This window comes from Solanum lycopersicum, chromosome 10 (genome assembly GCF_036512215.1).
Source record: "Solanum lycopersicum chromosome 10, SLM_r2.1".
NCBI lineage: Eukaryota > Viridiplantae > Streptophyta > Magnoliopsida > Solanales > Solanaceae > Solanum > Solanum lycopersicum.
Window position 1 is genome coordinate 27,667,847 of NC_090809.1, and position 72,089 is coordinate 27,739,935.

The following is a 72,089-nucleotide window of genomic DNA, read 5'->3' on the forward strand; positions in this document are numbered from 1 at the left end:
TTATGCCCACAATTAAGTTTTATTCGATCTCTATTCATCTTAAACCGCACTCCCTCCTTGGCTTTTAACTCAACTGCTCCATGAGGGAATACTTGGGTAATCAAGTAAGGGTCATTCCATTTGGACTTGAGCTTGCTCGGAAGACAAGGCGACCCAAAGCTGTCTACAAGCACCAAATCCCCAACCCTAAACTCTTGTTTTTCACTTTTTTGTTCATTCTCATTTTTCATCTTTTCTTTGTGGGATATGGCGGATATCGATTGGAACTCACCACTCTGCCTCATAGTCCTACACACGTTAAAGGTCGCTTCTTCATTGTTCAACCAAAATTTCATCTGCCCTTTTTCCATATTAACTAAGGCTCTACCTGTAGCAAGGAATGGCCTCCCATGAATAATAGGCACTTCAAAATCGACTTCACAATCAATAATAACAAAATCAGCCAGAAAGATGAATGACTCCACTTTTACTAGCACAACATGGAGTATCCCTATAGGCCGTTTCACTGTCCGATCGACCATCAGTAGCCGCATCGCAGTGGGTTTTGGGTCACCCAAACCCAACTTCTTTTAGATCGAGAGGGGCATGAGATTTATGCTTTCCCCCAGATCACATAATGCTTTTGCAAAATATAATGACCTAACTGTACAAGGAATAGTGAACGCACCCGGATCTTCTTTATTTTGTACGAGGGATCTTGTAGCAATAGCAATACAATGCTGCAGTCTATCATCATCCTCAAAAGTGACCGATCTTTTCTTTGTGACCAGATGTTTCATAAACTTGGTATAACCGGGCATTTGTTCTAGAGCTTCTACCAAAGGGACATTGATAGAGAGCTGCTTTATCATTGTTATAAAACGCCAATATTTACCATCCTCGGTCTTTTTCACTCATCTCTGAGGGAAGGGTGGTGGTGGTCTAGGCATGGGAATTACCATCATAGGGACTTTTGCATCTTTTCCATTGCTCTCTTCTTCCTCAACACTACCCTTTACCACCTTATCATCATCCTTTCTCACATTTTCCTCATCAGACGACATAGGTGGTTCAATGGTTTGCTTACTACCCCGAGTAGTGATCTCCATACAGTGCGCATCATTTTTTGGACTTTGGAAAGTGTTGCTAGGAAGAGTGCCCGGTTGCCGTGTGTTCACTATCGCAGATAATTGGTCCATTTGCCACTCGATCTATTTAATCGATATTGCATGTGTATCAACTTTTTGCCCAATACTAGCTAAATCACACATTAACTCTTTAATGTGCTCATCACTAGCATCGAACCTCCTCATCATTTTGTGCAACATATTCTCAACTCGCGCCATACTATCTCCACCATCCCTAGGAGTAACTTCACGATTTTGAGGAGGGACAAAGGGCCCATTCATATAATTTCTGTTACCGTAGTTACCCCTGTTGAAGTTGTTGTCGCGGTTGTAGTTTCCATCTCGGACATAATGACCCTCACGGTTATAGTTACTATAGTTACGACTTTGGGTCCGTTGACCTTGGCGCCAATTATCCTGATTTGAGCCTTGGGCGCTTGGTCGGAAACCCCCTGTCTGCTCATTTACTTCATAAGTGTCCTCCGCATAATAGCATTCATCATTAGGATGTGGTGGTTTAGCCATGTAGTTGACTGCATTTATCTTTTCTACACCCAGTGACATGTTTTAGTACCAACACAAGCTCAATTCTCATTTGAGCCATTTCTTCACGAATCTCACATGTGGCTGGGCTGTGAGTGGACTTCACTGCGAAGGTATTTCTCCCTGTATCAGACTTCCTAGTACTCCAAGCTTTATTATTTCGAGAGATTTTCTCAAATTTTTCGGCAATTTCAGCATAAGGACATTCCCCATAAGATCCACCTACTATAGTGTCCAATACCGCTTTATTATTATCATCCTGTCTCCGATAGAAGTATTCCTTCAGTGACTCATCATCTATATGGTGATTTGGAACACTTCTCATGAATGAGGTAAATTTATCCCAAGAACTACTAACTGACTCTCCTTGTAGTGCCACAAAGTTATTCACTCTGTCTTTGTGGTTTAGTTTCTTGGAGACCAGATAGTAGTGTGCTAAGAAAACATCTCTTAGTTGGTTCCCATTAAAGATTGAGTTGTATGGGAGCTCAGTGAACCATATAGCAGCCTCTCTCGTCAGTGAGAGAGGAAACACTCTGAGCCCTATTACATCTAGATCCAAATCAGGCCTCCCTACACAGCTTTTACACACTGCCCTTACCTTAGCTATATGGGCATGTGGATCCTCAGAAGGTAGCCCTGAAAACAAATCTCTGGCAGTGAGCATTTGCATCAGGCTACTAGTTACCACAAAGGTGTGGCCTGTGGGTAGAGGAGGCAAGACAAGTGGCCTATCCGAGTCTTCTTTGTTATGATAACCTCTGTAGTATGCTTAGGGCCGTGGAACGAGATTTTGTCCCCTCTGGTAGTGTTCAGCCAGAGAATTGGGTAACATCTGACCATGAACATCAACCAGAGCTGGGATGTTCTGGTTCGGATCATCATCATTTATTCCCAAGTTTTGATTCATATTGTGCAATGTACGCTCTAATTCTTTATTGTAGGGAAACAAGGGTTCTCTTCCGCACCGTGTATTTGGCATACAAGGAGGATAGTTCTGGAAAAAATCAAAAACAATAAAACAAAATAAAATCAAGAAAATATCAACTAAACTATAGTAATAAGTTCAAGTTAATCTAAAAGATATATCTCCCCGGCAGCGGCGCCAAAATTTGATACGCTCAAACATACTTCTCAAATAAGAAGTAAAACGGTCGTGTCAAGTAAATAACCCAACTAGTGAGTTTGGGATCGTTCCAACAAGGAAAATAGTCTAGACTTAACTTCAACCTGTTATTACTATTGTTTGGTCAATGACTTCCTTGGAAAGGAAAAACAATAAAAGGGGGGCTTCTATTTCTAAATGGATGAAAATAACTAACGCAATTGAAAGAGACACTTAACAGCTTTGAATGTTGGATTTTAATCAATTAATCAAAGTAACTAGGGTTTACGTGTTCCCCAAAGGTTCATAACTTGATAATTCTAAGTATAACAATTCTTTCCTAGTATCTTTCATGCAAAGTGATAAGTTATGTATTTCTAAATCCTTGGTACGGCATCTAGAAAATCTCACTCCGCACCTTGGTCCGGCTACGTGTGTTGCTATCCTAACCCTTATCTTTACCTCATATTAAGCATCGCATTCGATATTTCACTAAGTTATTACCTTGTATCAATCAATAGTAGCCTATTAGATAGTACGCACTAAATCTATGTTGATAATTCTTTTCCTATAATCTACCTCCTTCGCCCGGCAAGTAGCATTAAGGGGAGTTCTAACGTTGGTCATCCGTTAAAAAGACTTCTAAGCGAAACAATTATTAATACATGCAAGACACCATTCTAGAATTGTTATTTTAGTTAGGTTTTATCTCATTATTTGTGTGTGGTTTCCACAACCCTAGTTATGGAGTTTAGTTACTCATAGTCATAATCACAATATTCAAATATATTAAATAAGAATTCATGTACTTACTTAAATGAGAAAGAGTAAAATACGAAAGTTTGCTTGATTAATCACCAATAATCACTTGCAAGAATCTCAAAATAATCAATAATCTCACAAAAAGTCTAATGATAATCAAAAGTCTAACAATACAATGTTTACTAATACGGTGTCTAACAATCTAAGAGTCTAATAATGATCCCGAGTCTAACCCCTAAAACGAGGTTTTTTTGAACTATTTATAGAAAATAAAAACCTAATTAAACAAGGACTCTATTTGCTGGAAATCTGCCAAAACACGGCTGGGTTGACGGACCTCGCGACGGATAGTCGTGGTCACGACGGACCGTCATGGACTCCGTCGTCCCATACTTATGCAATTTCTTCTGCTGCTCTCTTCATTACCCTCGACGGCAAGTATGACGGACCGTCATAGGCACAACGTTGCCTTGAGGGTCTTTGTTCCAAAACACTTCAACTCTTGGTATATGGCTACTGTCTGAACTTCATGACGAACCTGCAGGACGGACCGTCATAGACACGACGGACCCTCACAAGCTTTGTAACCCCATACTTGGTTAGACTTCCCCATCTTCCTTCAGCAGCTGCACTACGCTGCCACCTACGGACCGTCACAAGAATGACAGACCGTCATAAGCTCCGTAGGTGGTCTCTTCTACATTTCTTCGCTCAAAATCTCCATATTCGTCTTTGGACAGATTTCCTGCAAAACAAAGAGAAACTTATATAAAAATTAGCACAACAAGGCTTTTGGACACACTAAACTTAAAGAAAAAATATTAATAATACCGTAAAACCACGGTATATTACTGCAACCCCATTAAATTCCACCACAATCACTGAACGAAACCAGCATTAAAAAATAATTAAACTATCAACACACAATACCCATTGTCTAACTCACCACATAAATCCCAATATGAAACCCTAAGAATTGGGGTTTTATCTTGACATGAAAAAATACAAAAAATCAATACCAAAAATCAAATTCATAAACAGGGTATTGAAAATAAAGTCTTTATAGAGTTCTAAGAGAAAGAATCTTCAACACCCACTTCCAATTTCTTGGAATGGAAGTCTTCAAAATATTCAATGCTAAAGGAAATTTTGTCTCTAGATGAAAACATAAAAATAAGAGCTAAAGTAAAAATTCTCTATGAAACCCGTAATTCAAATGAGTATTTATAGTCTATCAAAAATATGTTGCAAAAGCCTACTCGGAACAATAAGTCGGGATTGCCTACTCACTTGGTAATCTATCCTTTGGTTAGTTCTATCATTTTTTGCTTTTGACGTCCTCCATCTTTAGGTCTGTAACATTGGACGAGATAATAATGCATCATGGAACAATTTTGCATCTTGCAAACTGATCCCTTCTATAGCCAACTTGCTTTCTCCTTCAAAGCTACGCATACTAAAACATTAGGCGAGAAACCTATCCACTCGGTGACTCGCGCAATATCTTAGGTGATTCTCAACCTTTCTTTCCTTCGTCCTTTCATATGCCTTGTTCCTTTTTGTACAATACTGCCCATGCTTTGTTCTTATATTCAAATACCTGAAATTCAAGTATTTACGTAAGTTATTTGAAAAAAATGTGCATTCAAGGACACTTAATCTATTAAAATAAAGTCGTAAGTGAGTGCAAATTTTGAACTCATAAACACCTCCAACTTAATATTGTGCTTTTCCTCAAGTAAAACTCGAGTTCAGCCTTTCAAAAGAATGTCTTAATCATTGCTACACAGGACTCAATTATAAATGCACACCACAGGACTCCACATACTCATGCAAGGATCAATTGTGCACTGAAAGATTCAAGTTATGACTCACCCATATCAAAGAATCTCAAGCTCGCGATACTAACTTCAAAGTTAAGTTCAAGCACAACAAAGGAGTTCAAATGCGCTACATAAAGATGATTCTGTATGCACATAAAATGATTAAAATTTGAAGCTTCAAAATTAGACGCAACGCTCCAGTCAAAAAGATAAACACACTACATTAATTCACCTTTAAGTCTGCCTCTAGTTTCCATTCAAGCATTGTTTCGGTCACTCAAGATTACAAAGATATTTTGGAAGCTTGTAATGAGGCAGAGTGCATAGGTATGGTCAATTAGTCTTTGTGACTTTTATCCTCATAAAATGTGGTGTGAATGATCATTTCTTTTCTTTTCTTCATCATTTTCATACATGCTCACCAGTGACCCCATTATTCATCTTTCATAGATTGTTGGGAACCTCATTTTCTCTCCACTTTCAAAACTTTATTCTACAACCTTCGTTGTTGGTTTTTTTCTTTTTTTTTCTTTTCATTCTCTTTTATCTTTTTTATATGAAGGGATTCCATTTTTCGCAAAACTATGGGTAATAAGAAGACTATCTTGCACAGCTTGATTCATATTTTCTATTCACCACACCCCCTACTTAGGCTTTTCTCCAAAGTTGGTAATTTTAATTGAGCAAAAATTCATGAGGATTATGGGTACTTTGTAAAGAAAGATCATCATTTTATCAAGTTTCTTCCAAGAAAATGGTAAGGATCAAGGGGTGCTCAAGTGTGATTCACATGTTCAAAAGGTAGGACACAAAAGAGGTACATGTGAAATTTGTTCACACTCTTTGAAATCACCTAAGATCATTTTAAGAGTTCAGATCACTTAATCATCTGGACCAACAGGAAAAATTCTAGTTATCATCATGCATAGTTTACAGTAATCTCATCACCTAGGCATAGACACCAATGGCAAACAAGACTTCCACAATTTTGGTAATTTGCAATGTTCTTTGCAAGAGACTCAATTTGATACTTGGCTAGTCAAAACGAGATGGAAAGTGTTCACATATTGACTACGCAACTTCATTTGGCCTAATTGTAGCCGCAAATTCATTTTATTTCAACTGAGACCACTATTCAAGTCATTGGTATTAATCAAAAGTGATTCTTAAATTGGAAAAAGAATTGCCACGTTCATACGCAATTAAGAGGTGGCACAAGTGAATTTTTTTGAAGACTCAAAACCATTTTTCAATTAAATCAAGGATCTACAAGCTCAAATATCCACAAAATGCAATAACAACACAATTCTAGATCACAACCCAAATTACATAAAATGTAGGCCTCACCCCACCACAAAGAAAGTCATTTGTCCTCAAATACAAAGAAAAATATCAAGAAGTAAAAATTAAATTAAGAACAGGGAAAGGGGTAAAGTAAAATCCTGGCTACACAGTCACTCCATCAATGTGGGCATCAGTGCCCGGAGTAGTGCTTTGTATCTTAGCATCAGTGCCCGGGTTCACCTCTGAAGGAACAGTAGTATTGGATTTTCTAGGGGCTGTCGAGTGTGAGTCTTCCAAAAAGGCATGCACAGATTCCCAGATTCTTGGGCCCATGAAAGAACATTAGGGTCTCAGGGGTGGTTTTTCTATCAAAAGTGGCTCTGTTTCCCTTTCCTTTCCCAACAGTTGTACGAAGTTTCATAAAGTTCTTCTTGATATAGTTGCATCCTTATTTATCGCAATCCCCATAGCTTTCACTTGGGTAGTTGTTATTCTCTCAGCGGCTTTTGGTTTATCTATTTCTGTAAAAACTCAAGGTAAAGATAAAAAACTTACAACAAAATTTCAACAAAAATAGTTTCTGATAGAGTTCGCGAGTCGCAAAATCTTTTTGGTATGCTAGTTTGGGATCGCCAAAGGGATTTTCTCAAAACTATAAACAAGTCGATATAGGTAAGGTATTTTGGCGAACCGCCAACAAATTTTGGTGATCACTGACTAGCTCGCTGAAAGTTATAGTGAAAAAAGGATTCAAGGGTGAAGATGAAAGGAGAACAAGAATATTTTCGTTGAGTCTCTGAGTGACCTTTGCGACCTCAAGCTTCTCTCTATAAGTTATACAGCCCATCATCAAATGAATCATGAAATCAAAGGCAAGGTATGAACCTTTGGTGAGCCGTCGAGTGGTTTGGCGAGCTCTACCCAGCTCACCAAATGACTCAACATGCCTAATCTAAGCACATCTTCTCAAATTCAACCCCTAAACCACCGAAAACAAAAAAAAACATGTACTAGTCAAATTAAAGCAAGACGGATAACACCCATCACCCCGAGATACTTAAAATTCACCCAATTTTGAAAGATTGGGACAATTAATGACATTTTCCCTTAAGAAGGACGTCATACACTCTATCATTAGGAAAATCACGTCATTTGGCTCAAATACATTATGCTCAGGATTCACTGAACTAAATTAAACAACACATAAGCACAATTAATTCATTCTAAGGCACAAATTTACTAGAATTCAACAATCAAATCATTACGGGAAATTTTTCACAATAATATAGACATAATTTATAAAAATTATGAGCATAGAGGCCCAACACACTTTATTAAGATAAGATCATTTAAAAAGAGTACAAAATTCTCACAAATAAACTCGAGGTTCAAAAAACCAATGTTTTATGCCGATAAAGTGATATTGAAATGATGGACAAAAATGTAATCCAACTCCGAGCATAATCCAACAGCTCAAATATAGTAGAAATACAAAAAGTATAGATACTAAAGTACCTATGTGAGTTTGTGAAGATAAAAAACAAGGGAAAGTTAAAAGTCTTAAACCTTTGTCCTTTTAAAACTATTCGATTCTCGCCTAATCGACGACGTTAGTCGTCATTGTATATACACTAGGTAAAGGATAAGTGGTCACCTACCTCGCTGGGTTTTATAGGACCTATAGTTACTTTGGAGGTTCAAACGACGATTAGAGTCAAAGTGGTCGCCTTCTTTAGCGATACGCCAATGATTTCCTGGGCTCATTGAGTTTCTTAGGGAGGAAGTTATAATATTTTGAGCCAAAGAGTGGATCAAGTAGGGCACGCCGACCTTTCTTGCAATGTGCTGACTCAAACATTTTCTCACCAATCCTACACATTCCAAACATTTTGCACACCTTAACCTGCACAATCAACATACCATTATTTACAAAAATAAAAATAAAGAAATAAAAGGGGTTTTGAGTTGACTCTCAAACAACGCCTTAGTTATTGTCACAGCACGAAGCCAGTCACCACTCAAATCTCATTAGTGGGGTTGGAATTAGGTCACTAGGCGAACCCCCTCGTTGTCTCGGTTAGAAATGAGGCAACACATAATCCACAAGGTTCTCAAGAAGCCGGATAGATCTAGAGTGAGATCCACTCATATAATTTAGAATATTGAAACTCTCATTCATCTCTTCCATCACTCTATCATGCTCATTTACCTTTCTGAAAATGATTTAGAGCAGTCCTTTGACACGTTTACTCTCATTATCCTAAGGCCTTCTTCTTTCGTGAGGAGGAATGTATCTATCCTTCCTTTGGAAGTGGACTTCAATCTCCATGATCTTTTTGTCCAAATCATCCAACTTAGCTATAAATGTGTCGAACATGAAGTCCTTCTTTAATTCTTTGTTTGTTTAAGTCATGTGATCAAGCAGTTGGGCTGCTATCACATAGGGTTGTTGTGTAATGCCACCCTAGATGAGTTGGTCAGCTAATATCTTATTCCAGTGACCAAGAATTCTGTAGAAATAATCCAAGATGTTTATATCAGGGATCTCATGAGTTGGGCATTGAACTAGAAGTGTTTTAAACCTTATCCATTACCCATGAATCCATTAACCTTCTAATTATTTGAAGGTTATGATGCAATCCATTTGCATTATTACTTCTAACATAGGAAAATCCATTTGTTCATAATTATTGCCCGGCATGCTCACCTCCTCTATTCTAAAACACTAGCCTTCAAAAACAAAACTAAAAATTATCACTATGACTAACAATATCAAGATTCAACTTAACTTAAAATTCTCAAATAACACAATTCTCGGTAGTGGCGCCATTTTGATATTTTCGTAATTAAGTCACAACTGACAATTCAAGTATTTATGATCGAGGGTAGTAATACAACCCAACCAAGAGTTGGGGTCATTCCAATGGGAGTGGTTTGAGAATAAAAAGCTATGTATGAACAAATTCTAATCAATCATGTCTAAAAACATAATGAATATAACTTTAATTAAATTAGGGGTGACACAAGCGTATAATATCAAAGGGGATTTTGAACAATCAACTGCAATAAACAACAATAAAACAAGAGAATAAGCAATATATAGAGAAGATTCTTGGGATGTGACAGGACAAATTAATTAAGATAGACAAATGGGTTATTTCCAACTAATAGTTTGCTTTTGGCCTCCTACATCTTTAGTTCTGTAACATTGGGGAGAGATAGTAATGCATCACGGAACCATTCGAAATCTCGCTGACTTCTCCATTTTATAACTGACTTTCTCCTTTAAAGCTATGCGCGCTGGAACATTAGGAAAGAATCTATCAATTGAGCGCCTCATACTTTCTTTCCTTCATCCTTTCAGCTACCTTGTTCCTTTTTTCACAATACGCCCATGCTTTGCTCTTAAATTCAAATACCTAAAATTCAGGTATTTACATTAGTTATTTGAAAGAAAATGTGCATTCAAGGACACTAAATCTATTAAAATAAAGACCTAAAAGAGTCATTTGAAGTTGGCCTTGAAAGTTCTCAAAGAACACTAACTTTATGCAAAATTTAGCAAGTGTAAATTTTGGTTGAGGTCAATTGCTTTTCTTGGCCATGGTATCTATGGTAAGGGTGTAAAGGTCAACTAGAAGAGGACAGATTTGGTTAAAAATTGGCCTAGACCTTTGAATCCCACTGACATAAGAAGTCTCTTGGGTCTTGCTGGGTATTATAGATGGTTTGTTGACGGATTTGCATCTATTGCTTCTCCTTTGATAGCTTTCACCCAAGAAAAAGTGAAGTTTGAGTGGTCGAAAGCTTGTGAAAATGTTTTCAAGAGTAGAAAGATAAGCTTACCTCCGCTCTAGTGTTGACCTTACTGGATGGTAATGAAGTCTTTGTGGTATATTTTGATGCTTCCTGAGGTGGGATGGAATGTGTCCTCATGCACCATGAAAAAGTAATAGCTTATGTCTCTAGGCAACTCAAAGTTCATGAGAAAAATTATCCATTTTATGACCTTTAGTTAGAGACCGTAGTTTTTTACTTCAAAATATGGAGACATTACTTGTATGGTGCGCATATTGATGTGTTTACGACCATAAGAGTCTTCAATATGTGTTTACACAAAAGGAGTTGAAACTCTGACAGAGAAGATGGTTATAACTTTTGAAGGATTATGACATGAGTGTCCTTTACCACCCCAGCAAGGCCAACGTGGTTGCAGATGCTTTGAGTCATATGACTATGGGTAGTGTGTCTCATGTGGAAGAAGAGAAGAAGGAACTAATGAAATATGTTCATAGGTTGGCTCGTTTGGATATTCGGTTAGAAGATTCTCCAGTAGTGGTTTTATGGTCAAGCATGGCTCTGAGTCATTATTAGTGTTGAGGTGAAATCTAAGCAACATCTTGATCCTCAATTGATGAGTTGAAGGAACCAGTACTTGGTAAGCTTAATTAGTTATTCTCCCAAGGAGGGTATGGTGTCTTTAGGTAACACGGGAGACTATGTGTACCGGATGTTGAGGATTTGAGAAATCGAATTCTAGAAGAAGCACATGGTTCCCGTTACTCTATTCATCTGGGTGGCACTAAAATATATCATGACCTTCAAGAGGTCTATTGGTCGGATGGATTATAAAGGTACATAGAGGAGTTTGTTGCTAAGTGTTCAAATTTACATCAAATTAAAGTCGAGCATCTAAAAACGGGTGGTTTAACCCAAAACATGGAAGTTGTTACGTAGAAGTGGGAAGTTAACATCAATCTATACTTTGTTGTTGGGTTACTTCGAACCGGATGCAAAATGATTCAATATGAATTATTGTGGATAGGTTGATTAAGTATGCTCACTTTATCCCCTTTAAGTCTACTTATACGGCCGAAGAGTATTCAAGAATATACATTAATGAGATCGTGAGTTATCATGGTTTTCCTCGCGACACGGGGACTTTACGACTCTCACTCCCTCGAACGTTATTTTTTAAAAAATTTTGGAACTGCCCTCGCGATGTGTAGCCAATTGCCATATTTGTCCGCGTCGTTTTTAAGTCAATTTAACTTCACAAAAAGACCCAACTAAGTGAGGTTTTTTTTTTGATTAATTTAGGGGACGAGTTTATATTGGTTTCAGGTCATTTTTAAGACATTTACACGCACTCCAAATCAGATTCATCAAATCACTCTCATTTCTCTCTAAACTCTCTCTTCTCTATCACCATTGAAGAGCATTAGAATCTTGGAGAAGAAGATCAACTTGTCAACTTTTCTTCTCAAAATTCGTGGATTAAATCACCATTAAGGTATGAGTTATTCACTCTTGGGATTCCTTTCCCTATGATGTCCTTTCAAAGCAGACCACCTTCATTTGGTGTGGGCTTTCATGACACCAGATTCACCGTTAGCTCATATGGTCAAATGTCGGTTAAGGTGATTGTTCCCTTATGTAAAAATGGAAGACTAAAGTAAATGGACATTGACTAGGGTGACTTGAGGACTTAGTATGGCTAAGGTATGTGACTCTACCTAGACATTGCAGAAGTTGACTCTAAGGGAAGTCCTAGAAGATTTTTCTTATGTACTATAAACATGAAATGTATAATGCTTATGATATATGATGCTGCTCTTATATGATGTTGGTTGCGTTGATGAACATGTTGGTTGTTTATATTTCTCTATATGATGGTGACTACTTATGATATAAGTTGTAACCAGTAAAGCATTACTTATGGTCTTCTATCTTGCTTACATTGATTATGTGAGGTTATAAGGCTTCATATGAGCATTGCACTTGTAAGCTTGGGATGGGATTATTGCTAAGTACTATACGTTATGTCGATTTGAACTATTGAACATGAAATGTTAATATGACTTTATGATTATGTGTCTCTGGTTATGATCATGTTTTATATTGTTGTGATCCTTATCTTCTATATTCACTGTTGTATGTGCATTAAAGGCTTACAAATGACTTAGCATGCTTTTTACAGAAATGGTCCTTTTCATGCATGTCTTTAAATGTTTTATGTGAATGTACTCATACATAGTACAAGTGGCATACTAACCCATATCGTCTATATATCTATAAAATGTAGGGTTCTGCCGTTGAAGCTTAAGAAGGTCAATTGAAGAAGCTTGAAACTCTTTCTCCATGTGTTGGTAGGTCTTCATGTTCGGGGATACTATCTTTTCATTACTCTATACATGAAGATTGTAATAGTCCAAGAGATATATTTTTACTCATTTTGTCAGTGAATTCTATCGTAGTACGACCTATATGTCATATTTATATTGTATTGGCTAATTTCAAGATTTGTACTCTTTAGATAGTTTTTATGTAAGACAGTTTTATTAGACTATTGTATGTATGTTGATCATGTTGCTAAAAAAGAAGCCTAAGTAACCTTCTATGTGAGAGGTAGATGTACAACTCAATATATGATAAACGAGAAGTCTAAGTATACTTCACTTAGTATATGCAAAAGTTTTTATTTTTTCCATGTTTTTAACCTATGATATGTTATGACGAATGCTAAGATGCTAGTCTTAGTCCTCTTCGAGGATGACGATGCCGGTTACGTTTAGGGGTGCTCCCCGAATATGACACATATAAATCATCCAACACCATAATAATTAACTACATAGGAAATTTTACGACATAACTAAATGACTACCAATCGCTATTAAGAGTCTCTCTTTCATATAATATAAACCATATTCTTCCTCCTCCGAAGAACCGAAGTCAAGTAAGTTAATTCCCCAATGTCTTTCCTTTTCTCAATGCCTCGTTATGTTTTCAATCTGTCAAACATGTAATATTAACAAGAAAATGAGTTTGTGGACATTCATATTAGTATATATCTATCCTTGACCTAAAACTCCGCTTAAATTGATAATCATTTCCTAAATTTTGATACCAACTAATATATAAAGTCTTATATTTGATAAATTGCATATTGCCAACCTAGGGTTAAGTATCAATTCCTTCAATTATCATAATTTTTTTGGTATTCATATAATAAAATACACCAAATGTTTGATTACATATACTAATTTATCATTACTTAAAAATATAATGTGATAATAATAAGAAAATTAGCCACTTACGAACCATTAACTAAAACAAAAATATGGAAAACCGAAAGAATACAACATACAATTTTTTATCTCTTCTCTAACTTCAACAACAAAAGACCCTAATAATCATTTTACATCAATTCTTTACTTTTATTTAATCCGTCAATTCATATCACAAGCGTTGCATAGGAGGTTATTTTTTCAATTCAAATCTCCTTTCCAATCCAAATTCCCGTGCAGCGAATACTACACCCATAATCAACTAGAGTTGACATTTGAAATACATTCTTTTTGTTTCTTACCTGAGCAATCGTATTTTCCGCGTAAGTTATCGATGTACAATGTACTATACATCATCATGTCTAGTCTTTTAACTATTTAGGGTAAATAATAATCAACTAATCCTAAAATAAATACTTAATCCCGCTAATTTCTTCCTACCCATAGATCATGTCGCTAATTTCTTTCTACCCATGGGTCATGCGGTAAGGAAATTAAATATATATGGATCAAGTCCATTAACCACCACTAATAAAATTTAATAGATGGAATAAAGTAAACTATACCCATGAACTTTTAAAAATGGTATGCATATATTCTCGATTATACTTTACCCAAACATGATTGTTTTAATTCCAATTATTAAACCCTTCTAAATGAAGCTCTTGGACAACTATACAATGAAGAAGATGGACAACCCGACAGTATGCCGTGAGGAAGATAAAATATGGTTTCACGCGAGCAGATTTACAATCGATAACTTCTTTTTGGTAAATTTTATTTGTGTTAATCCAAAGCTCCTCCAGCAACGGTAGCTTGCCTTAAAGATCCGGTGAGCCACCGTCGCCTAAATAACCGTAGTTAAACAAAATTCTCATTTCAAATTTTTGTGAAGGTTCTTTTATAAATGAAATTAAATAGGTCTAGTGTTCAAAATGACCTGACATGTCGTTACATATGCTCAACTAAGGATGTTCATAATTCTATAAAACTTAATCAAATCGAGCCTTGTCACATAGATTATTATGTCTTTATATAAAATCATATATTTCTATATAAACTTATACTATGACTGAATAATTAGCGTATAGTTTTAAATTTAATTAAAAAAAAATCAATTGCATGATAAATATATTTGTAATAGATATATTCTGTATTAAATTTAAAAATCCTGAAACATTTTAAAAAGAATAAAATTTGACTTGGAATAAAGGGTGAATTCATGTGTAAATAACTACGAATAACACCTAAACATTATTTGCTATGGTTGAAATTAAGTTGGTTTTCGAAGTTTTCAGCAACACTAATTTATCTTTTTAATTATATTTTTCTTTTCTATGAATATGTGATATTTGAGTCAATATCGAATTAATACTTTTTAAAAAATGGTAGTGATGTTAATAATTTGTATTTTTGAACTGCAAAGTTTTGGATAGCTACTCAATAATTGTCGGGAGATAGAACAATATTTGGATTTGATTTACAAGTTCATCTCATGTGTTTATTGTTACAATTAATTTGTATTGCTAAAAGGATATAATAGAATGAATAAGAATTCCTCTTTGATAAGTTTAACCCCACAAAGAAGAAGATTTTTTTCGATAAATACAAAATTGGAAACTAATTGTTTATTGTAACATGATTAGTGGATACATGATTAGTATACTTATCCACGCATTGCGTGGATTATCTAAAATATAATAATTTTAATTTAAAAATATGAATTATTATTGAGTAACACAAATATTGTATGTATGTGTATAATGAAGACACCAAATATGATTCAAACTTCTTATTTTCCTAGTATAATGAAATTAATAACACATAAGATGTGTATTCAATTGATATTTTTGCTAATTAATTAAAATTTAAGTTCATAGATCAATTTAAAGTTTAGTATTAAAAATATTGACTATATTTTTAGAAAAAAACTGAATAAAATTTGTAAAGCAATGTTGCAACTTTTTAAGCACACTTCTCTCTCGTGCATTCCTACAAATTAAGACTATATTCATATCAAATTTAATTTCATAAAATAAAAATTCACAAAAAAATGAATTTCAATTTAATTAAAAAAGTTATAATCAAATCAATTTCATGCCACGTAAAAAAACTATTTTTAAGGCAAAATAAAAATTTGAGAGTGAAAAAAGGGATAATATTCTATAAGTCTTTTATTTTATAAACTTCTGAATTTGTTTAGTCTATTTGAAAGATGTTGTAGATTTTTTTCTTTAGAAATATTTATAAATTTATACTAGCAAATAATATTCGTTTTTTTTTTAATTTTTTAAAATTACTTATTTATAAATAATTTTCAATATTCAATTAAATAAGATTTAGAAGTAATATGCACAACTAATATGAGTACAATGAGAAAATATATCTATGAGAATTCATTACAAATTATCTAATTCAAAATTTTGTAAGTAATGACATCAATTATTTTCTTAAATTTGAATATAAGTGAAAAGATTTTATATGATTATACAATGAAAATTTAAAAATAACTAAAAATAAGTGATAAAAATGAACATATGAAAATATCATTTGTATCTCTCCTATTATATAAGTGTCGATTAAAATATAATATTTTAATTTTAAAAAATTAGGATTATCAGGTAAGTGATGAGAAATTTTAGGAATGATTTAGGCTGCCACTTGGGATGAAATAAATATTTTTAAAGTTTATTTTTTTGAAAATACATCACAACTAATTAATAATATTTTTACTTAAATAATATGAAAAAATTTATGATTAAGAAACAATAAAAATGGTAATGAAAAAACGAATAGAAAGTTTTTATGGTTGAAGTAATTAATAATTATGAATAATAAATTCATCGCTACTAATCATAGTAATTGTTTTGATAAATGTTGCGTGAGCAAACTTTGAATAGTATTGTTAAATTATTTATTATTTTATTTATTAAATGTTTCTTTATATCTAAGCATTATTCATAGAGATTCTCATACAATCCATAAATATTTTTTTCTTATGTTTGTGCTATTATATCTCAATAATTTTATGGAAATATGTGAAAATGAATAATGTGTTAAGAATATCAGTGCTAAAATAAAAGTTACCACTTATTTTGTTAATTAATTATACATTTGGAATTTCTAAATTTTAGCAATATTATCTTTAATATTTATCATCGAAGTAAAGTTGTAGCAGAAAGTTCATTTCGACATTATTTAATCCAGAAAGGAGTCACTTGACTTCTTCTAATATGTTTTTTCCTTACATACATTAATATAAAAGGTAACAATTTTTTTCCAGGAAAAATATTTATTTTTTAAAAATAATTCTCTAAATACGCGCAGATTATAATTTAAATATTTATTTTCTAAATTATCTTGTATACTTGTTTTCTTACAACAAAATAAATAGATAACTATCAAAACCTTCCCAATAAATATAGGATTTGTTGAATGTGAATTTGTGAGCAAAGTTGATATTACTTTATAATTATATAAGTTACCACTTTTTTTCTATAAAAAAAATGTAGATAACTATACATTTGTTATCACTAAATGTTAGCTACATTATCATAAGCAATTATTGTAGAAGAAATAGATTTATTATGGAGTTATAAGAGATACACAAAATTATATATGTAACTAGCAAAAATTGAATATAAAATAGCACGGGCAAAACTAAAACAATTATCACTATTTAATATTTAACAAAAGAATGCTTTTGAATATTAATTATTCTATGTATTAATTTTTGTAATACAGACATGTGACAATCTTTTTACCTTTTTTATCCATTCAGACTCACTAAAATATAATGCTAAATAAATAAATTAATAAAAGGCGAGTGAAATTAGTAATAAATAATTTGTAGATGCATCATCTCATTTGTTTATCTAAACTTAAACGAGTATAGTTTGTTCATTTGTCTCTTTTCGATTTTTTAATTGCTAGGTGAGAATGAGGTCTGAAACAATTCTCCAAATTTTCAACCTACGAAATTAGATGTTGATTTTTAGAGTAATGAATTAAGCGATATCGTTCTAACCTGATCAAATTTTAAGGCAAAAAATTTAAGAATAAAAAACATAAAAAAATGAATAATTGATTATTGATTTTCAAGTGCAATTTTTTAAAGATATGTATATTACAATATATAAAGGTACTCTAAACTGAAAAAAGAAATAGAAGAAAAGTGTAAATAATCAAACCTGTTTTATTTATCACATATAATCAAATCAAGTTCTTCTTAATCTTGAAGCTTTAACTGAAATAATTATGGATATTGCGCAACCATAATAATTTTAACTAGTCATCGAATGTAACTTTAGTAGCATTCACCATTTTTTAGAAATCATCCTATGAAACAATTTAGAAATATACAGATAGTTAGATATAACATAAGAGAAAATTGATGAGTAATATTATAAATAAAAATTGTGTAAGATAATGTATATGAGGAGATATGGAATGAAAAAGTTAGGTAGAGATGACAATAAAGCGGTGTAGGGTGGTGTGGTGTGGTTGAGCTTAATCCATAAAATTTTTAATCCGCCCGCATAGCTTTTCATTTTGAGTTCGCCTCACCCCACCCCGCGTAGACCCGCCCAGTATAATTTTTTTAATATTTTCTTCTTCTAGTTATGGTTGATACAATAAATAAATTTATTTTTTTATTAAGTTGTATTACATTTAATACGATAGTGACTTAAAATTTTATTTTTTAGAGGTTAATTAGGAATGCAAAAAATTGTATTTTTTTATTGAATCATTTTCATTTATTATCTTAACTACGTTAGTAGTTTTAATGAAATTATCTTAATAAATAATGTTCTATCACTGTATAACATGCAAAAAGTTAAAATTACGTTTGAACCAACATAAAATCACATATATCCGCAACCCGCCCCGCGCCCACATTAATTTTGAAAAAACCCACTTCAACCCTCCCAGCATCCGCCCCCCACCCATTGTCATCCCTAAAGTTAGGCATGATTTTTCAAAACTATCCATTTTCTTTCTATAAAAGATGCGGTTACTTTAAAAAAATGATTTTGTTATACCTCAAAAATCCAATGACCTAGGCTAGAGTCTCACATAGTGAATAAGGGTTAAAATGGTGTTTCCGGACCTAAAATAATGAATTAACTTTATTTAGAAGCATTAGAGCCTTAACGTCATGGAACGACCATGACGTGCGGAAACTAGTGAAATTAAACTAATAGATGCCCTTAGGTCTTATGAAGGTTTGAGAGTGTCGTATGAAGCCTAATATTTATAAAATTACTCTGAATACGTAAAATAATGTTTATAGGAAAAAAACATCTAGGTGCAAATGACCCCCCAAGTACCATCCTAAGAGTCTTTGAGGAGGACTTAATCTTTGGCCAACAAGATGCCCAAGGCAGCAAAACGTTTCCACATGCAATGAGCATGTCTACGTCGTGGAGTAGCTCCCTATGGATAAAATATTTGTCCCACGATGCGTACATGTCGCAGACTCTTCTACCTCAAAAATTCATTCCAGAAAACTTCTGGAAATAGCTCTGCGACTAGGACTTTTTCCCCGACGAAAAATATAAAAATTGAAGTCAAGATTGACTTCACAAAAAGGTCTAACAAAGTGAGGGGTATCATGGACATTTTCTGAGAGGGGTATATATTGATTTTAAGTAAGTTTTACATCAGTTTTACCCACTCAAATCAAATTCCCAAATTGAAATCCAAATTACTCTCTCTTCTCTCTCAATTTTCTCTCTAACCAACCTCAATTGAAGACCATTGGAGCTTCAAGAAGAAGACCATTTCTTCATTTTTTCTACTCAAATTTTTGTCTTATGTTTTCATAAGGTATGGATTCTTTTACTCTTGGCATACCTTTCCCCAAGAGGTTCATTCAAAGATGATTTCAAAATCACCCAAAATCAAGGGTTTTTCTCTACACATAGGTTTTCTTTTGAAATTGAAATTGTGGATCAATTATGATGAATTATGATTACTTATGATATTTAATTGTACAATGATGGTTAATTGTTGGGTTTTTATCTAATTCTTTAAGAATTCATGAATGCTCCTTTTCCACTAACCCTAACTCTTGAATTATGTAAATTGATGGCTAGGGATGATGTGATTAAATGTGTTCTTGTATAATTGATTGTTGTATGAGGATTATAATGGGTTGGATGGGTATATATCATGGATATTTTTGTGATGTCCAAAATGGGTTTCATGGAGGCCATTGGTATGATCTGCAAGGTCATGAACTAGTTGCAGTAATGTTGTTGGCTTATCTTTGGTAATGTTGATTAATTGAAGTATAACTGATAAAATTATGAATGTCTGATCATATTATGAATAATATGGTGATGATTATAGGTGTGCTATTATGAGAGATTGAAGGTAATTTCTATGTGCATCTTATGATTATGCTATGATGTAATGTTCTCACAAGATGTTGGGTGTGTGATAAGATGACTTTCTCATCCTAGAACCTATTAGCTATGAACTTGTTATATGCGGGGTTAAAATCCTAAGACCTACAAAATTATATAATGTTAAGAAAGACTTAAGAAACTTCAAAAAAGGGAATTTAGCTTAGCACCGAGTGATTTGACAATGAGAGGTTTTTCTTCACAAAGGAAAGGAGGTTCACAGTATGTTCTCTTATGAGGTAGAAACTACAACGCTAGTTAGCATAAAGAGGGTTTCTAGTAGCAATCTTATAGTTCCTTAACTATGTGCCCCAATAGAAAACCTAGCTAGTGGATCCACCTAGATTCTATTATGATGTATATATCCTACCTTGGCAAATAGGATACCTTACTTTCAATGTGATGGGTTGACACCAGATTCCATGTTTAGCTCACATGGTCTAATGTTAGTTATGGCAAAGTTTCCCAAAATTAAAATGAATGAATGAATGTACGAGGATGGACACTAACTAGGTATACTGAAGAGGTTTTACTTAGTGTAGGTAAGGATATGAGACTTTACCTATACGTTGAAAAAGATGACCTTGAGGGGAGTTCTATAATGGGTTCTTTATGTACATATGTTATGAATAGAATGTATCATGTTGGGCTTATATGATATTGGTTTCACTTCATATACATGATGTTAGTCTACACAGGTTATTATGATGTTGATTACACATGTTATTATGATGTATGAGTTAAAGGCAATGACTATGGCATCTTTACTATTTTACTTGGTTTATGTAGGGTTATGGGGCTTCATATACACATTGCACTAGAAGACTTGGATTGGGGTTATGAGTAAGGTATCGTGATGTATCGATGCATGGACTCTAAACATGAAATATTTATTATGGCATTGTTATGATGTTACTCTTGAACATGTGTCACATCCGGTGAGCACCCCCTAGAAGTAACATGGCGTGTTATACCTCTCAGAGGTCTTATACAAGCCCATCGTTATTATTTATCCTATTGTCATAGAAAAGTTAGCGGAAAATTATAACTTTTCATAGCATATCATATGCTAAAAACTTTATATATATATATATATATATATATATATATATATATATATATATATATATATATATATTAAATATAATATTAAATACTCATATCTTAAGGATCTTTACTATCTTAGAATCAATCAACATTAAAGTATATTAGGGACACAACCCTTAAGACATAAAACATATGTACAAATTTATACACTTTAAAGCAAAGACATAACATAGGAATCCATGGACTTAAGGATTCATTTCCTTGAGCATGAGAATCACATATCAATATCCTCAAAAATATAGGTATCCTATAAACATCCATAACCTACACTTTATATAAAAAGTAGAGAAGAATGAGATTAGTACAAGGGTGCACAAAGAATAGCAACCATGCAGAAACATGCATTTAAAAGGGACATTTTCATGAAATCATACTTCATGCCTTTTTTTGTAAATCTTCATAAAACCTTTATCCAATAGCATTCATATCATTAACAAACTTCATATAACATATTCAAAGGCCAAACATCATATAATATCATAAATAGAATTTAAACCATAATTGATGGTCACTTTACAGTGAGCTCCTTTACCTTAACAGTGAACCCTTTTTCTTTTAACTCATAAACCTTCCTAGTAACCCCTAGTAATACTTGGTGCAATGCATCACCTTAAGGTCATAAAGAAAGCATACACACAATCTTCATAAGCTAACACATGTCATTATATATGCATAATACATTATAGACACATTTAAGTCAACAATCCATTGGCTTTATAGTAAACTACTTCCATTTGTACATATTTGTACTTCTTTTCATATACATCATTATAAGACCTTGTTCATGACCCCAATTTTAGTCTACTAGTGCAATGTACATGTGAAGCCCCATAACCTCACACATACTTATTAAACCCATCACGAGAAAACAAACCTTAACATTCAATTCATACATTAGGGAAATTATAGCCTTAACCGACACTAAGCCCATGGGTGCTAAACATAGAATTTGGTTTCGTATAGCCTTACACTAGTTGAAGGTGGTCCTACCTAGCCAAGGTAGAACATTAACACACATTCTATCATCCTAAGTGAATTCACCTTGCTAGATCCTATGTGGCAAGCATACTTATGGAACTAAGAGATAGAGTATAGTCCCTCTACATGTCATTTGAAAATTGGGGCCTCCTCTCATGAGAAAACATGGGTGAACCTTCCTCAAAGGGAAGTCACCACCTCATGTAGGTCCATAGGTGAGTATACCTCTAAGGGAAGTCAACACTTTATAAGGAACAAATGGTGAATTTTTTCTCCAAGGGAAATCAACACCTGTCCTTGTCAAGTTCATTTGGTTCTAAGCTAAGTTCATTATTATTTAAAAGCATTTATTACTTTATTTCGTAAAACATAGGCTTAGGATTTTTGGTTTCTCATATGCTTACAGAATATTCAAGCACCTATATAGTTTAGAGTATTCTTGGGCACACCTTTAAAGGCCCATCTATTTACTAGATCATCATTCATGTGTGTGTGTGTGTACTTATATATGAGCAACCCTTTCACATAACACATAAAGGTCACATATGTTCATATATCAATGCATATGTATGTAAGTGTAACTCTATGAGCCATTCTTTCATATTACACTTCAAGACAATATGCATATTCATACTTTATCATCTCATATACTTAACATCGTAGCATATAAATCATATTCATAACATGCCCATACATTCATTTTCATGTTCATAGAAACCAATCCTAGGAACCATCCTATCAAGGTACACATGTGCAATTCATAGGAAAGGTCCTTTACTTGACCATACTAGTAAACCTATCAAGCCATCCTAGATAATAAAAACATATCATACTTCCATAGACATAAGCTTAAAATGCACTAGTATATTAGAACTACCTTTCATTTAGACACTATGACTTATACTACTTGTAAGCATGAATATAAAGTGAGTTTGTGTGTAAATTGGTCATTATTATCACATAGTGGATATCAACAACATATTGAGGCAGCCACCCTCTTAGGACCACAATACGTATTCATGCATAGACCATACAATACAACTTAGAACATGAGGCACGGTAACTTCATTGTATACTTGAAGACTCCTAGCATTAGCTATTTACACCTTCACATACGGGTACATGGTTAGGGTTCATCAATATTTAACACTTCATTAGTGACATAAACCTACACATGAACTCACATAACCATTTATATGCTCATAACAATAGTAACATAACCTAGATTCACAACAAAAGTAGAAGACTAGGCACAAGTTACACATAAGGTGATCATCATAGCCACTTATTTATATATTCCTCAATTTGACTTTAAGGCCATGGTCAACACTTATATAATGAAAATAACGTAAACACCACCATAAGTGGACCATAACACAAATGCTATATAAGGCTTCATCAACATTACTATAAAGAAGTAGAGAAGTACATGAGTGGATGAATTATTACCAATCCATTATCCTTTGTTCATCATTGACCATTACTAATTTTTCATCAATAATTAATGTATAGGACAGTATCTATAGGTATACTGACATAATCACAAGTCATACAGTAATTGGATTCATATTAAGTTGACTACATCATCAATATATAGAATGTGAAGGGAAGTTGATCTCTTATCAATTGTTTCCCACTTTTATTTTCAATTATTCATGATCACAATTGATCAATAATACACAAAAAGGCAGTTGTTAAAGATAGCATGGCTTAGATGAAGACCTACTACAATTTTCCAAGAGATCAAGATTACAGTGAGCATCATGGAATAACAATAGAGAGGAATTAAGGATCAAGTATTCAATCATCAATCCATATTTGATACCAAAACATAATTAATCATTATCATCAATTATAAGCAGTAGATAAAGTACAGTTAACCCTATACAACATCATGATCCAATTACCACGGAATTGAGATACAAAGAACTACATTAGTACTATATAGAAGATAGGAGAACATGAATAAATACTATCTAATCCTCAAGCCTTGATCCATATGGATCCATTATATACTATTCATAATCTTTATGCATGATAGGCAGTAGATAATAATCAATTTAGCCTTGATCCATATTGGATCCATTATATACTATTCATAATCTTTATACATGATAGGCAGTAGATAATAATCAATTTAACATAGTCGAATTGCAATTTTATACATTGTACTACCAAGGTTATAGTGAATCATGGAAATCTAAGCTAAGCATGTCCAAATCTTCATACATTGATCCACATGGATCCTTAATGGTAAATTTATCATTAGTTCACTTAAAAACAGTATATATAGATATTTCGACGTAAGAGAATCCCAATTCTAACATTAACATGCCATGATCACAATGCTCAAGCAAGGGCTAAGTCGCGTTAGGAAGGGACATGGGTTCATAATGGAATTGGATTCAAATTAATGTTTAAACCAATACATTAACATCAATTCATCATAATTTAACCATTAAAAACGTTTTTAGAAAGGATCCATGGCTAGATTGAAAGATTGAAAGTTTGATAATGAAATCTCTTTGAAGACTTTGAGAAGAACTCTCCAAGTGAAAGGTTACTTAGAGACGAAGGATCACCATACCTTTTTCTAGTTGAAAACCTATAAAAATCGGTGAAGAACCCATGAAAATCAAATATACAAGTTGTTCTTGAGCTTCAACAACAATGGAGATCTCTAGAGAGAATTGGTTTTTTAGGGAGGGTTTATTTCATTAGCATGGGATTGGGAAAGGGTTGGTCACGTTTAAGATTATTTATATACACCCAAAAATAGGTAAATAATTCAATTAGGGTCAGTTTAGGATGTGGGGTGAATTTCCCATTCGCCCCTTAAGTGGGCAGTGTGCAAGCAGTAGCTGCACCAGCCTTAATCGACGGACTCAATCTACTGGGCTTTGGTCCATCAACGGGCCGTTCTGTGCCCTCCAATTCGATTGGGTCTGAGGCTGTCATGTGGTCAAGAATTCCCCAAGATAAGTGACAATCGAAGCCTTCTCATCGATGGGGCATCAATCAACCAACAAGGCGTGCATTGAGCTCGTCGATTGACACTGCCAAGGCAGTGTCTCGACAGCCTTGGGTCCTTATTATGGGAATTTCTACGAGGCCCTTCAAAAGTCGTACCCAGACGTTTTCCACGAAAATATAAAAAATTTTTTAGACCTCCCACATATGTTTCACCCAAAACAAATGCACGTAACATGTCTGTCTTGCCCCATTTTCGCAGAAAACGAGTTTTGTGCACGACTTAACAACTCTTTTGGGATTTTGAGTTTTTGGAGTCACCACCTAACGAATTAAGGCGCGTTAGGGCACCTATCTAACCTAATTAAGTCTAACTAAGGTCAACGAGCCAGAGAATTAGGGTAAGGGTTCAAATTACCTCGAGGGGAAGGTGTTAGGCATCCCTCGAGGTCCACAAGTGTGGGTCCCGGCCGTATCTCATGCAATCTATGTGGGGGTTACAAGTAGCAATCAAGGTCACTTCATTATTATTCATTAATATGCTTGCTAAGTGATAACAAGTATAAAACAATTAAGGCTATTTTATTAATTTAATTATGCGAGGCTAGAAGACAACAATAATAAACAACCAAGTTTATTTATTTTTTATTTATTTAACATATGAGACTATGTTATAGACAAAATTGGCAAATATTAAGCAATTAATATGCGCAAAAGTAAAGTTTTAAAAATTGAGTAAGTTTTGAATATGAATTTTTTTTTATTTTTTGAAAAAATGTTTGTTTCTTTATAGGGATGATGCCACGATATTGTTGATCACGCTTCTCCACCATAAAAACAATTTTGTTTTGAGGTCGGTCTAAAAAATAGTTTATATATATTTTTTTAAAAGATTTAGTTCACACATAGGCACATAAACATTTACACATAAATGCACATAATTCTTTTTTGAAATTCATGGGTAGGTGGTACTTCCGAGGATGCGTCGGGTTTAAAATTAGACCTCGTAGTTCCTTTGACTTTCCCACTAACGATAGGTTAGGAGATAGTACTTTATAATTTATTTCAAAAATAAACAGAGACATAATCAATCCAAAATTTAAAGAAAGATTGAATTATGTTGCAAGGTTTTGATATGAAATATCTTTAAACTAAGTAACTTGCTAAATGCATAAAATGATTCTAATTTAATAAAAATGTTGCATAATGAATGCGGAAATCTTCAAGAGGACAAATAGGATTTCTAATTATATTAACTAATTTTAAGGGGAGGGCACAAATATGCACAAACAAATTTTGTTAAAAATTATTTACAAACCTATAGACATGATTCCTAGGTGTTCAAAAGAAGGAGTAACACATATGCATGCTTTTGTAAATTATATGAACAAATTAATACTTAAGCATAGTTTCTACGTGATAAGACGAATGAAAATTTATAACATATTTTAACATCTAACAACCTATTATATTATTAGGACTTGATATTTAAAAAAATTAATGGAATCTAGTTATTATTTTTAAGACTTATTAACGAAAGCGTCAAGCAAAATTGAAAATTGATTAGATTATAACACCTACAAATATTAAATCTAGGTGGTTAAAGACAAAACCTATAGGCATGATTTCTAAAAAATTATAATGAACAAATAAACATATAAATCCCCCTCCCCTAGACGACCCCCAAATAAATTTATTATATGATATTTAGAGTTACAATTGTTACAACATTTGAATAAATAAAATAGACAAAAAATAAAATATATATATAAATTCAAATAAACAAATAAATCTTTCTTCAATCAATCTTCAACTTGAACTTCAAGTTTGAAACCTGTCAAAGTAATCAAATAACTACACGAGTAATCACACTTATTAGTCGAGGTGAGACGATATGCAATTATTTAATGACGAATTCTAAAAAAAAAAAACAGACAATAGCTTACACAAATATGTGAATTTGAAGATAGTGTAGATGTTAGGAATACTAACCGGTTAAGCAAAACAAATTGATTCACCTTTTACTCGAACAAAGTAGCAAAATAGCGAAGAACACTTGAATATTTATCGGAATATTAATGTGTTGTTAAAGTAGCAAGAGAGCAGTGAGAGAAGAGAGAGTGATGAGAGAATTTTTATTGAGAGTGAATGAGTGTGTGAATGAATAAAAGGAGTCTCTTTATATAGTACAGGAGGGGGAACAAATAAGGGAAATAAATATTTCAAGTAATCAATCAAAATACAATTTTCCTTATTTTAAAGGATATCCAAATCAGAAAATATTTCATTACCAAATATAAACAAGTAAGAATAAATTAATATGGAGTAATATTTATTTTTCCTTAAATAAGAGGAGCCAAAATTAAGGAAACAAACTGATTTTAAGTTAATTAAATATTTTTTCCGTTAACAAGTGGAGAGTAAGAAATCACGTAAAATCCTTAACCTTAATTAATAACATAACTACTATATGCAAATCAAGCAAGAAATCAATCACATTTATCAAATAAGCAATTAATGAATTACTAAATTTGAAGAGCTAACAATATGTCAAGTCTTAAATTAAACAAAGAGACAAATAAACACAAACCATAAAAGGCAAAGAGTTGATTGTGCAATAACTTATGATTTATTTTCTTAGCAAGAAGAGAAAATCGGCTAAATCTATTTAAGGCGAGGGAACACTCATTAACCGTAAAAACTATATTAAAGGAAGACTGTACTAAAGAAAGAAATAATCCCATGGACAATCTACCAGATAGAGACAAATCTATAATAATTAAAAAAATGGGTGATTAATCATTTAAATGTAAACAAGAGTTCTCACGAGATGATTAATTGTAATAGGACACATAGTCCAAAACTTAAGTAAGGCAAATTACAACATACTCAAATGACCAATTTTAACCCACTTATTATGGTGGATCCATTGACAATAAGTAATCACATAAAATTCATACCAACATTAAAAAGTAAATCCGACTCATACTACAAACCATGAACACAACAGTAGAAGAGAAAGTAAAGAATTTTGCATCAACTAAACAACTGAGCAACAAAATGACTATATTCAATCAAAGTATCAAAAAAAAATCAAACATGAAAAAAAAAACCTTGTCATTCTAACTAGCAATTCAAATTGAAGACTAAAATGATTTTTATATGTACTAAACGTGCATATAATTGTTAAACCAAAGTTATACCACAATTAAATAATGAATTGGTCAAGAGATAAAATAACAAACTGTAAGAATGTACCTGACGAATCTGTTAAAAGATCCGTCTTTCGACCAACTTGGAGCCTTCAATGGGTTCATCCGGAGTTCGCCTTGCTCGTTGACCGGAGATATCGCGACATAGGAGGTCGCTGCTTTATAGTTTTTGTCGCTGCTGCTGCTGGCCGATGTAAGCTGCTGCTGGTCCTTTAAAAAAAATAGAAGAGAGAAAAGGTAAAAGAAGGGGGAGGGAGGCAGAGACGGGGAAGAGAGGAGAGACGGGTGGCGCTGGGCTGCTGAAGAAGCTGTTGCTGCTCCTGGTTTCGCCGGTGGTCGCTGCTGCGTGCGCTGTTTGTTGCAGCTGCTGGTGGCTGTCGCCGGCTGCTGCTGCGTGGTGGCTGTCGCCGGTTGCTGCTACCTGCAAAGAGAAAAGGAAAGGGAAGAGGATAGGAACGGGAAGAGGAGAGATGGGAGGGGAAGAGAGAGAGGAGAGGAACGGGAAGAGGAGAGACGGGAGGGAAGAGAGAGAGGAGAGGCGGCTTGTAGAGGGGGAGGAAGAGAATGAGAATTATTTTAGGGATTAGAGTCTTTTAGGTTAAAATATGTAGATTAAATCTGGACCATTGATTTTAGAAGAGATGAGGGTTAGGATTAGATCTAGGATTTATTAATTAAATAGACGGATGAGATCGAAAGATGATTTCTTGAAATTAGATGAGTTAGATACGGAATGGCTAAAATTGCAATAACGTTTGGCTAGAATTGGAATGAAAGAGAGGCTATAATTGTAATAAAACTCTAATTCATGTGGCTAGAATTGAAAGAAATTGGAATAGAATAGGCTAGAATTTTAAATTTAAGGAAAGTGTGGGAATTACTATTTAATTAAAATACTACATATATTAAAATATTTTTTTATATAATTGAAAATCATTTAAATTTTAACATTTGAAATTCATTAATAACTTTAAAATATTTTAATAATATTTACGATAATTTTATAGAATAAAACATACTAAAATATATAATTTTCAAGCAAAGTTGATTTAAAAATTCTAAAATTTAAAATACGTATTTAATCGAATAGTATTCCTAAAAATGGTCAAAGGTCGGTCAAAATTGGGTGTCAACAACGTCCAAACATGTCGTGGTGGACGTTTAACCTTCAAAATTCACGAAAACTCCATAAACTGTCTATAAACATCATTATAATAAATTTTAAAACTTAATAATCTCATGTCATACAATAATAAACACGTATAGACACATGAGGCACATAGGTGACTAGTCATCGAATGTCTTGGTCGTCCCTTCACGTTTGACTTCCAAATCACCTCAAACTTTACACACTTCCTCAATACCATATTATAAAACATTTAGGACCTTAGACCCTTATTAATAACATGTTAGGATCTAGACACCTTAACTCATTTTGGGGGTTTTACAATATCCCCCACTTGGGAACATTCGTTCTCGAATGACACTTAGAACACTTAAATCATAACAAGGACTTCAATGCATCATAGAGCACTTCAACATATTCATAACATCACCACATAGAATTCAATGCACAAAAATTACAAGGAACACAAGTTCAAATAATTTTAGCACCCAATGCACATAAATTACAAGGAACACAAGTTCAAATAATTTTAGCACCCAATGCACATAGCCAGCAAGACTTTTATGCACTCACTCTTTAATGCATTAAACACCAAGGCTCTTATCATCTTTATAGGAGGAACATCCTTATCCTAGTTATAACATGGTAATTAAACTTCAATTCACTAAGATATAATCTTGAAACCATCTTTTAAGTCACACTAAGAAAGATTCCAACAACACTCAAAATAATAGGCACTCATACTTCAATGCACAAACACTCGTGTAAATTGAATCCACAAAGATCTTTATTAGTCAGACCTAGTGCTATGAGGTCATACTCAACCATACCATTCTTAGTTGTGTCCATGGAGGAATTTCCTTCTCTTCAACACACTTACATGTATCATGAGTCTACACACAAGCAAATGCACAAAGGTCATCTTTACTGTAACATGAAAATTTCTCAACTTTTCAAACCAAGACATGCTCATGTTTCCTTCCTAGTGAAGTCTATATGGTAAGTCACACCAAGTACATCACAACGAATAGGAAGTAATCTCACAAAATTTCAATTTCTAACGTAGTACTCACCTTCATAGTGAGCATCATTTGGGAAAAACAATACAAATCATAGGCACACACATGAATACTTAGATACGCATTCTTTCATCTTTTAAGAGTGAGCCCACAATTATTCTTCGCAAACCATACAAGTCACATAATTTTCTAGAGACTCAACATATTTCATTTTAAAGAGACTCAACCAAGGTATTCTAAACATTACCTCCTAGGAAATTTATCCCCAATCATCACGTTAGGTCATACCATTCAACCACATAAGGTTTTCATACAATACAATAGACATGAAGGTCATACAACATTAGGGGAAACAATAAATAGACTTAGCCATAAAATTTCTTCTTTTTCCTTAAACATTACAGTAAGGTGACTTCTAGTTCACTAAAACCCACATCATCACCCTACAAAGACAAACATACTACCTTCACACCTACGATCAAGTCTATACAAAGGACTCCAATAAATTCTAGGAACCTTATCAAGGACCACACATAAACAAAGGGAAAACATTGAACACTTTTAAGTACTTATTCATAGGGTAGCATGCCTCCGTAGGTAGTCACTAACCATTTCAAGTTCAATCGTACTATTATGCTACCATCATGCAAAATCATATCGTAGCATACCATTCCAAAAGAGACTCATTTTAATCATAACAACTTCTAACCTGCTTTAATAATATCATGAATATATGTCTCAACATAACATGATATTTCACATAAATCTCATACTTAGCCATAAATGGCATTACTTCATCAAATATGCCAAAGGTCACCCTCACTCATACTCATTCAACCATAAAATAAAGATAAGCATTCAAACTCACTTATTTCTCCTTCGAGCATAGATAAAAATCTCATTTAATCAATCACATCTAAAAGACCACTATACAAGAAAATATAATAGAGAGAGAGATCTTATAGAGTTAAGTTATATGACACGATATAAGAATGATGAAGAAGGAAAACTTTATCGTCCTATAACCTCTCATACCATTTGATGTGTCGCGACTCACCACTAATGATACAAGACTCTACTAGACGTGGAAATATGAGACTTCTTGAACCCTAAACCACTTTTACGAAACTCATGCTCTGAAACCCCGTTTGTCACATCCGGGGAGCACCCCCTAGAAGTAACGTGCGCACTTGACCTCTCAAAGGACTAATACAAGCCCATAGTTATCATTCATCGCATTATCATAGTAAATGTAGTTGAAAATTTAAATCTTTCCATGGCACATCATATGCTAGAAACTTCACTTTATATATATATATATATATATATATATATATATATATAATATTACATACTTAAACCTTAAGTCTCTTTGCAATCTTAGACTCAATAAACATTAGAGTACATTAGGGACACGACCCTTAAGACATAAAACATAAGTACAAATTTATACACTTTACAATAAAGACTTAACATATGAATCCTTAGACTTAAGGATTTCTTTCCTTGAGCTTGGGAATAACATATCAATATCCTAAATCATATAGTCATCCTCTAATCATCCATAACCTAAACTTTGTGTAAAAAGTAGAGAAGAATGGGATTAGTACAAGAATGCACTATGTATGGCAACCATGCAAAAACATGCATTTAAAAGAGACATTTTCTTGAAATCATACTTCATGCTTTTTTTAGTAAATCTTCATAAAACCTTTATCAAATAACATTTATATAATTCACATACTTCATATAAACATATTCAAAATACAAACATTATATAAGATCATAAATATAATTTAAGTCATAATTGATGGTCACTTTAAAAGGAGCTCCTTTACCTTAATAGTGAACCCTTTTTCTTTTAACTCATAAACCTACCAAGTAACCCCCTAGTGATATTTGGTGCAATGCACCACCTTAAGGTCACAAAGAAAGCATACATACAACCTACATAAGCCAAAACATGTCATTATATAAGCATATTACATTATAGACATATTTAAGTCAACAACCCATTGGGTTTACAGTAAGCTACTTCTATTTGTACATATTTTTACTTCTTTTCATATACATCATTATAAGATCTTTTTCATGACCCTAATCTTAGTCTAATAGTGCAACGTATATGTGAAGCCCCATAAAATAACATATACTTAGTAAACCTATCATAATACCACAAACCTTAACATTCAATTCATATATCAACATATTAAGTGAAGACAAATTTATTAATGTCAACAACATTCATCATATAGTCAATAAGAATCACATAGTGCATATAAGGATAAGACCATATTAGCTTGACTCATGCCATGAACATCTTCATAACAAGTAGACATATACTACCATACCATGCATAAAGACATACCCATAATCATATATATTTGGTCACCTTCCTAGGAATTCCTAAGGAGATAATTGTGCAATTTCTATATAAGTTTCTTACTTCCTCCTGTACTTAGTAACCTCCCTTAAGTCCTCCTAGTTATGATCCTAGTCATTTACTTCCATTGTTTATTTCACTTTAGGGAAACTATAGTCTTAGCTGACACTTATACCATGAGTGCTAAACATGAAACTTAGTGTTTTAGAGCCTTATACTAATGGAAGGTGTTCCTACCTAGCCAAGGTACAACATTAACATACATCCTAGCATCCTAAGTGAATTAACCTTGCTAGATCCTATGTGGCAAGCATAGTTATGGAACTAAGAAATAGATATAGTCCCTGTACATGCCATTTGGAAATTGGGGCCTTCTCTCATGTGAAAACATAGGTGAACTTTCTTCAAAGGGAAGTCACCACCTCATGTGGGTCCATAGGTGAGTATTCCTCTAAGGGAAATCAACACATTATAAGGAACAAATGGTGAATCTTCCTCCAAGGGAAGTCAACACCTCTCATTGTCAAGTTCACTCGATGCTAAGATAATTTCCCTTTTATTTAAAAGCCTTTATTACTTTTTTTTTTCATAAAACACAGGCTTATGATATTTGTTCCTCATATACTTATAGCATGTTCAAGAACCTACCTAGTTTAGATTATTCTTGGGCACAGATTTTAAGGACCCTTTATTTACTAGATCATCATTCGTGTGCGTTTGTACTTATATATGAGCAACCCTTTCACATAACAGATAAAGGTCACACATGTTCATATATCAATGCATCTGCATGTAAGCGTAACTCTATGAGACATTCTTTCATATAACACTTCAAGACACTATGAATACTAATACTTCATCATCTCATATAATTAACATCATATCATGTAAATCATATTCTTAACATGCCCATAAATTCATTTTCATGTTCTTGGAAACCAATCCTAGGAACTATCCTATCTAAGTACACGTGTGCAATGCATAGACAAGGTTTCATACCCTTGCCCGCACTAGTTCACCTATCAAGTCATCCTAGTTAAGGAAACACATATAATACTTCCATAGACATAAGCTTAACATGCATAGTAGTAGATACTGATGAATATGAGACTCACCTTTCATTTAGACACTATGACTTATACTACTTCTAAGCATGCATATAAAGTGAGGGTTTGTGTACATTGGTGATTATGATCACCTAATTTCTATAAACAATATATTGAGGCATACACCCACTTAGGAACAAACTCGTATTCAAGCATACACCACACAACACAACTTAGCACATGAGGCAAGGTAACTTCATGTTATACTATAAGAATCCTAGCATTAGCTATTTACACCTTCACATACGGGTACATGGTTAGGGGTCATCAATATTTAACACTTCATTAATGGAAGAACCTACTCATAATATTACATAGACACTTACATGCTCATAACAATAGTAATATAACCTAGATTCACAACTAAAGTAGAAGACTAGGAACAAGTCACACATAAGGTGATCATCATAACCACTTATTCATATATTGCTCAATTTGGATTCAAGGCCATGGTGAACACATATATAATGAAAATAAATCAAACAACACCACCATAAGTGGATCATACCACACAATGCCGTACAAGGCTTCATTAACATTACTATAAAGAAGTATAAAAGTAAAAGAGTAGAGCAATTCTTACCAATCCTTTAACCTTTGGTCATCATGACCATTAAAACTTTCATAAATAAATCAAGTATAGTACTGTAGCTAGAGTTATACTAACATAATCGCAAATCATACATTAATCACAACAAGATTGGATTCATATTAAGTCCACTACAACATCAATTTATAGAAAGTGAAGGGAAGTTGATCTTTTATAAATTATTTCTCACTTTTATTTTCAATATTCATCCTCACAATTAATCAATAATACACATTAAAAGGCTTTATTTAAAGATAACATGGCTTAGATGAAATCCTACGACAATTTTCCAAGAGATCAACATTTCAGTGAGCATCATGGAATTACAATAGAGAGGAATTAGGGATCAAGTATTCAAGCATCAATCCATATTGTATACAAACAAATAATTCATCATTATAATCTATTATAGGTAGTATATAAAGTACAATTAACCCTCTGCAACATCATGAACCAATTACCATAGAATCGAGATACAAAGAACTAAATTAATACTTCATAGAAGATAGGAAAACATGAATCAATACTACCTAATCATCAAGACTTGATCCATATTGGATCCATTAAATATGATTCATAATATTTATACATGATAGTCAGTAGATAACAATAAATTTAATTAAATCCAGTTCCAATTTTATACATTGTACTATCAAGGTTATAGTGAATCATGGAAATCTAAGCTAAGCATGTTCAGATCTTCATAAATTTAATCCACATGGATCCCTTATAATAAATTAATCATTAATTCATGTAATAACATTAGATATAGACAATTCAAAGTAAGAGAATAACAATTTAACCATTAACAAGCCCTGATCACAATGCCCCTGCAAGGGCTAAATCGAATTAGTAAAGGACATGGGTTCATAATGCAATTGGATTCAAATTCACGATTAAAACAATACATTAAAATAAATTAGTCATGGTTCAACCATTAAAAGTGTTTTTAGAAATAACCCATGGCTAGACTGAAAGATTGAATGTTTGATCATGACATCTCTTTGAAGACATTGCGAATAACTCTCCAAGTGAAAGGTTACTTAGAGATGAAGGATCACCATACATTTTTATAGTTGAAAACCTCTATAAATTGGTAAACAACCCATTATAATCCAATCTACAAGCTTTTCTTGAGATTCAACAACAACGGAGGTTTCTAGAGAGAATTGGTTTTTGAAGGAAGGTTTATTTTGTGAGCATGGGATTGGGTTGGTCAAGTTTTAGATTACTTATATACACCCAAAAATAGGTAAATAATTCAATTAGGGTAAGTTTTGGAGGTGTGGTAAATTTCCCATTCACATCTTAAGTGGGCAGTGCGCAGACAGCAGTTGCACCAGCCTGCATCGACGAACCTAATCGACTGGGCGGTGGTCCATCGAGGGGCCATTTTGTGCCCTCCGTTGATTGGGTATAAGTCTGTCATGTGGTCAAGCCTTCCCTAAGATAAGTGACCATCTCCTCCTCCCCAATTGACGAGGAGTCAATCAACCAACGAAACATGCATTGAGCTCGTCGATTGACACTGGCAAGGCAGTGTCTCGACAACCTTGGGTCCTTTTTACAAGCCCTTTTGTGGGGCCCTTTAGAAGTTATACCCAAATGTTTCCCAAGTAAATAGAAACTTTAACAATTTTTTGACCTCCTATATCAGTTTCACCCAAGACAAATTCATCTAACACATCCAAACATGCTAGTCCCCATCAAGGCACACTTGGACATCTCATGGGCTCACTTTCGAACGTCTTGGACGTTTTACCTCCAAACTTTATGAATCTCCATATACTATCTATAAACATCATTATAAATAATTTTAAGAGTTATTAAGATCATGTCATACAATTATAAACACGTATAGACACATGAGGCACTTAGGCGACTAATCATCGAACATCTTGGTCGTCCCTTGATGTTTGACTTGTAGAGCACCTCAAACTTTACACACTGCCTCGATACCATATTATAAGAAATTTTAGTACCTTATACCCTCATTACTAACATGTTAGTCTTTAGACACCCTAACTCATTTTGGGGATCTTACAACATGAATATGAATATCTCTGATTGTTGTGGTGATATGGACTTGTATATGGTTCTTGGTTGTGCATAACGACTTTTGAAGTTAAGTTAAAATACATATAAACAATTTTTTCTTTTGTGCATGTTTTCAAATATATTACTTGCAAGTATCCCTAAATAGTACATGTGGTTTGTACTAAACATTATCTCTACTATTTCTAAAAAAATGTAGGTTCGAGCCATTGAGGTTCTTCAAGGCCATTCTGAAAGATGCTTGGATTGTTCCCAAATTGTGAGTCCCCAAGTCTGGGGACAAAACCTATGAGTCTAGATTTTGTTATGTTTAGAGAAATTGTTGTATTTCTCCTATTTCAAGGACTTTGTTCTATTTTCTTATAAGATTTGTAATTATGTAAGGGCTATGCCCCACTTCTCATACTCTTGTGTTTTAGATGGTCATGTGAGAAAATGTAGTATATTTTTGATATATGTGAAGTGAAGTTGAACATGAAATGAAAATTTTTAATTTTTCAGCTTTTTATTTTATCTATGATGCGATGATGCATTCTAAGGGATTACCTAAGGTCTCTTTCAGAATGAAGACACCGGTTATGGCTAGGGGTGCTCTCTGATCATAACAAAATTGGTATCAGATCATGAGGTTGAATAAATCATAGGAATGATGTCTCATACAACCTCATCTATGTAGAGTCTTGTTCGTAATTGTGAAGCGAGCTACACTTGTGAATGAGAGGCTAGGTGATGGTTAAGAAATTCTCACTTCTTTGGTATTCTTAAGTCATCTCTCAAAAGTCTTAAATCTATGTGTCCTTTTCTTCTAACTCTTTTCTTGTGGATATAGGCTATGAAAAATACAAGGTTAGGAGCAAGAAGGATTAAAGAGGAGATTGCAAATGCGGGAGTTCTTCTCCATGAAAACCAAGCTCCTACTCAAGAGCAAGTTTCTCTAGGTGGACAAGCACTGGTGAATCCTCCGGTCATGTTGGATAGGGAAATAATACAGGCTTTACTAAACATGACTCAATTCATGTCTACTCAAGCTCTAGCTATGATGGCAAAAGCGAATCGGGAAGGTGCACCCCATGTGAATCAAAATGCTAGTACCACAGCTTCACATTTGTGGGACTTCACTAGGATGAACTCTCCAATGTTATTTGGGTCTAAGATAAATGAAGATCCTCAAAAATTTCTAGATGAGGTTTATAAGATATTTTATGTTATGGGGTCGAGTTCAAATGAGAATGCCGAGCTAGCCGCTTATCGACTCAAGGATGTGGCTCAAACTTGCAATGGAAAATCAATAGGGCTTTGACAGCGGGTTTCATAAGTTGGGAACTCTTTAGAGGGGCATTTATTGATAGGTTCCTCCCAAGGGAAAAAGGCGAGGTAAAAGTGGAAGAGTTCATCAACCTTTGACAAGAAGGTATCAGTATTCAAGAGTACTCTTTGAAATACATCAAGATGTCTAAGTATTCTTCGTCTTTGTTTTCTAATCCTAAAGATGAAATGAGTCGTTTGATGATGGGTGTGTTCGATGATCTTGTGGAAGAATGTCGGGCTGCAACGCTTTATTAAAAACATGGACATTTCTCTTTTTATGGGGCATGCTCAAAAAGTTGACAGAGTAGGCTTAAGAGGAAGAATAGGGATACCAAGATGTCAATTCCCTATGATGGAGGTACTTCTAAGGGTAAGTTTGAAATCCAAGACAACTCAAAGTTTAAGAAGAGATTTTTGAACCAAGTTCTTTCTAATTTCTCCAATGCTAACAAGGATACGGTGCCTAACCCTAAGCCTCAAGGAGGAAAAGGTGGTGGTTGAAAAAGTAAGAAACCTAGTTGTTCCAAATATGGAAAGAAACATGTGGGTAAATGTCTAATTTGTACGGACAATTACTTTGGTTAGAGAAAGAGGGGTTACATGGTGAGGCATTGTCCCATGACCAAGGCTCTAATAAGGGAGAGTAACTAATCTCAAGAAAGTGGTATTAATTTTGATGCTCCTAAGAGGAACCACTTCTATGCTCTCAAATATAGGGGTCATCAAGAGGATTCTGATGATGTTGTTACCGGTATTATGCATATATTTGTAATTAATGCTTATGCATTGCTAGATCGGAACCACTTTAATTTTTGTAAATCCTTAGTGGCTTTGAATTTTGATGTGCTCCCTAATGTCTTAATGGAACCATTTTCGATTTCTATCCCATGTGGATGATTCCGTTGTTGCTAAAAGAATCTATAGGAGTTGTCCCATACTATTTTCCAATAAAGTTAGATTGGTGGATTTGGTAAGACTTCATATGTTGGACTTTGATATCATATTGGGGATGGATTGTTTACATACTTGTTTTGCTTAAATTAATTTTACAAAAAAGGTAGTTAGATTCCAATTTCCTAATGGATCCGTTTTAGAATGGAAGGGGGGAAACTCAATCGCTAGAGGTCAAATTATTTCATGTCCAAAAGCTTGTAAGATAATTTGTAAGGTATATCTCTATCATATTGTTAGGGTCAAGAGCCTTAAATCCGAGGCTCCTCCTTATGAGTAGGTCCCCGTAGTAATGGAATTTCTAGAAGTCTTCCCCAATGACTTACTGAAAATTCCTCTCGAATGGTAAATAGATTTCGGCATATATTTGATGAATGATACTAAACCCATATACATTCCTCCTTATTGGATGGCTCCGACTGAGTTGAAAGAGTTGAAGGCTGAACTCAAGGATTTTCTAGACAAGGGTTTTATAAAACCAAACATATCCCCATAGGGCATTCCCGTATTGTTTGTGAAAATGAAAGATGGGTCTCTAAGAATGTGTATTGACTACAAACAATTTGACAAGGTCACTATAAAGAATAAGTACCCTCTCCCTAGATTTGATGATTTGTTTGATCAATTCCAAGGTGTGAGTTACTTTTCAAAAATTGACTTAAAGTCGGGTTATCATCAACTTAGAGTGAGAGTTGATGATGTTCCAAAAACTTCTTTCCAAACAATATATGGTCATTATGAGTTTCTAGTCATGTATTTTGGCCTAGCTAATGCCCTGACAACTTTTATAGATCTTATGAATAGTGTGTTATGGAATTATCTTAATTCATTTGTAATTGTATTTATTGATGATATCTTGGTATATTCAAAGAGTGAGGATAAACACATGGGCCATTCGAGGATAGTGTTGCAAGTCCTCAACGAACATAAACTCTTTGTTAAATATAGTAACTGTGACTTTTGGCTAAGGTTGGGGGATTTTCTTGGTCACATTGTATCTAATGCGGGTCTTGATGTTTATCTAAAAAAGATGGAGGTGGATAAGGATTTGCCTAGACCTTTGAATCTCACTGATATTCGAATTTTCTTGGGTTTAGCCGAGTATTATAGGATATTTTTCAATGGGTTTGCATCTATTGCTTCTCAATTGACTACCCTAAACCACAAGAACGTCAATTTCAAATGGATGGAAGCCTGTGAGAAAGGCTTCAAAAAGTTTAAAGATAAGCTTACCTCTGCTCCGGTGTTGACCATAACGGAGGGTACCAAAGGTTTTGTTTTGTATTGTGAAGCTTCTCGAGTTGGTTTGGGATGTGTCACCATGCAAAATAATAATGTGATACAATATGCCTCTAGACAACTCAAGGTGTATGAGAAGAACTATACGACCCATATCTCGAATTAGTAGCCATAGTGGTTGCGTTGATTATATGGAGGCACTATTTATATGGAGTGCATGTAGATGTTTTCACCGATCATAAGGTTTCCAATATGTTTTCACTCAAAAGGAGGCTGATACAGGTTTTGAAAGATTATGATATGAGTGTCCTTTACCACCCTGGAAAATCCAATATTGCTACGGATTCTTTGAGTCGGATGTGTATTGGTAGTGTAGCCCATGTTCGTGATGGTAAGAAAGAGTTTACCAAAGATGTGCATAGATTGGCCCAATTGGGTTTTCAACTTGAATATTTTCCAAATGGGAGTTTCATGGTTTATCATAACTATGAATCATCTTAAGTAGTTGAGTTGAAGTCTAAGCAACATGTTGATCCTCTATTTATAGAGTTAAAGGAATTGGTTCTTAGTAAATCTAATGAGTCCTTCTCCCAACTGGGTGATGGGGTACTTATATATCAAGGTAGGTTATGTGTTCTCGAGTTAGATGACTAAAAAGACATATTTTTGAAGATGCTCATTGTTTTATTTTTCCTTTTAGTTAATTATGTATGGAGGTCCACTAAGCATGGCTAAAAGAGTGGGTGACACGTTAGTTGAGGAATAGGTTGAGGCTGACATCAAGTCAACTATGCTGGTATCTCAACTAAATGACTTGGCCAGCAAAATATTCGAGTTTGAAAATCAGTGCAAACACCAAGGGAGATATATCCCTCCTCATGAGCGGAAGAAGTCTAGAGATAATCAGAAAAGTTGCGTTGAGGATACGTTTCAAATCATTCTCCAAAAAATAACTGATCAAGATCATGTATAGGACAAAATGAGAGAATGTGGAAGATATGAATCAATTGATTGGATCTTATTCTAGATCAATCGAACACGTAATATCATTCCTGATGTTTGAAGTTCCTCAGCTCCATCCAAACGACATGTTGGGTTACCTCATGACACTATGCCTAACTCCGATAACAACTATAAAGAAGAACCTACGTTGTTCCATGACATTAAATAGGCAATTCTTAGGATAAAACCCAAGGTCCAATGTGGTTTTTAGGATTTTACTTTTTCAAATAATGCTGTGTTACTTATATGAGGAAAGTGTGGAAATATTCAAATTTTGTAAGACAAAAATCCATTCAGCGTTTCACCAATCATGTTGGCAAGTCCAACTGAATCTGTCATTTGGTTCAATAAGATGCATTTCAAAACCTATAAAACCTGGTGAACTGGAAAAGCAACTCGGCATATTGCCATCCTGTTTAGAGATCTTGATGTGGACTGTCGATTTTATCCCCAAAATATTTATAATGTTGCTAAAAGGTACGATAAATGAACACATGACATATCACCGAATGGGTCGGAAAGTGCAACTAATGTCGCCAAATGGACAAGAACTAAACAGTTATATGAAGGCCAAAGGTCAACATTTTTTATTTTTTCACTTTCCCTCGTTTCCAACTCTTCCAAATCACACTAAAGATAATTTTTGTTAGATTTATTATCATAAACTAGTATTGTAGTTGGTAATTAGTTCTTGGGATTAGATTTCTTTGTTTCCTATCAATACAAAAATGATTTTACGGCATCAAAAGTTACTCTCTAAAACCTCGAATTTATTTTAAGTAATTTTAGAACTCTTTTGCAAGTTTAGTATCAGGATGACATGTGATGGGCCTCTCTTATAGAAATAGGTTGTCAATATGCTTTGTATATGGCTTAAAATTTTATGATACTCTAATGTCTAAATGATTATACTTTTGTTTGATTTAATTTACCATAAGTTTTGTTTGTTTATTACTAAAATGATTGGGTAATGTCTAAGTAACTCACCATTTGCGCTAAAAAACCAATATTGTCAAATGAGGGAACGGGTGACAACATTCTTAAAGATAATCGTAGTTAAATGGCAAAATTTGGTAAAACCAGAAGTAGTCTTACTACTCCGAGGTGATGGGAAGTATGGGTGTTAAGTGAATTTTGTGCTTGCATTCTTTGATTTCATTTCTTTTACGATATAAGGTCATTTTCGAGAGTTTGGTTTAACACTAGGCTCATTATGTTATTCGGCAAGCTGGGTGGACCGTGCTGATTACTCTGCGGTTCGCATACTTCTTATAGGCCTCCCTTAACTCACGTTCTTCATGCCATAAAATCTGTAAGTTTTTGCGAACACATTCATGATCTCCAAAAGTAGTCGGCGATTCACCGATAAAACTGTAGATCACTCTTTACATGCCCCTTTTTCCCTCCTTTACTGTGGTTTTCGGAGGACAACCTTCTCATATCTAAGGTAACTCGAGAACTCGCTGAGTAGACTTTTCCATCATCAAGTTTCCTAGACATTAAGTTAATCCCTTTTGCGAGCTCAATTTATCTCACCAATGAGATTTGGCGATAAAAAGGCGACCCTTTTGTAGCAAATTCTCTGTGTTTAAATTTTATTGTTGTTTTGACTAATCACAGTTGTTTCCAGATATGGTATGCACCAAAATCAATACACAACCCCCAAAAAAGGCTTCTCCAGGCATTCCTATTAATGAAGGAGGCTCAAGTCCTTCTAAATGGGGAGGACAAGAACTGTAACAAAGTAGAGGCAAAAAGATAGAAAGAGTGGCAAAGAAAAGAGTAGCCCCACCAACAAAGCATACGCAAAAATATAATAAGAGTGGCAAATAAAAGATTAGCTCCTGAGGAGAAACGGAGTGGGATGATTGAAAGGATGATCACTCGTTCGTTTGGAAATCGGCAATAGAGAAGATATAGCGATTTAACAAAATCCTCACCCACTAGAGTCTCGTTAAATGGTACAACTTCTATCAAGGATGCAATAACCAAATCTCATCCTGAGCCAATTCCAAAACCAACACAGACTCCTCCACTAGCCCCCATGCCTGTGCTAGCCCATCCACCGCGATTACTAAAAAGATTAAAAGGTAATGGGGAACGAACTATTATTGAGGAAAAACTAGTACCCTAATATCCTGAAGACCTTACACTTCCATGGGTTCGAGCAATTCACGAGGCCCTCAGGACCATACATTCCTTCTTGGGTCAGGGAATTTTACACAGCCTATAGAGAACAGGTACCTAAAAACAAAAAGCAGACAAGTGAGTTCAAATTAGTCAGGTCAATCACAAGTAGCGACACAAAAGTAGTATGCCACAACGAGCATATCAAAAGTGTGATAGGAAGCACTACATTCTGAAATACCTTATGAGGGATTGTCCCAGGCCTCATCATTAGACCACAAGATGGAGTTTTTGGGTCCTCTAATCTTTGAGGACACTGAGAGATGGATCAGGGTTGGAGCACCTATCTAGAAGAGGGACCTAAATATTGCTTCTAGGTTTTAGTTTAGTTTTATCAGCAGGAGCATCATTTGAACCTAGAATGAGCCGGTTAGGCACCTTCCCAAGGAAGTTTGTATTGGCTATATCATTCATTGAAGGACTATTCATCTTGGACTACTGACATCACAATAAATTGCCATGAGGGTCAAACACCCATTTTCTATTCTGGTTACTGAGTTATGCAGACATGTTGGAGTACCTCGGGACCCTATAAGGGATCTCAAGATTGTTCCGTCTTCCACCACAAATATCCGCGTATTGAGGCTGAGTACATACATGAGAAGGGTGATAGGATGAGAGAATTTCCAGTAGATGCCTTTTCAAAGATTGATATTGAGTTATTACATGCAGAGGCATCCATACCTACTTTAATCCCTGGACCATTTGGTACATCAATACCTTCTTCTTTTTCATAGGATCCATGTTCTACTTCCTCAAGTTAGCAGATCAGGATCACTCAGGCCATAATATTGAAGATGGTGCATCTAGCCAAATCAACTAAGATGTGGGCATTTAGGCTAGATAGCTCAATTCTAAGGATAATCAAAAACACCATTGTTGTTGAATTTTCCCCAAACCTTGCATTCATTGATGCATTGACACTGAGATTTAAAACTTGCGAGAGAAGGCATGAGAGACCATAGGATATACTAGCTATGAAAGCTGACATTACAGGCTTGTGATAAGATGTAGATTATCTAAAGTATGTCAACTTTAACGATTTGATGAGAATGGTTGATGATTGAGGTACCTATACAACCACAAAGATAACTGTAAGTACCAGTGGGATGTACATATTGGAATGTAGTAGCCACGAATGCGGATGCAAAAACTGACAAGGATTTAGTAGAAGCACAAGAGAAGGAGACTAGAGATAACAAGGATGAGCAGAGCATCGTTGGAAATTTTTTGAATCTGGTAGGGACAGTTGCATAGTCAATAGCCCAGACATTGCCTGTTGAGATGCCCACAACAGCCCCCACAGAATCTGACACTTCTACTTTTACTAAGGTGACTCCGGCCACTGATGCCCAAACACAAGACACTACCTAGTGTGTTGATACCCCTACTAATAGAGAGACTGCATAGACATGATCCTTATTCACTTCTCTCTGTATTATTTTTATTTTACTTTTCGATACTATTACTTTCATTTGAGGAAAAATAACTTTAACTTTGGTGGGGTGAGGCCACTTTTTATGTTGATATTTTTCATGTTAATATTTGTGTTTTTGTGTACAATAAGGCTATTATTTTTTTTAAAAAATTATGTTTTAATATTGCATTTGTGAATATTTGAGCTTATGTCTCCTTTATGTTTTAAAAAATGCGAAACATTTTTTACCCTTGAGAAAAAATTTCATTTTTCAAAAAATTCCACCTCCTCCTTGTGGTGAAAGTGGTTGTTCTCGTATAAATTTAAGTCTCGATTCCAATCAATATCGATGACTTAAATAGTTCTGTCAATCAAATAAACATAAATATATTTCTAAGACGAGACTAAATGAAGTTACATAGACAATATGTGAACTCGTTGCCGCTGGTTCTGCATAGCCATGAATCGAACTGATCTCTCTTGTTATGATCATTTAACACTAGAGAAAGTGTATAGTCATAGTGGGGTTCAGTATCAATGCCTTGGTTGATTAGTGTACTTTAAGCCATGCATGTATTAACCTTGAATTTGCTTTGTTAGTTTGATTAATTTTTATAGGTGTTCTCTTGATATGATCTTAGGAAACTCTAAAGAATATGAGCCTATTTTATATATATCTCTTTTTTGTCCTACACTTGAGCGTGTGAAACTCATTTTTAACACCCCTTGAGCCTTACCCTTGTTTGGAAGAGAACTTGTGAAAGCCTACACCTTTATTCAACTATCACCTATAATTCTCATGACTTTTAATTGAATTAATAACCAACTTAAACCCAAAGCTTAAGTTGGAGTGTGGTGAAAAGGAAAAGAAAAAGTGAAGAAGTGTAAGAAAAGTCTCCTTGAGCCATGGTATTGCAACGAAATAGAAACCCTCTAGATAGAAAAATGAAAAAGAAAAGAAAAAGAAAAATAATGAAAAATAAAGATTATGGAATAAAAGTCCAAAAGAAATTTGGGGTTTTCCAAGTAATCCATGGAGTTATGTAATAGTATGACTTATAAAAAACTAAAGAGAAAAAGGGAAAGAAGGTGAAGAAAAGTAAGTGTTCAAAATTATTACTCACTAAGCCTACATGATCATACCTTTGAACTCAACCCCATGCCTTAAAAAGATCTTTTTGATGTTTAGTTATCCAAAACACAGTTGATTAGAAAATAAGGGTAAATCTATGGATGAAAGCATGCATGATGTTCCTTTTTTTCAGTCTGGGTGTTCCATTTGATTCCTAATCTTAAATTGATTAACCAGTGTGAGTGAATATGGAATCATTCTTTGTGTTAGGCATTCTTATACTATTGTTTTACTTGAACTAGCATTAGTATAAAGTATTGAGAGCATGAGAATCTTTGTGTCACCACTTGAATTTTTAAGTACACAATTGATCTTTTAATGAGTAGTTTGTGTATGTTCATGATTAAGTCTTGTATAGCACTACTTTAGACATCCCATTTGAATTGTTGAACTTGAGTTTTACTATAGGATAAGTGTCATAACCCTCACAATAAAATCGGATGAACTAGAGTTTCACGAGTTAATAACTGGTTAATATGATAAGGAATAACTTTTAAAATCAGTTTTAAAGAGTTTGGAGGTCAAACGTCAAGGGATGACCAATATGTTTGGAAACTAGATTAGTTGAACTAGTGTGACCTAGGGTTTTGTGGTTGAGTTTTTTATTATGGTATGAAGGTTCAATTGAGCATCAAGGGTTCCTACTCATATTATTACATGTATAGGTTCAAAACATTCTAGTAAGGCTCCCGGAGGACCACCCTTAAAGGTCCCCAAGGAGGACCCAAATGTTGGACAAGAAAGATGTTCGGCATCCAATTTTTGGACCCCATGGCGTATCGACCCTTGACACTCAAAGGACAAAAAGTTGGCCCGTGACGCAATCTCAACATGAACCATTTTTTCTCAAAATTATTTCATTAAAGTAAATCTTCAGGTGACCCCGAGACGCGTAGCCATGTCCTTGATTTGGTAGTGTCATTTTAAAGTCAAGTTGGACCCTTCGTTTGAAGTCAAAAAGTGTACAGGTGTTTTGGGTACTTTGGTGATAAGTTAGAAACGGTTTTTAACTCATTATAAACCTTTTTACTAATAAAAAAAATAATTAACCAACTAGAAATCTAATTTTCAAAACCCTCCTCTCTCTGCTAAAATTTTCTTTCTAAGAAGAACCTCCATTGAAGAAAAAGAGAAGAAGGAGGAATCATCTAGGTTAAGTTTCACCAAGGTTTAGAGATTCAGTCAATACTTAGATTAAAGGTATGTAAATCTATTCATCTATGGTTTGTTCCACCCATAGAGTCCCCTAGAGTTCCCTATTGGTGAAGAAGAAGACCAATGAAGGTAGGGTTGATTCCAATTTATGGGAATTAGGTGGTTATGGTTACAAAAGGTTTTATTGTACACATATATGGTTAAATATATGTTGATTCATATGATATTGAAGAATTTATGTTGACTTTATTTTTAACTCTAATATATAAATTGTGTGGGTTTTTGTCTTTTAATGTGAAATTGATTATTCTTGTTAAATTCTATTGATTTGTTAATCTGTAAGGGACATAATCCAGAATATAATTATAAAATCATGAATTAAGTTGAACTCACAATAAAATTTTTGAATTTTGCATCATGAAAATAAGTTAAGAAAGGTGAAGAAATAAGACTCCTTGTATAAACCCTTGGTTTCTAGTTAAAAGATTTATTGATTTTGCCTATGAATTTAGATATGAATGAGGGATATGAACTTGTTCGGCATTGACTTACTTAGAGTGTATCAGTTAATGTATGAAGATTAGATTTTTATTTTGGTGACAAATAGTGCTAAGTGAAAGATTCTTCATTGCTATATGGGGCTAGATATTTCAATTTTTTTTGGGTTACTTATGAATGCCCAACTGTATTAATGAAGATTTCGAGGGGATTGAATTAAATTGACTTGTTTTTGTAATAGAAACTGTTGTTGGACTTTTGGTAACCTCAGTTATTCTTCTGTCTTCTTCTTTATGTTCGAGGACGAAGATGGTTTTTTGTGGTGAATAATGTAATGACCCAGAAAGACATTTATATAATTTTTTTATAAAATAACCATTTTACCCCACCCAATAGTTGCTCTGAGTAATCTTTTTTGATTAATTGATAGAGTTGCTAACTATTAGATAACTACGATTATTAAAGAAACGGGTATTTATTCAGTGAATTGATAATAGTGGATCAAATCTGAAATGTTAAAATAGGTTAGTAAAATTTATTACTTTAATTAAATAATTAATTTAGTAAAAAAAATAAAATAAAGAAGAAAAGCTTAAGCGGCGACTGGAACAAGGATTGAAAAGAACTGCACAATCAAGTAACAAATAGGTGTTAAATCATTGATATTCTATAATCTGGATTGAATGGAATAGAATTAGTATTGTTTTATTTGTGGGTTTGAAAACATAAAAAGTAAAATAAATGAATTAAAAATGGTATTAGATCCTAGATTCATAGGTCTCACGTGTACAAGCTGAGTCTAGGTAGCGTCTGTAGGATTGATACGTAGACGTCTGTACTTATATTTAAAAGGCTATAATTAATTGTAGGAAAAATCTTCACTTTTTAGATCTCTATCGTGCATACTACATCCAATTTTGAATTTTATCGCTTAATTCCATTCATTCTCACTTTTATGATTACTTGTGAGTAGTTGGAGTTGTGTATGGCTTAGAGGTTAAACCTGATACTTAGGTTAAAGTGACACGTCTATGAAATAGACGTATTGTCAAATTTAGAATATTCAATGATTCAAAGGAATTGTGTTAGATTATGGTTAGTTGGTTCACTTTGAGGATATATAAATTGTGAGGTTTAACAATGGTTTAAGGGACTTCATGAGAATCTTATTCTATTCTTTTAGGCTAGTCATTTAGTAGTGGGATCAATATTTTTGTGGTTTAGGCAATATCTGGAGTGGTTGAATTGAAAGTGAAATGATTAAAAACAAAGGATGGATAATTAATGTGATAACTTTAGAAGCTACATTTAGTAAAATTTTCATAACATTCATGAGCTACTTATTGAATGATGAGGTAAGAATCTCGATTGCAGTTTCATACATTGAGTGCAGTACAAAAGAGGGTTATGATATGACTGTTACAACAATACCAATTCTTACCTTGTTAGAGTTGTGGATTGTGTTACTCTTGCAATGGACCTGATCTACAAAGGAATGCATATCGCTATGGATGAGAGACTAAATAAATTTAGTAGTCTATTATAGTTAATTAACTGACAAAAATGTGTGGGCTATTTTTGGGTCGTGACAAAATGCATGTATGATAGAAAGTGAATAGAATTGATTAGAAATTCGGAGTTTATGATGAAGTATGATTAGAATTCGCTTATGACTAAGGCTTAGAACTAATTTTTTTTTGAAACCTAGACTAGTATGAGGATTATGAAGTAAAGGTTGAATGTAGTTTTTGAAGTTATAATGTTGATCACTAGGGAGTACAAAAATAGTCTAATATGATGAGTATATTACATGTATGTAGAAAGTGAAAGGTTAATCACCTAAAATGAAGCATGTTTGATAGAATAGAATAGCTTGGGATTGAAACTATGGATTCCCTTATGGATAGTTGCATCATGTAGAATGGGATGGTAGATCTCATGGTAGCTTTGGATAGTGTGTATCATGATAGCTTAGGATCGAGGAAGTAAGATCTCCTAAGATTAGCTTGATCATTCATTGGTAGAATGATTTTCATGGTTGATAGCATTATCAAAGGCATTGACGCCTAGGATGGAGGATTGATACTCTCCTAGGATTATCTTGGCGTAGCATCACTATAGTGACTTCATTGAAGCTTGACTTGGTTAGGAAAAAACCAATTCATGGTAACTTAGGATTATGATATATGGATCTCCTAAGATTAGCTTAGGGTTGAGGATTTAGGATCTCCTATTGATATTCTCCATCTACATGAATGGTTGCATGGTGGCTAGGTTGGTATTCTTATATCCTTCCTTTGTTAGCTTCGATTGTATGTTATGATGTTTTCCATGGTAGTAGGTTTGTTATATTGGCATGCTAAGCTTAATAGACTATAATTAAAGGTAATTTATCTTGGATTATGTTAGCATAAATAAGTACTTTTTGTGAAGGGTATAATGGGATACCTTTTATACATGGTACAAGTATGACTTGAAGCTACCTATGAAATTATATCCTATGTGATGTATTCTTATCTTGGATAGTTGACTTAGTTGTATTCCATAAAATAATTTACTTAAGATGATAGCTCCTTGCTAAAGATGAAAATAGGTATATACTAACACTTAGAAAGGGGAAACACAAGAATAGGGTGAGCGCAAGATATGCTTATTGTGTGAGGAAGAATGGAAAGCCCACATGCATTGAAAAAGTATGCCTTGAGGTGATATAGGGGTATAATTATCTTATGTCATGAAAATCTAGGTCTTAAATATGAGAGTGGGCTATGACCAAGGATGATAAAAGTGAGGTACTTAGCTTTGGTAGTAGAATGGGATGTTGCCTTTGCATTGCACATGTATACTTGGAGGTGGCATGGGAAGTATTTCACTTGAGTATGAAGGATAAACGGTTGAAGTATGAGTCTATGTATGATTTATGTAGACTTGTTATGATATGATCCTTATGTTATGTTTAAGCTATTATCTGTGATGATTATGCTTTGTATTGACAAACCCTTTAGGCTTTATTATGTATTATATGTTAGCTTTCATACTTTGTACATTTCGTACTAACACATATTTGCAACATTTATAACCAAATGTAGGAGCTTTTGAGAGATTGAGTATTTGGAGGCTAGGTTCCTATGTTGAACAATATTAAAGACGGGTAAGTCCATATAGCATTCGGGAATAATACCCCTATGTTCCGTTTATGTCTTTTTATTATGTTTTAGACTTTTGTGGGATGTATCCCAAGACATTATTACTCTTGTAATAGTAAATGGTTTTGAGACACATTTTAGAAAGACTTCTGCTATTATGAAAATATTTTTGTACTTTGTTTAAAGAAAACATTTTAAATTCCCTCCATTTTTATATGATGTTATGTAATGAAGCTAAGAGTCTTGTATAAGGCCTTTCCGTGGTCAAGTATTCCATGTGGCACCTAGGAGTTACTCCCGAGTCGTTACAAACTTGCTATATGAGCATAAGGTTATAAAATGGTCCTAGGATGTCTCTAAACCATATCTAGTAGAGTCTTATCAATCCGTGTGAGTCGCGAAACATCTATAAGTAGGAGGCTATGGGATTCTTAGGAAGTCTCACTTCTTCATTTTCGTAGTCGTGCTATAAAGTTGGGCTTTAATATGCCCTTTTCTAATGTTTGCCTATGATTTTTGTCAAGGTTATGGCTACCGCTAGAGCTAATTATAGAAGGGAAGGATATGGCAATGGGGACCAATAGATTCCTCCCCAAGTTCCTCCCAAAGTTCCTAATATCCCTTCAATGGTTAATGTCACTCTAGAGCAGTTTAGGGCTTCTATGAATTTGTTGGTTCAAGCTTTGACAGCCCAAGCAAATGGAGAGGTGGTGGCTCCGCCAAACCCTATACGAGGAATGAGTGCTTATAGTATTAGGGAGTTCTTAAGGATGAACCCTCCAGAGTTTAGTGGATCTAAGGTAGAGGAGGATCCAAATGGGTTCATAGATGAGGTTTATAAGAGTCTTGTTATTATGGGGTTGACTTCTAGGGAGAAAGCAGAACTAGTTGCGTATCAATTAAAAGATGTGGTACAAATTTTGTATGAGCAATGAAAAGATTTTTAGCCGGTAGTGGTGGGTCCTATAGAGTGGGAGAGTTTTAAGTCAGCTTTCCTTGATAGGTTCTTTCTAATATAATTGAGGGCCACTTAGTTGGAGGAATACATAAACCTTAAGCAAGGAAATTTTAGTGTTAAGGAGTATGCCTTAAAGTTCACACTTTTATATAAGTATGCTCCATCTTTTGTAGAAAGTTATAGGGATTTGATTAATAGTATCATGAACAGTAGAAGAAGAATGGCGTATTACAAATCTTGATGAAATGTATATCTCACGTCTCATGGTATTTGACCAACACATAGAGGAGTCAAAACTTCAAAAGGAGAAAAAGAGGACTAGGGTGGACAATGATGGATTCGATGGTTATGGTCATTTAAAGAATCGATAAAAGTTTTCCATAAAAATTTATTCTATTGCTCTGAAGCATAAGAATAAGAGGGTTTCTAATCCTAGGTCACGAGGTAAAAGTAATGAGTCCCTATGGACTACTTGTACTAGGTGTGGTAAAAGGCATGAGGGTAGGTGTTTGACCGGTAGAGATGGTTGTTAAAGATGTGGTCAGAGTGGCCACCTGAAGAAGGATTGCCCAAAGGCAAAATCTAATGTTAGGGAAGTAAATAAAGTTGTTCCTACTGATGTAGAAGATGGTCCTCAAAGAGGAATAGGTTCGATTCTCTCCAATCCAAGGGTGATCAAGAGGGATATCCTTATGTTCCCTTCGGGTATGTTCTTCTTTTATGACTTATGAAAATTTCTAGATCTGCTTGTTTTTATGGCTTGATTTGGTGGAATTTCATAATTGTCCTTGTTATGATGAATTTTGATGTTATAAAGACATGTGTGGGCTTACTTCAAGTTGGGGATAGCGAGCCATTCCCACAAGGTCTGTATATGATTATAGGTAGTCATGATTTTTGTTGTATGTTATGAAAGTGTGTAAGCCTTATTAGAATTGATCTAGATGCATTAGGTATGTCTAGATTATATTTGAAGTTTCCTTATTTGGGTTTGTGAATTTAGATATAATGCATACACGATGGTCTGCTAGTATAGAGTTGGTCCTTTTAAGAAGCGTTTAGGAACGTGTCATTAGAGGACGAATATTCCCAAGTGGAACATAGATTCATGACCCTTAAAATAAAATAGATTGAACTAGAGTTTCATGTGAGTATTAGGAGTTAATAACTGGTTAAAATAATTACGAATATCTTTTAAATTGAGTTTTAAATAGTTTGGAGGTTAAACGTCAAAGGACGACCAAGACATCGGGAAACTAGCCTAGTCGAACTAGTGTGACGTAGGGTTTTGTGGTTGAGTTTTGAAGTATGGTACGAAGGTCAAATTGAGTATAAAATGTTTCCTACACATATATAGACATGTATAGAGTCAAAATATTTGAGTAAGACACACCGAAGGCCACCCTCAGGGTTGCAAAAATGACCCAAATATTGGCCAAGAAAGCTGCCAGACAACCTATTTTTGGACCCCATGGCGCATCGCACCCTTGACATTATAAGGACAACAAATTTTCCTAAAATTCGGACTCAAACAAAACATTTTGTCTCAAAATTATTTCACAAAATTAGATCTGGACGCGCAGCCATGTCCCAGATTTGGTTGCATCATTTTTAAGTCGTTGGAACTTAGTTTGAAATACAAAAGTGTAGGAGTGTTTTGGGTAGTTTTGTGATTAATTATAAAGGGTTTTTAGTCATTATAAAACCTTTTTCCAATAAAAAACTTCATTACCCAATTAGAAATCCAATTTTCAAAACCCTTCTCTCATCCAAAATTTCGTTCTCTTATATACACTACCATTAATGAAGAAGAGAACAGGGAGGCCAAATCTAGATAAAGTTTCACCAAGGTTTCAATCTTAGTTAAATGATTGATTAAATATATGAAAAGCTCTTTATATGTGGGTTCTTCCACCCATAGAGTCCCCTAGATTTCTCTATTTGGTGAAGAAGAACCACTATGAAGCTAGGGTTGATTCCAATATATAGGAATGAGGTATGTGTGGTTCCACAAGGTAGGATTCTTAAAATATATGGTTGTGTTGATTTTTATTCATGTTATTATGAAGTATTTATGTTGAATTTATGTTTATACCTAATTTATAAATTATGTGGGTTTAGGCTTTGAAGGAGAACTTGATGTTTTTTGTAAGATTCTCTTTAATTGTTAAAATGTAAGGGACATAATAAAGAATAGAATAATGAAATCATGAATTAAACTATATCAATGCATATGTGATAGAAAGTGAATTGAATTGATTAGAATTAGGAAACTATGATGAAGTATATTTAAAAATTTGCTTATGACAAAGGCTTATAACTAATGTGTTTTGAATCCTAGACTAGTATGATTAGTACGAAGTTAAAGTTGAATGTAGTGCTTGAAGTTATAATGTTGATCACAAAGGCTTATATAATGAGTCTAACATGATCAGAACCTTGCATGTATGTAGAATGTGAAAGGTTAATCACCTAAAATGAAGAATGTTTGCTAGAATAGAATAGCTTGAGGTTGAACATATGAATAACCTCATGGATAGTTGAATTATGTAGCTTGGGATGGTAGATCTCTTAATAGATTGGGATAGTGTTTCTCATGATAGCTTTGTATCGAGCAAGTAAGCTCTCCTAAGGTTAGTTTGATCTTGCACTTGTAGAATGCTTAACATGGTATCTTACTTTAGTTTAGTCATGGGAGCCTAGGATGGAGGATCGATACACTTATAGGGTTAGCTTGGAATAGCTTGAATAGAGTGCCTTAATGGAAGCTTGACTTGGATAGGCCGAAAAAACTCGTGGTAGCTTAAGATTAAAATATGTGGATCTCCTATGATTTGCTTATGGTTGATTATTTAGGATTCCTTATGGATAGTTTGAATCTATATGAATGGTTGCATGGTTGAAGCTTTACTTGGTTAGGCAAAAACCAATTCATGGTATCTTAGGATTATGATATATGGATCTCCTAAGATTAGCTTAGGGTTGAGGATTTAGGATCTCCTATTGGTATCTTCCATCTACATAAATGGTTGCATGGTGTCTAGGTTGGTATTCTTATTCTTCTTTTGTTAGCTTCGATTGTATGTTATGATGTTTTCCATGGTAGCTGGTTTGTTATATTGGTATGCTAAGCTTAATAGACTATTATTAAAGGTAAGTTAGCTTGGATTATGTTAGCATAAAGAAGTACTTTTTGTGAAGGGTATAATGGGATGCCTTGTATACATGGCACAAGTATGACTTGAAGCTACCCATGAAATTATATCTTATGTTATGTATACTTAGCTTGGATATTTCATTTAGCTTCCTTCAATGATATGATTGACTTAAGATTATAGTTCCTTGTAAAAGATGAAAGTAGGTCCATAGTGACATTTAAAAAGGGGAAACACAAGAATAGTGTGACTACAAGATATTCTTAATTTGTGAGGTGGAATGGAATAGTCACATGCATTCCAAAATTGTGCCTTGAGATGATCTACGGATATAGTGCTCTTATGTCATGAAAATCTAGGTGTTAAGTATGAGAGTGGTCTATGACCAAGGATGACCAAAGAGAGGCAATTAGCTTTGATAGTAGAATTGGGTGTTGCCTTTGATTTGCACATGTGTACTTGGAGATGGCATGGGAAGTAGTTCACTTCTTGAGTATGAAGGACAAACGGTTGAAGTATGAATCTATGTATGATTTTTGTAGACATGTTACTATATGATGGTTATGTTATGTTCTGTTATTACCTCTTATGATTATGCCTATTACTGACTAACCCTTTGAGATATCTTATGTTTGATATGACAGCTTTCATACTTTGTACAGTTTTTACTAACGCATGTTGCCTACATTTCTAACAAAATGGAGGGTCTTTTGGGAGATTGAGTGCTTCGAGGCTAGGTTCCTAAGTTGATGTAGATTGAATATTGGTGAGTCCTCATAACATTCGAGGAAAATACCCCTATGTTCTTTTTATGTCTTTATATTATGTTTAGCCTTTTATGGTATGCGTTCCAAGACATTATTACTCTTGTAATAATAGATGGTTTTGAGACACATGTTAGAAAGATTTCCACTATAAAGAATGTAACAACCCTAAAAATGTATAAGATAAGTAATGCTTAATGTGTTTAGACTGTCTATGATTGGACTGGGTTCGCATGGATTGATGCACGTAGAACCAGACCTTAGAACCCTTTCTACAGCCAAGCCAACTAACTTGGGGAGTCAGTTAATCTTGGAAAGGTTGAGTCCAACCATGTAGGGATCTCGAATACGAAGATTAACTTGAAGGATTCTTTACCGGACTTAAAAAGAGGAAATCTTAGGTTTGGAGGGTCTAGGTGTAAAATGGTCTTTTTCAAGACTAAGGGTAATCTTAGGTTGGGAGGGTCAAAATTGAGCCCTTGAAGTGAAGTCTTGCTCCACTAGTGTTCGAACCTAGGTGAGAGCAATGATTTAATGTGATTTTTAATTGGTGAATTAAATTAATAAATAATAATTAATGGCTGATTCAAAAAGGAAAATCAAATTTTATTATTAATTATTATTTATTTACTAATTCATGTGTTTTTATGACTAAGTCTAAACTACTTCACCTCTTTTAACTCTCTCTCATGCTCATCTCTCTGACGTTTCTTCACTCTTTTCACGTTCTATCTGCTTAAAAAAACACAAGAACTGATCAGCAACTAAAAGTTCTTTACAGTTGAAGAACTTTCACGTAAAAAAGTTATTCAAACATAGCCAAAAACGTTAGGCAAAGAGAGGAGTTACCGTCGAGCTAGTGTTGAAGCGTTTGGACTTAGATGTGTTCTTGGGAGGAGTTTTTGGGCAGCAATTCAAGGGTTCAACGTCAAAAAGGTATGAGTTTTCTTCTCTATTGGTGCTTTTCCCAAGAGACACCTTAAAGTTCATATTATTTATTCGAAAACTAGGATTGTTTCCCCTTTTGCATGCCCCTGTCACTAGCTCCCAATGAATCGTAGGTTGGGTATGATTGCTGGTAGATTTAGGTATGTGTTATGTTTTCGTGATGAATATGATTATGTTTGTGTACTTGAAATCGTATGAAAGACAACCCATGTGTTTGAAGTTATGTGAAAGTATGTGATAGTGGCTAAGGTTCTCTGTTAACGCTACAAAAACTATAATGTATTATGGTTGTATTTTTATGTGTATAAACTGAGGTAAGTCGTGATGTTAAGATGAAATGTTATGTGGCTTAATTGAGTGGGAAATTCTTGGCTAATCGAATCCATTAAAATGCACCTAAAACGTTATAAATGAACCATGAAATTTCCCTAATAACTAATGTCTAATTTGATGAAAAAGGTGTAGAAAAATCATGGAATATATTTCCAGAACCTGCAAATAGGCTTTAGAAAGAATCCGGAAATTTCGAACGTCAAATTTTTTTATTTAAAAAGTGACGACTTCAGGGATCCAGCCTAGGACCTCATTAAGGCTTACCCTAATAAATAAACAAAAAAAAAAAGGTGTTAGGAGGGGCTTGAACTGGGGCAGTGTTAGCGAAATTCACCATGACAAAAAGGAATAAAATGTAATGTTGTTGTGGGTTTCGGTCCCACAACACGGAAGACCCCTATATATATATATATATATATATATATATATATGGATGGGGTCGTGGGGGATCGATCCCACGCCCCTCAATGCTACAACAATTAAATTAAAAAAAGGGGGTTTTGGGGGATCAATCCCACAAACCCTTGATCAATAGAAAAATAGGAGCATAGGAGAAGGTGAAATAAATTCATTAAAAACTATGGGGTCGTGGGGAATCGATTCCATGCCCCTCAGTAAGCTGTAGAAGGTTCAAAGGAGAAAGTAAAAAAAAATGAAAAGAAAAGAATTGTGAGGCGTGGGAATGAACCCACGACCTTCTAGGAATATTCAAGGAGCAAATTAGAAGAAATTAAAGAGAGGCTGTGGGGGTTTGAACCCACAACCCCTAGGCCAAAGGAGAGAAAATAATAATAATGAAGATAAAAAATAAATGAGGTTGTGAGGGGTTCGATCCCTCATCCTCTTAGTTTTATTGAGCAAAAAATGAAGAGAGAAATTAAGTGGAACATAAAATGAAAGCGTTGGGGCTCGATCTTGGGTCCCCAAGCCGTATGAATCAAACTAATATGAAAAAAGAAAATGTAAGGTTGTCCAAGGGATTCGAAATTGGGTTCCCTTACAAAAATTTTCATACTGATACATAAGTCATACGTGAATTAAATGTTCAAGAATAATGCCACCTACTTAGATAGAAATCGAGATCTTGGCATACATAAAAGATGCATAAGTCTTGTACTAAATAATCTTAGAAAGACATGAGTCACTTAACGAACTATGAAAGAAGCCTCATGGCTTATATGTATAGACCCATAATTCTAGCATACGTTTAAAAATAAGTTAACCTAAGATGTATGTAATGAAATGATGAAACCCTAGAAGTCTTAAGTAAGGGTGTGAAACACACAAATGGCCAAGTGCATTGTCATATGATGAAACGAACATTCACGTAAAAAGGGGTGAGTAATTATGAAGAGCAAATGTGCTAATGTTAATGAATGAGGTGACAACATGATATGAGGCTAATGTAAAAGATGAGAACAATCTCAAATGAGCCTAAGTAAATGTAACTAAACCGTACTCACCTATGAGAGTGTAAAGTTAATGAAGAGACCAGTCTCTATGAACACTCTAATGAAGGTAATGAGATTAACACACTTAATACTAATGATGAGATGAGAAATCATCTAGTGATCTATAATGTCATCATACTAGAAGGCAACTTCCATGACGTATGAGTTGAATATAATGGAACTTTATACTGAGCACTGATAGACTAGCTATGAGCGGTGATGCCTTCTTTCGGGAAGGGCAGAGGTTCACGTAACTCTCATGAGATAAGACTGTCCGACATGCCAGGTATAGGTCTGCTTATATCTCCTAGTCTTCGAACCTATACTGCCAATATAAGGATCTGGCGAGGTTAAATTCTCATGTACGCTAGCATGTTTTGGGTCACTTCGGCCGGTGATTCCACCTCTTTTTGGCGTGGGGGAGACACTGAATTTCATTATGCTCACATGATCTATGTCGGTTAAAGTTAAAGTTCCCAATGAATGAATGCAACCAGCCTCAATGATACACATAATGAAATGAATAGTACCAAAGGTGTTAGGATAGCATAATCACGAGGTGAGCTCGACTCAAATAATTACGCTAGGTTATTCTTGATCATTTCACAACAAACCCAATGAGAATTTTAAACTACACCCTAGGTATAACTAGTGTTTACTGTAGCTTATGAATTAATGGAACGAAGTACGTATGAATGTATGAAGCAAACTCTGTGTTCGCTAAGGAAGACTCTGTAGTTGAGGTCACATATGTTGATTCCTCATTTTGGAAAGTCTTAATGTCTAGTCCATGATTCCATGTTCTCATGGCATATAATAAATGATATGAAATATGTTATGTGCTATATGCAATATGATGTGTGATATGTGTAAGATGTTATGTGTTGTGTGCAATATGATAAATATGATGATGCATGTGAATCTCATGACATGACTTTCCTAATCCAAATTCGGAAAGCTCACTGACATTCATAATCCAAATTTGGATAGCTCACTGACTTTCCTAATAAAAATTTGGAAAGCTCACTGACTTTCCTAATCCCAATTTGGAAAGCTCACTGACTTTGCTAATCCCAATTTGGCAAGTCCACTGACTTGACTTTCCATAATCATGTAGTTAGGAAAGACCTATTCCTACTCATGCATGTCCTTGGTGTCTGCTTGCATAGAGCCATACTTAGTACAAGTGTGTACTAATTCCATACAACTCTATATTTTTAGGTGCAGGCACATGTGGACGCTAGATCTTACAGGTTGACGTTGCAGCTATCCAGACGTGGAGCTTTCATCTCTACTTGGTAGGAACATATGCTTTTTAGAATTTCTACAATTATTATGTAGATTAGATGTAGGAGTTACCTAGTGGATCATGTCCCACTAGTGTTTCTTTCCACTTTCATTTCACACTTTGTATTGGTATTGTTTTGGCAAAATACGTGAAAGGCAATTATGAATAGGTTCTTTCATTTGATTATCTCTATATTATATTGTTGATTTGTGAATGCCTATGATGTTAAGTTTAAAATATTTAACATGAAATAGGCTTGTCTGTGACCTCTGAGAGGTCAATGATGCTCGTCTCGTCTGGGGTCTAGATTTCGGTCGTGCAATGAAATGATTTTACTACTTTCTATAAAAAAAGTTTTCAAATTCCCTCCATTTTATTATGTTATGTAATTAAACTAAGGGAATTGTATAAGACATCGTCCATATCAAGTACGCTATGTGACGCCTAGACAGTACTCCTAGGTCGTTACAACAAGCAAAAGTTTAAGTTAGGGGTGTTGGTAAGTCATTTTATTAGACTCTTTTAGGGTTTTATTTTGATGGGAATAATGTGCTCTGGTCTAAATATATGATGAATGCTCTTAAGTTTTAAGCATTTTAATTGTTAGTGCAAGAATGGACACTTACGCAAAAAGCGAACAAAAATGCTGAAAAGAACACAAAATTTTAAACATGAGCTTCACCAAGTGGATTTTGCAAGTCACCAATGGGAAGTACTCTGTCCTTTTTTCAAGCACGCAAAACCTTGCAGGAAGGGGATAAAAAATCAAAGAAAAGAACAATTGGCTCTTTGTCGAACAATATCCAAAAGTAATGCTATATCGCGCAATAGTCCAGAACGTGAAGATGCCGAAGGCAAGCACAAAACAATTATGAAATAAAATAAGGGTGGTTTGCCGAGTGATTCGGCTATAGCGACTAACCTCACTGAATGGTCCACCGCATCACTTAATCTGAAAGATATAAATACTAGTTTTAGTTATTATTTTTTGAGATCCGAATGTTTCCTTCGGTTTTACCTTAGAATTTTTTTTTGGAATTTTATCTCATTTTTGGAGAGGGTTTTGGGAGACCTCAATATAGAAGGTTTTAATCTCCCTCAAGTTTGAAGTGGGTCTCCTCCATTTTTTTTCTTTGCTTAAATCAATGTGTAATTTCCTATACCCATTTGACTTCATTATAATTTTAGGTGTATTTTGTTATTACTTGATGTGTTGCTAAAACCCCCCATTCTTGGGGTGTGATTTAAAAAAATATGAGTTGATATTCTTGTTTGGTCTTGGTTGTTGATAGGATAGATGTATTTTAACGGTGATTTCACTGTCACAACCCACAAGTAAACCCTAGAAGATAGGGCATCCATCAAGTCGGAACACGGCATGTGAGACTTCGAGAAGTCTCAATTAAGCCACTCGTATCATTCATTGCATATACATTCTAAAATAAGTAAGAATTTAAAATATTCTTCACACACGAAGAACTCTTCAATAACATACTCAAGCGGAAGACTTTTTATTAAAACAATAAACTTTTACTGTGTCTTATTGAACCATGTACACTTTCGAGTATGCAATTCTTGGTAACAAACCCAAGACACAAAATAAAGACTAAGAGATAAACGAACATGTGAATATTTTCCTCGAATCGATGAGGACTCACAAATATTTCATCTTCAACCCTTAGTCACGTATGCATACTCCATGGAATATCAAGACTTCCAATTTCGTACACTTTAGTAAAAAAGGAAAAAGGAGTTAGCATAATAGATGCACTAAGTATGTAAGTCATGCAAAAACAATAAAAAAAGGGACATTTAGTAAATAACATATTTTTCATGATATTTGATATAAAACCTTCATAATATAGTTAAGATGCATCAAACAAGACAATATTCACAATATAAGACAAATTACAAATTAACACATTTTGTAGCAAACTTACAATAACTTAAATGTAACTTCACATGTAATTTACAAATCACAAGATATCATCAAAACCCCATCAAAATACAAAAACATACTAACATGGATCCCCTACTAAGGTTATCCTAAGACTCAGCTAAGTAAGATATGAAGCGTCCGCCCATACAACAACTTTACACACACCTAGATGATCCCTAGGACTACCTAAAGTAAGTTATTTCAATACACCTTATATCACACCAATTCATATAGACATGAGATCCTTATACCAAAGGTGATTTTAAGGTACACTTGAGTGAGTTATGAAGCGACCACCCATACAATCCCTGTATACACACAAAAGAGATCCTTGAGACTACCTAAGATAGGATCATTCCCATTTCACTACCTAAACTCCCTACCTAAAATTACTCTAAGACTATCCTAAGTAAGACATGAAGAGAACACTGATACACCCTCTTTAAGCCTACCTAAGCAATCCTCAAAGCTACTCTAAATAGATGCCTTTTAAACTAACAAGTCTTTAATTAAGTCATTAAAACCATTAAGTAATTTCAAAGACATTCAACACTTAAGGATATTCATATAATGGTCTTGGAGAAGACCTAGGGACTCACATACTAACACCTTCCAAGCCTATTCGTGCAATATCTAGATATCGTTTCACACCACTACCTAAAAGTTATAGAAATTATCAAAGACTAAATTGTATCTCATATGATGAGAATAGGCAATAACTTACATAGATCATGGTAACTAAGCGTGGAATCTAGCGTTATAACCTACTCCAATATAGGGTATTTTACTTGCCAATGGTAGAATTAGGACACATCTTATGTAGGCACAAGGATAAGGACTATTAAGGGTTTCTTTCTTCTCCATTCTCATGATTCAAATAGACCAACTCCCCTAACCATACTCAAACGGTCCTATCCTTTGTTCTCATAGAGCATTTCAATAAAGAAGTACATGAAGATGTTCCATATTAAGTTCAAAACCCAATCACATTACACCTTACCAAAGAGGTCACCTAGGGTTGCGTAACAATGGTTAAGAGGATAGCTTAATGATTTTCCTAACTATGATTTCATATTTTTCCATCAAATCAATAGCTAAGTCTACCATTCACACGAGAAGGATAACGTTACGATTTTTGACTTCAATGATATCATAACATTATTTCTAGAAGATTCCACATAAAGAACCTTCTTAACTGTATTCAAGGTCACATGTAAATCACACATACAAGACTAAGAAGCTTTATCATACTAAGTAAAGAATTCATTTTCACATCTTACATGTATCATGTACTGGACATAACTCTACCTAAATAAGACATACACATACTTTACCATATCACATATAGAATATCATTAAAGAAGCACAAAGGTCACTAAGCATATTTACTATTCATCCTACACACTCATATATAATTATCAACATAACTCATCATAAGGTGCATATAGTCATTTAAAAAGATTCACACTTCAATACTAAGTCTACACACACAACGTATCACTATAGGCTATGATGATCGCATATAATTACATAGAAGAACACATACTTTAACTTCACATGTGTACTGAAGTCATCAAGACATTTACAATGACCATATATCCAACTTATACATGATATCATCATAATACATAAAGTTATGTTGACAAGGCCAGATTGAATCACAATTCATAATGTAATATTGAAAAGGCCACATTAACCACAATTAACACATAAGCACTGCAACCATAAGTGGACAAGACCAATCATCATAATAATATAAGAGTTATACAATATAATATAAAGAGAGTTAGGGAAGCATACCACCAATCCAATTTCACTACTTCAATCCATAACCAAATCAACAAACACCATAGTCAAAAGCCCTTACCCATGGCCATGATCACCGACACAATTTGATAATCTTAATATACGATGAATCTAAGAATATCCATTGATCATATGATAAAATTGAGGGTGTACATAAACCATACAATTATAATCTATACAATAATCAAGAGCCCATAACATTCTGCACATCAATTCACTAATATAGAGACATGATCACATCACCCATAGTATAGCCAAATATAGAGAATTAAGAAGGTCAAGGGTTCATGGGGTTTTTTTTATTGAAAAACATCAATTATACATCAATAATATCATATCTTAATGTTTGAAATGTTTCATACAAGAACCCAAAACTTATAGTAGAAATTGGACTTTTTTCATATTTTTGAAATCACTGAAAATCATCTTTGGAATTAACTCGAAGGTGATAGAAAGACTTATATGAAGAACTCCCATAGCTTATTAAAATAATCCAAAGAGAATTTATTAAGTAACTCCATTGAAGATCCATCATGAAGCTCAGTCTTCACCTTGAGCTCTCATGGAGGTTTTTTGAGAAACTTTGGGAGGGAATGGGTTTTGATCTAGGTGTTACGGTCTAAATAATATTTTAATGACTTAAATACTCTTAAAAAACCCATACACACATAAAATTATTGTCCTCTTATTTTATAAGACTTGGGGTGAATTTCCCAAAAACCCTAAGTCGTTTATAGTGAAGTTGGCAGTTTTGCAGGTCCAGCGACGGGTCATCAACTGGACGACGGCTCATTGTCTGGGCTCCGTTGGTTGAGTATGCAACTCCCAGAATTTCATGCTAAATTGACCCATCTACGCCACGTCACTTGGTCGAATGACTATCGTTTGGGGGTCATGGTTTGCCACTGCCTAGCAGTCTGCCTCAACAAGTTAGAGTCTTCCTCTAGGACCCCTCGTGGGATTTAGGTGAGATCATACTCGGATGTTAAACCGCGAAAACACACGCATAGTTCTTAGGAACATCATCAATAAAGTTCAACATTAAAGAATTCACGCAACTTGCTAAAAAATATCCAAACTAACAAGGATGTCCAAAGGCTATCTTTCAAACTTCATCGAATGTTCTTGGATATTTGACCTCTAAACCTTACCAAACCCAACATTTTGAATCTAAAAAATATTATGAACAATATAAGGACCTCATAAACTCATTGCAAACACACAAGCACATGAAAACACAAGGCACATAGGTGACTTGTCATCGAGCATCTTGGTTGTTCCAGGTTTGACTTCATACTTAACCAAATCTTTAGACACTGCCTCAAATAATTATTTTAAACTATTTTGGGACTTCAAGACTTCATGACACACCCTTTAGGCCCTAGTTTCACCTAATTCAGTTTGGAGGTGTTACATTTTCTGCCACTTGGACAACATTCATCCTCGAATGACACTTGCTTCATTTTAGACACTATCAAGACATAATGAACTCAATACTAGCAGCACATAGCCATAACATACAATACTTATGAAGTAGAAATGTCACTTTCACAAAAAACAAGAGACTTGAAACTAATCTACTACTCATTATGCCATATGACTCATAGTCCTCATTTTATTTAGGAGAAACTTCATTCCCAACACAATAGCATGCTCATATACATTAATTCTAAACACCAAACCACCATTTACCATAAAATAACAATTTAGTAATTTTTACAAAATCTTTACAGTGACCACAAATTTCCATACAATGAAATGCTTCATAGTCTAACAAATGTAACACTTAAGAAATTCCTTATAAGTGCTCAACAATCCAATCTCATATAACAACTTAGACATTCTCATTATCATCATTTTTGAAACAATTAGCAACCTAGACTAGATGCAAATGAATCATGAAGAAGATACCATGCATGAAAACTCATTTTCTCATTTAACAAGAACTCAACCAAAACATGCTTATCATAAGGAGAATGTTTGGAAGCTCTTTTTTCACAAAAGACTCCAACGTAAAGCAAGTTACTAGGAACTCTTTGTTTTAGGCTTGAATAACAATATAAGGAAAAAATAAGGATATGTCACTCCCAACAACAAGTACTCTTCACCATACTCCACCACTTACGAGAAACCCAATATAAGGTCAACATAACTATTCTACAAGGAACTCCCTCAAGGAACCTTAAACCTTATTAATACCTTCTCACCAACTCTTCAATATTCTAGACCTCTTGAAACAACATATAATAAAACCAAACACTCTCAAAAGCTTCATCATCTAATTAACAACATCCTCCCCCCCCCCCTTTTCTAGTAGAACTCACATTTACTCTTTCTAACTTGACCTCCTTCCTTCCTAAGGCGGATCTAAACAACTTAAAACCATCTCAACTGCCACTCCCTTCACCTTTCTAACACTATACCCTACAATTTCTTAAAACTATACTACCTTTCAAAAAATAACTCAACCAACCTAAGGTCATCAATAGAACATTCCATATCCCATATAACAAGTCACATCTCATATGTTTTCCCCTTCAACCCAATCTTCACAAGCTCATACTCAAAAGACCAACACAATAATGAACAAAGAAAGACATCATAAACAAAGCTTTTGGGCACAATTAGAAGAATGAAAAAGTGAAACGTTTCCTAGCACCTAATAACCTCCTATTCATAATGTGGCGCGCTTCACATTATGAACAAGACTCTACTAGATGCGATTGATGAGACAACTAAGACATTCCCAAACCTTATGCTCTGATACAACCTTTGTCATGACCCACAAGTACACACTAGAAGATAGGCAATCCGTCAAGTCAGAACACGAAATATGAAACTTCAAGACGTCTCACTTAAGTCACTCGTATCATTCACTGCATAACATACACTCAAATACTAGTAAGAATTTAAAACTTCCTTCACAAAAGAAGAACTCTATCAATAACATCGCAAGCGGAAGAATTTCATTAAAACAATAAACTTTTACAATGTGTTACTGGATCATCTAAACTTTGGAGTATTCAATAATTAAGACTAATCCCATACAAGATATACAATAAAGATTACACATAAAAGAACATGTGGATATTTTCCTCGAATCAATTAGGACTCACCAATACTTCAAATTCAACCCTTAGAAATTATCCATCCTCCATGGCATATCAAGACATCCAATTCCCTACACTTCTATCAAAAAGGTAAAAGAACTGGTTAGAACATTAGATGCACTAAGTAAAAAGCCATGCAAACACCATAAAAAGGGACTTTTAGTAAATTACATAGTTTTCATGATATTTGATATATAAGCTTCATGATATAGTTTAAGACAAATCAAACAAGCAATACTCTCAATATAAGACAGTACAAATTAACTCAATTTGTTGCAAACTTACAATGACTTTACGGCAATTTCACTATAACTTTACAAATCACAATATAGCATCAAGACTCCATCAAAACACATAATGTACTAACATAAATCCCTTACTTAGGTTATCCTAAGACTCAACTATGTAATATATGAAGCGTCCGCCCATACAATCTTTTCACACACACCAAAGAAATCCTTGAGACTACCTAAGCTAAGATCATTCCTATTTTACTAATTAGACTCCCTACCTAGAATTAGTCTAAAATTCACCTAAGTAAGACATGAAGAGAAAGTCAATACACCCTCTCCAAGACTACCAAAGTAGTCCTCAAAGTTATTCGAGATAGATACCTTTTCAACTAACAAGTCTTTAAACCCATTAAGTCATTTAGAAGACATTCAACACTTAATGACATTCATATAATGGTCTTGGAGAAAACCTAGGGACTCAGATACTAACACCTTCCGAACCTATTCATTCAATGTCTATATAACATCGCATACCACTACCTAAACTTCACAGAACTTATCCAATACAAGCATGTATCTCATATGATGAGAATAGGAAATAACCGACCTAGACCAAGGTAGCTAAGCATGTAATCGGAAGTTATAAGCTTCTCCGATGGAGGGTGTTCTACTTTCTAATGGTAGAAGTACGACACATATCATGTAGGCACATGATTAAGGAATATGAAGTATTTCTTTATTCTCTATTCTCATGATTCAAATAGAGAAACTCCCCTAACCATATTCACTCGTTGCTAGCCTTTGTTCTCATAGAGTATTTAAATAAAGGAGTACATGAAGAAGAGGTTTCATCTCAATTTCACAACCCAGTTACATTACACCTTACCAAAGAGGTCCTCTAGGGTTTCCTTAAAATTGTTAAGAGGATAGTTTAATGATTTTCCTATGGATGATTTCATGTTGTTCCATACAATCAATCCCTAAGTCAACCATTAACACAAGAAGGATACCATTACGTCTTTCGCTTTCAAGGATATCATAACCTTCTTTCTAGAAGATTCCACATAAAGGACATTATTAACTATATTAAACATTACACATCAATCACACATACAAGACTAAGAATCTTTAGAATACTAAGTAAAGAACTAATATTCACATCTTACATGTATCCAGTAAGGGACATAAGTCTACCTAAACAAGACACACAAATACTTTACCATATCACATGTAATATATCATTCAAAAAGAACATAGGTAAGCTAAGCATAAGTACTAGTCATCGTACACACTCCTATAAAATTATAAGCATAACTTATCATAAGGTGCATATAGTCATTTAAGAAGATTGACACTTCAATATTAAGTCTTCACACACAAGGCATCACTACAGCCTATCACGATCACATATAATTATATAGAAGATCAGAATACTTTAACTGAACATGTGTACTCATGTCATCAAGACATTTACAATGATCTTATATCCAAGTTATACATGATAATAGCATAATACATAATGTAATGCCGACAAGGCCACATTGAATCATAATTCATAAAGTAATACCTGACGAGGCCATATTAACCAAAAATATAACACATAAGCACTACCACCATCAGTGGACCATACCAATAATAATAATAATAATATAAGATTTTGACAACATAATATAAAGAGATTTAGGGAATCATACCACCAATCCAGTCTCCCAACTTCAATACATAGCCAAATCAACCAACACATTTCTTAAAGGACCTTACCCATGGCCATGATCACCAATCCAATTCAATAAGCTTAATATAAAATGAATATAAGAATATAAAATACTCATATTATAAAATTGAGTCATCCTATAAACCATACAAGCATAATATGTACATAAATCAAGATCCCATAACAACCTACACATGAATTCACTACTATAGAGATGTGAACACATCTCCAATAGCATAGCCAAATACAGAGATTTGAGAAGGTCAAGGGTTAATGAAGATTTTTATTCAATAACATCAATTATACATTAATAATATCATATATTAATGTTTGAAAGTGTTTCATGCAAGAACCCAAGACTTAGAGTACAAATTGGACTTTTTTTATCGTTTTGAAATCTTTGAAAATCATCACTGGAATTGACTCTAAGGTGATATCAAGCCGTAGATGAGGAACACCCATAATTTATTATAGGAATACAAAGATAATTGAATACAAACTCTATTGAATATCCATCATCAAGCTCCATATTAACCTTGAGGTCTCATTGATCTCTTTGGACAAACTTTGGGAGGAAATGAGTTTTGATCTAGGTGCTAGGGTATTGATGAGATTTTAATTACTTAAATACTCTTAAAATACCAGTAAAAATGTAAAATAACCATCCTCCTATTTTATAAACTCCAAGTCATTTACAGTGAAGCTTGTAGTTTTGCAGGCCCATCGACGCCCCACTTTCGATAGGCCGTTAACTGGAGACGCCTCACTATAAGGGGTCCATTGTTTGGGTATGAAACTCCCAGACTTGCAAGCTACATGTCACCATCTACGCCTCTTCTCTTGGTTGACTGGACATCGTTTGTGCATCGTGGTTTGCCACTGTCTGGTACTATGCCTCAACAAGTTGAATTCCTCCTCTAGGACCTCTTGTGGTTCTCAAGTGAAATTGTACCTGGATGTTAAAACCCTAAGCACACACGTCTAGGTCTTAGGAACATCATCCATAAGTTCAACATCAAACAATTCATACAACCTGCTAAAACACATCCAAACTCACAAAGACGTCAAAAGGCTATATTTCGAGCATCACCGGACGTTCTTGGACGTTTGACCTCCGAAACTTACCAAAGTCAACATGCTAACTATAAACAATATTATAAACCATATAAGGACCTCATAAACTCATTACACACACATAAGCACATAAAAACACATATGGAACGTAGGTGAATAGTCGCCAAATGTCTTGGTCGTTCCTAGGCGTTTGACTTCATACTTAACCAAATCTTTAGACACTACCTTAAATCTTTATTTTAAACCATTTTTGGACTTCAAGACTTCATGACACACCCATCTGGCCCTAGTTTTGACCTAAGTCATTTTAAAGCTGTTACATTCAACTAGTCGTTGTGGTTTAACTTAATGGGTTTATAGCTGGAAATACAAACTAACCAATGTATCTTTGGATTTTCCAAGAATGAGGTCGCAAAGTGAAGACCTCTATACAAATGGAATAAGTAGTAGGTCGACATGATGTTCATCCCAAGAGGGTGGCCCTAGTACCATATCCTAATACTGGGCTTGAGAAAGTGTATAACAGTTCGAAAGTTCCATGACTTAATCTAGAGATTCACTTGATGACTTTGTCTTGAACAATGTTTCTAATCTTAAACAAAGGTAATGGCCTTAATTAGGAAGTGTTAGAATCCAAATGTCAATAAATCACCACGACGCCCCGAGGCTAGTGAAAATGAACTAATGTGTCTTGGTGTGTTTTAAGGGGTATTAAGAGTCATAAGAAGGTAAAATTTGGTGGAAAGGGTTGAAATACATAATAGAGTGTGTTTAGGGTTGACATGTCTGGGTATGACTCCCCAAGGACCACCCCAAGGTTCCTTGGGGAGGACCCAACAATTTACCCAAGAAACTGTCTAAACACAGTGCGCATACGACGAGGGCAATAGATGCTCCGTCGTTTGGAGTCGTGAATCCACACTTATATTTTTGAATACAAGGATCCATACTACCAATCTCTGAAAAAAATGACGCCTTTATAGGATGGTTTGTTCACAGAATGAAGGACCCTCGATTAGAGGTCGTCAATCGTGCCAACATACTGGTGCATGTTTCTGCTGAGCCAAGAATGGTTTGGTAAATTCCACCCTCAGACAATTAAGTGTAGAGTCGGTCTAATTTGGTAATTTTAGTTATATTAAAAGACTTTAACTCCTTAAATCAACGCAAATCTTCATAACTTCCAAATAAAAAATGAAAACTCATTTTCCTTGTCTCACAAATTTTCTCTTTAGACCACCATTGAAGAATAAGAAAGAACTCAAGCTAGGCACTCAATATTCATCCTTTTTCACTTAAATTTAATGTAATATAATAAATTAAGTTATGGGAATATTTATTCATGGATTATTTTCTCCATGAAACCATTAAAAACTTCTATTTTTTGAAATCTATATTGTGACCAAAACTAGGGTTTTGTAATCTAGTCATGCGTTCACTCTTAAATAGTTTTCTTTATGTTATGTTCATTGTGTTATGATTATATTGGTATAAATTGGTTATTCCTATTTTGAAAATCTTCCACGAACCCATGTGCACCCTATAACCCAATATCATAAATGTAATGAATGAATTGAGTAAATATGAGATGTAGTATTGTAGTTAATCATTATATTTTTATTGAATCTTGTCTTACAAGCATATTATGATTTAGATTAGGGTAATCGTGATACTTGATGTCTAACCTTTAAAAGAGGGTAACTTATAGGGTTGTATATATGAAGAAGAATGTTGTACATAGACTTTGAATTTACTTGCAAGGTATATAGCTTATATAAGGATACAAGAAACGTAATTTGTATGGTTTTTATTCTATTGAACCTTGTTTATGGGGTGGACTGTATTATGTATAATGAAATTGTTCTCTTAGGTTGATTGAAAGTATAGGCCTCATAAAAACACTATAATTGAGATTGTGAAAGTTCTTCCCACAGATGTATGATTATCCTAGGCTGAAAGTATATTGTCACCAAATGAATCTAAGAGGTTTATGTTAAAATGTATTGAATGAATATGGATTACTCTTCACGCATGTAGATAAAATTAAAGAACAACGGTAGTAAGTTGGGAAAGTATACTAAACATCGAGAGCATATGGCCAATGAGGAAAAAATCCTTCAATTAATGCAAGAGGTTAGGTCTACCTAGTGATACTCATGAGGTGGGGACTCCTCTTCTAATGAAATAGGTAGAGTCCTTAGAAGCAATATGCCTATCCCCTAACTACGTTCCCCCGTAGGACATAGATAGTGCATCCATATAGTAGCTAGTATGTAGGTTCTACCTTGGCAAGTAGAACACTCTTTTTCGGTGTGAGGCATTATGACACAAAATTCCATGGAAGCTCTCATGGTCTATGTCGGTTATGGTTGATTTTCCCTGAAGTAATGACTTAATGAAGAAATATGAACTAGTTTATGGCATTCATATGAGTTTACTAAGTAGAAGTGGGGGTATGGGACTTCACTTGTAGAATGCACTAGTAGGGTTAGGAGGTTCCTTGTAGTTATGAAATGATTTTTATAATATGTCTGTTTGAATGAATATAAAAGTAATATGTGTGTCCAAGTTGATTTCTTTGGGAATGTCTGGTAGGGTTGGTAGTATACGATGCTTACTCTAAATTGCTCAAGTGG

At 34.2% G+C, this 72,089-nt stretch overlaps 2 long non-coding RNA genes across 2 annotated transcripts; one reads left to right on the top strand and one right to left on the bottom strand.

Moving 5' to 3' along the window:
- Positions 1-19,321: 19,321 nt before the first annotated feature.
- On the top strand, positions 19,322-21,080 carry LOC138339183 (uncharacterized). The gene is made up of 2 exons (XR_011212234.1): positions 19,322-19,519; positions 20,890-21,080. It is a non-coding gene; the product is annotated as an uncharacterized lncRNA (long non-coding RNA).
- A 5,016-nt stretch (positions 21,081-26,096) lies between these two features.
- On the bottom strand, positions 26,097-28,940 carry LOC138339018 (uncharacterized). Its single transcript, XR_011211991.1, has 2 exons — positions 28,414-28,940; positions 26,097-26,989 (listed from the first exon to the last, which is right to left on the bottom strand). It is a non-coding gene; the product is annotated as an uncharacterized lncRNA (long non-coding RNA).
- Between the last annotated feature and the right edge of the window lie 43,149 nt (positions 28,941-72,089).